Source organism: Trachurus japonicus, chromosome 8, assembly GCF_045865225.1.
Source record: "Trachurus japonicus isolate A0001 chromosome 8, Traja_1.0".
Taxonomy (NCBI): domain Eukaryota; kingdom Metazoa; phylum Chordata; class Actinopteri; order Carangiformes; family Carangidae; genus Trachurus; species Trachurus japonicus.
Window position 1 is genome coordinate 28,789,425 of NC_140914.1, and position 53,804 is coordinate 28,843,228.

The 53,804-nt window shown below is 42.8% G+C and overlaps 2 protein-coding genes across 2 annotated transcripts; one reads left to right on the forward strand and one right to left on the reverse strand.

Annotated features, from left to right (window-relative positions):
- Positions 1 to 3,848: 3,848 nt before the first annotated feature.
- gna13b (guanine nucleotide binding protein (G protein), alpha 13b) lies at positions 3,849 to 37,463 on the reverse strand. Its single transcript, XM_085785132.1, has 5 exons — positions 37,119 to 37,463; positions 24,557 to 24,786; positions 13,724 to 13,774; positions 12,133 to 12,333; positions 3,849 to 10,686 (listed from the first exon to the last, which is right to left on the reverse strand). Exons 1-5 carry the CDS (start codon positions 37,399 to 37,401, stop codon positions 10,315 to 10,317), a joined length of 1,137 nt encoding a protein of 378 aa, XP_085641258.1. The 5' UTR covers positions 37,402 to 37,463; the 3' UTR covers positions 3,849 to 10,314.
- Positions 37,464 to 38,156: 693 nt separating this feature from the next.
- rgs9a (regulator of G protein signaling 9a) lies at positions 38,157 to 52,907 on the forward strand. The gene is made up of 17 exons (XM_085785131.1): positions 38,157 to 38,286; positions 40,223 to 40,319; positions 42,016 to 42,066; positions 42,175 to 42,281; positions 42,519 to 42,570; positions 43,163 to 43,221; positions 43,702 to 43,778; positions 44,125 to 44,206; positions 44,315 to 44,377; positions 46,269 to 46,298; positions 46,509 to 46,570; positions 46,682 to 46,795; positions 48,629 to 48,744; positions 49,593 to 49,680; positions 49,959 to 50,097; positions 52,037 to 52,119; positions 52,742 to 52,907. Exons 1-17 carry the CDS (start codon positions 38,218 to 38,220, stop codon positions 52,896 to 52,898), a joined length of 1,446 nt encoding a protein of 481 aa, XP_085641257.1. The 5' UTR covers positions 38,157 to 38,217; the 3' UTR covers positions 52,899 to 52,907.
- The last annotated feature ends 897 nt before the right edge of the window (positions 52,908 to 53,804 follow it).

Sequence of the window (53,804 nt, forward strand, 5' to 3'; positions counted from 1 at the left end):
TCTGCTCTGCTGTAACCCGAGGAGAAAATTTTCCTTGTGGGATACAAGTGTTATCCAATGAGGGGAGAGAACGGCATGAAGGGCTGTGTGTGCAGCCAAGGGATGCGCGTGAATGTGGTGACGTAGCACGAGGACCAATTGATGCCTGACAAGGGCGGGGGCTGCTAACTCATGGTGCGAAACTCGTACTTTGTGTTTTTCCTTCCTGTGAAGTCATACCAGTTCGATCTGGTACGAGTTCACGGGTCGGAAGTTACGAGTGGCCGTTATAGGGAACTTTCACAGACAACAGGACGGTAAAAACACGAGCTACGGGTTACCTGGAACGCTACCAAGTCGTAGTTGTGACTTGAAGCTGTAACTTACGGTTTCAAAAGCCTGCCTTGAACACAGCATTAGCCGAAACGGCCGTGCCACTGATATCTGCTTTAAAACAATGTAGGAAGCAGGACGATAGTTACCATTACTTTGCACGCCGTTCCACTACACAGTTACAGCTCTACTGGACTCGGTTTAGGTCATTTTCCATTAGGCTACAGCTGAGTCCTTCACAGTTCCTCCTCAGGGCCGCGTCGTCTCACTCTTTATTCTCTCGTCAGCTCCAAACACACGTGCACCTCGTTAACTCAGGTGACAGAATAATAACAGTCTAGGCTGCAGACCCGATGTGTTTTTAAACTTGGGTTTGATCCTTGTCGGACGTCACACAGCCTAATCAAAAAAGCAAAATCCACAATCCGCTCTGTTTATCAATTAACATCGAGCCTAGTGTTATTATAGAGCGGGTTGGATTGCCAGCATCAACGGCCCACCACTACCACAATTACTTCAAAAAATCCTACTGTGCTCTTCTAAATGTACTCCGCTCCTCTCTCCCTCTCACACTGCAGTTCTCTGACTCAGCAACGGTGTCGCCAATTCCTCCTGTTCCTCAAAAAAGGCGTACGCCAGGGTCAAAATGGGTGTAAATGTCCGCACTTTTCCCCATCAGGTTTTGGCTTGATAGATCCCAAATTTGGCGGAGAAAAGTGCGTACGCACAAAACGGGGGGAAAATGGCGTAAAAAAAGGTGTATCCACAATGATAAATGAGGCCCCAGGTTGTGGAGAGGAAGCCTGTGGAAGCTGAACTTCATCCAGCTGCTCATTTTGTTCTGACAAGTCGGAAACACGCAGAAATGAACCATATTAGCGGTAGCAACAAGCCGCCCTGTACGGCGCTCAGAGATGACATCATCCAGGTCAGAGGTCAGTGGGTCAACCTACAGATCCCGGATGTTGATAACAGCTAACCCCGGACTCAGAGGGGAATAGCACTAGCGTATCATAACAAAATATTGGTGAAATGAACGAGTTCCGCTGCAGATAACGTGTTATTTAGAGGCTGCATTCTGCTGCCCTGTAGACTCACATTACTCACGCGGCTCTTGTCTGGAGCTAATTTTGTCAGAACGACTTGTAATGACACCAAAGTTATCTGGGTGAGTAAATGATCGCATTTTATGCTAGAAATAAGGTCCAGATTGTAAAAAACCACAGTTACCCTTTAAGTCATCAGTAGACAATCAGCCTTGATGCATGGGGGAAGGATCCACAGCTTAAGCTGGAATAGAAAATGTAGCCATGCAGTCTGTGTCCTGTCTGTCTGTGTCTGTTGTGATCTTGCACACATTCATGTCATTGATATGATATTCAACATTTAACAATAGCAATACTGCAGCAGTGGTGGTTCATCCTGCGTGAGCCTTATCCTTCTTTATCTCCTGACTTCTCTGCTGCAAAGATGTGAGGAAGACATTTGACAGGAGAGACTCCACATGAAGCTCTTCCCCCAAGTCCCCTCCTCCTGCCCCTCAGATTGTCTCCACAGCCACGACCAGAGCACGTGTTCAGCTCACCAAATCTTTTCTTAATCACTGTATCCTCTTTATTTAAACTGTTTTTGATGATGATTTGATCTTTTTTAATGTAACTTTTTTTCTGTTTTTTTTTTGTTTGAGTAGGAGCAGGTGACTGCCGCACTGGTTTCCTTATGTATTTTTTAAATAAAATGTCCAATCTCTGATTCCCTTGTGTCTAGTGTGGTGTTTGCTGGGCCAATAGGATGCAAGGGTAGAGGGCCACTGTGTGTGTGTAGTAAATGGATAGAGGAATTTAAAGCTATTCCACAGACTCCTCTGAACTAATATGATTAGCCTTGAGTCCCGAGTAGTTTTATCAGTACAGAGCCCCTAAAGGGTCATGGAAGGATTTTTTTTTTTGCAAGATCTCGCAAAAGTATTGCGAGATCTCGAAAAAAAAAAAAAGTCCTTCCATGTCCCTTTAGGGGCTCTGTATATCAGTGACTTTGAAATACAGCTTCTCCAATATTTTACACAGACTGTAGCAAAGTCTCCCAGCTGTTCACACTGTGCATATAAGTGGTAAAACAGCGCCCTCTAATGGCTACGTAGCAAGGTCTTCTGCCCTGTGATAGACTGGCAACATGTCCAGGGTGTAGAGAGATGGCAGCAGTGGTAGCAATGAATGCATGTTTTATGGGCAAACACCCTCCAATGTATGGCAAATAGATTTAACATTTAAAAGCTAAGTTTGACTCTCTGGAATTAACATTGTAGATATCAACAACAACACTAGTCGTAATTATATTTTGAGTAGTTGGATTTTTGATTCTGTAAGATATCTGTAATTCAGTTTTGCCTAGTCAAAAAGAACATTTCAGATATTTGCAACTATATTCTTCCTAGGACAAATGACGTCACTTTTGCCATTCATGTGTATGGGGTTTGTCATTACAGATATCTACAATTCAGTTGCAGATATCCGCTATGTGAATTACGGATATCTGTAACTGAGTTATAATTCTATTATAATAGTTTGAGATATCTACAACATCATTTTGATTAGTCATTATTCCATTTACAGATATCAACAACGTCATTTCGCCCAGTCAAAACTTAATTTAAGATATCTGAAAAGGGACATGTTTCATATGTAATCCACTGCATTTGCGCCTAAGTGAAGTTTTACTATATAATAATAGGCGGTGATTCTAGTTGTATCTTTATAGGATATATTCCTTTGGCTTCTTAGTAAAACACAATACTTTGTCAATAATGTTTTGCTGTCTTTTTTTTTATAGCAAGTAGGGTTTCAAAATTCCAGGAATTTTCAAAGTTGGAAACTCTCCATGGGAATTAACGGGATTATATGAGAATAAACGGGAATAAATCCAAAATTTACAAAATTGAAGGTTGGATCTTAACAGGAAACTTAAATATAGTTGGGGAAAATATATTGCATATTAATGCAAGTACACTTGAATATCTATGCTATTCCTCAGTCACATGTACACAGCACACTGCTAACTGCAGGGCTGTTGAGGCCACGCCCACTACATGCACTGTGCATTCCTCCATCACATGCACAGATGATCTCTTGAACCCTGGAGGCCACACTTTTGGGGGTCATTTTACTATTTGATTGGGTGGGGGAGGGGGTGAGTAATATTTTACTCACATTCATGTTTTTGTTGTTCAGTAAAAGAATTGATTGTTCATACAAGAATTAAAACTTGATAAGTTCTACTCACAAATAAATCTGTTTAAATGTCATGTTTTTTAATTGTATTATTTAGCATGGATGCCTGCTTATGACAAAACAAAATATTTACATTTATGTTTGAATATGATACAGTTTGTTCCCATAATTTCCCATTTGGAATATTTCCAAAATTCCCCAGCTTAACTTCCCATGGAAAGTTTCTGGAAATTAACTGGAAATTTTCCACCCCTTTGCAACCCTAATAGCAAGACAGGAAAGTGGAGAAAAGAGTGAGAGCGCAGACAGTTATTTTTTATAAAAACAGCTGGATTTATTCAGAGTAGAAGGTCAGACAGTATAAGTTAGACTGTACAATGAAAGCTTGACTATCTGGAAATACCACGACTGAGAAGAGAAATGTTTGTAAATGACTTAGTATGACAACGTCAGACTGTTTGGGTGACATAAAAAAAAACAAGACACAGTATAAAACCTTTGTTTACATGATTAGAGAGTCGAGGCAGAGTGTGGAGAAGAGGCACTAACAATCAGTATATTTGGCAGATTTTTCCTGATGTAATTACAGACACGTTTCTAACAAACACTGGCATTAACAGAATCATTAGTCAGTGAGATTGTGATTGAACCCAACATAAAACAAAGGTGTGGCTGTGGAGCAGTGCTGTTGCATAGTTTGGACTATGTACAGTGACACCGGTTTCCTCTCACAGGTATTTACAACCGAACACTTTTCAAAAAAAAAAAAAGCAGCTTTTTTTTCTCAGTCCAACTGTTGATCACAACACTGATCAGGGCAGGTCCACTCAGGACGCAGTGGACGCCGGCATCACTAAACAACATACAGTAAGGCAAAAACTCTGGGAACAGGAATCAAACCAGGTGGTCGCTGTTCCCAGATCAGAAACCCCTGTGGAGGATCACAGGGCGTGAAAGCACCTAACAGCAGCAGTGTCTCAGTATCTGCTGACTCATCTAAAGTGGGAAGGTGAACATGCGAGTGAACCTACAGCACGGAGAAGTCAAAGGAGACTGAGACGGACTGGTCTGAGATCTGAAGGCAGACATGTATAGTGGTGTGGGCGCTGGGCATCTGCATCGGACACAATCTGAACCTTTCTGAAAAATACAATTAGGTCTTTGTAGAAGAGTTAGTTTGCTGCGTGGAGGAGCAGAGGGAGGGGTCGAACTTTTCTCACTGCTCCAGACTTCTCTCAACTACTTGTCACCATCAGACTGTTTAACAACGGGCACTGTCACCCCACAACTTTCACACTACAAAGACACAGAGAAGGCACAGGCTTCATGGGGACAGTCAGAAGGACGTGTGCTGCACTCCAGCTCTTCAGGCAGTCGGACAACTCTTCCAGATGTTTAAAGGGGACATATTATGGATATATCACTTTTTTAACATACAGTATATCTGGGTGTTTGTCTTGCCTTCCGGCCCCCAAAATGTGAGAATTGACAATAAAATATGTAATTCTCAGGCTCCCTAGATAGAAATCCATGTGGTTTTACAAGTTGTTGTCTACAAATGATATAACTAGTTTTGGAATTTGCATAATCCCACCCCTACCTCATTTGCATTTAAAGGGACAGGCACTGAAACCAGTCGTTCTGAACAGGGCTGTTTTGAGAGGATGAAAAGAGCTGTGAGGTTTGATCCTTGGGGTATTTTAACCAAAGCATGTCACAGACATGTCTTTAAGACACCTGGGAACTATTTTAATTTGTGGAAAGGGGGCATAATATGTCTCCTTTAAAGCAGAGCTGTGATGTGAAGAGCTTCTGGCAGCCTGGGAGAACTTTCAAACATCATGATGTTGGTGTTGAGTCTGAAGACACCATCCTTTCGTGTGTGCAGTAACAAGGGAGATACGGGCAGAGCTGGCACAAAGCTAATTAGCTTAGCTCAAACGCTGGAAGTGTATAGGTAGTGTTAGCCTGCCTCCTACCTGAGCCGAAATCAGCAGTCAGAAGCTGATTTCATTTTAGCTCTAAACTCTGTAAATCACATTATTAACATTTCAAACATTTTAGGCGAGAAAGTAGCCGTTTAGATCAGCAGTGTGTCGTTAATTTGTCAAAATTCCATCTGTTTACAATTTTGTTTGGACGAATTCGGCGCTACTCAAGCTAGCCGTTGTGACCAACGCACTTCCGGTTACTTTCACAAAATAAAACCGTTGCCCTTTACATACAGAAAACCATGACGATACAATTTGTGCTTTTACTTTAAAATAGGAAGCTAACCTACCCTCGATGTAGCTAGCTTGAACTAAAATAAACCGTCTTTGCTTGAACCCTCCGTTTTGACCGATCTCGTCCCGTTACCGGCATCTGACCGCTCAAGATGCCTTACCGGAGAGTTTTGTCAGCTCTGAGACGAAGATCGCCCCGCCGGTTTCCGTTTAGAGTTGCTGAAGAGTTTCTCTGATGACTTTAGGTGGAGGCAGGCTAACACTACCTATACACTTCCAGTGTTTGAGCTAATTACGGGCGATACGGCTCTATCTCCCTTGTTACTGCACGCACAGTCGAAAGGATGGTGTCTATCTGCTTGTCATGGACTCAGGAGTGAGGCAAAAAACGAAAAAAAAAATATTGGCGTATCCCTTTAAACTCTGACTCTTGTGAATGATCAAATGTATGACGACGGATGAAACCCACGTGCTTCAGAAGGACGTCACTGCTCAGACTGGATCAATGTGATGTCACAGAGGCTCCGTTAAAGAGCAACAGCATGTGGAGCGTCATCACTCAGCCATCTGCTCATCAATACACAGTCTGTGCTCCAGTCATCAAGAGCAGGTTTGTTGAGCGCTGACAAGAGGCTGTATCAGGGTCCTGGCCTCAGCTGCTATGACTTCATGCTGTGTGTGTTCGTAGGCTTTCTTCTGACCCAAAGTGATGACATGACAAAGATCCATACAAAGGGGCCTCTGCTGGGTTTTTACTTTGGCTGTCCCAGCAGCAGCAGAACAGACACACTGTGTTTGTGTGTGACACACACAAACACACAGATTTATCCTAGTGCATACAGGCTGACAGAGGGAGAACTGTTGTGACTGGCGCTGCACAGTTTGAGGAATTCACAGAGATTTTGTCAGGCCTGTTGGTCAACTTCCTCTTTTAGAGCTGGGAACACACACACACACACACCAAAATCAGCCATGTGACTTCATTGCTCCATGCTAGCACACACACTGAGTGACAGCAGACTCCTGGTTGGTCTCAAAATGTTTCCTACCGTTGTAAATGATAATTTACTCAAAATAAATCAAACTGAGGAATGTGAAGAATGTGATGTAAATAGAAATGAAGACGATGCTCATGATGTTGTTGCATCTTACTGATCTGACTGTACTGACGGCCTGACAGACTGACATCCTGAAAATGGGTTGAACTGAGGGTCTAAGGACAGAGGATGGTTGTTATGATGCCATGTAAAGCCCTTTGAGACAAACTGTTTGTCAAAATGGGCTATACAAATAAAATTACCTTGTCTTGCCTATGACATCCATCAAAGTAACTGTGGTGCCAGCAGAGTCTGATGTCTGAATGCAAACCAAGTTTAAATCTGCACCGCAGCTCCACTGGTTCTTCTCTTTAAGGCTCAGTACAGGGCTCCAGACTGCCCCTAAATCAGTGTTTTTCAACCTTGGGGTCGGGACCCCATGTGGGGTCGGGACCCCATGTGGGGTCGCCTGAAATGTCTAGTAATTGATAAAATAAATTACTGATAAAAATACTCTTTTAACTAATTATTGTTCTTTTTAAAATTATGATTAAAAACACCACACACACAATCTTAAACAACTGTATTCTATACTTGCACTTTCTCGACATTAAATCGAGTTCAAATAAAATGCGAGGCGACTCGGAGAATCTGTTATCTGTCATTTCAGGTGTCAGGCCAGTGTGAGGGAGGATCATGAATGAAAAGGAAATGTGAATATTTGCTTTGATTTGCATCAATTTACAGAGTGCACCCCTACATTTTCTGCTTGCGCCCCTAACATTTTGAGTTCAAGGGTCAGGGCGCTCCTTGAGATGTAATTTGAACAGTTGAGAACAGCTGACAGGAGATGGGTAGATATCAACCTGTATGGAAGATTCTGCTGCTCGCCTCCATCTCTCTCAGACACCGGCCTTTCAGTCTGAAACACCTCCAGTGTAGACAGAGGGCAAGACACTGTATCTGTGGGGTAACTGGGGCAAGCCCAAACTAAGATTAGCAATTAGCTTCCATTAGCATTCAAAACAAAAATGATAAAGATAAGAGTTGGCCCTCTGCTGATCCTGTCAAGTCTCTTTAAAATGGATCTGGGAGTCAGATTGAACATCTGTAGCATCTTCTACATGGAGATCATCTTCAGTGATGATGAGTTAGCACGGAGCAAGTTCACTGGAGGACTTTGGCGTTCAGGAAGAAGCTGATTATCCTACACCGCCTTAAGACAAACCACCAGGCGCCCTCTTCTCTTTTAAATAAACAAAGTCAAAATGGAATCAAAATAACACTCGCGGTCATACATACACGTTGGTGGAGGGTTACATCAGCTGTTAGTGAGGTTGGCGTGAGGGAAACAGGATGATGAATTAGAAAATGGAGTTAAGGACAATGTGAACTATATAGAACCTATACACCGCAGTGAGAGGGGTCATTAGTAACAGACAGGCTGGCTTTATCCCTTTTCTTTTGAGTTAGCCGTTAGGTGAGGAAGGGACTGGTGGACATGAACAGGTACCTTCAGAGAGCACAGACCAGCCTGGAAGAAAATGTTGGGATGGGATGTGATGGGGTTTCTCTGTTAATGTCACCGTTCTTAACCTGGACCACATCATCCACCATCAGCACTCTGAAGCATGAATGGGACAGTGTTATTAGCACATGATGCTTCTAACTCACCTGACATCACTGTACACTCCTGGCTCTCCACTAGCCTTTAACAGTTACATCTTTACAGTGATGATGGATTCAACAGGTTTCACGTGCTGCTTGCATCCGTACTTGGGCTCCTAGATGTTCTGGCCCAACGTATCTGTGGTGCTGCTTGTTGTAGTTTCCACACCGACATTAAATTAGGATTGCAAATCTTTTATTATCGATGAATCCAAGAGGATGTTATCAAATGTCTTGTTTTGTCCCTCCAACAATGATTCTCAATTTAGTCAAGTGTAAGACGAGGAAACACCACAAAGATCAATCACGTTTGTATTTCTGCTTGATAAACTTCCTTGATGAGGAACTGATTCTTCAGATCAACTTGGAAGAACTGAGATGATGTAAATTATTAAAGGGATATTTCAACATTTCGGCAAATTTGCCTATTGCCATAATCCCTATAGTCATAGCAGTAGGTTCATTACCTTTAAGTATCGGTGCAAGCTGTTTTTAGATCGGTGGGGTAGAGACGTGAGCTGCACGCTATTTCTACGTTTCCCTCATCAAAATAAATACACAATCCAACAACTCCAAAACGCTCTGGTCTGGTGGACAAGTTGTGACTTGCACATTCACCACGCTATGAAATAATAACGTATATTTATGTAACATTACGACAAATGAAGCAAATACTCGGAACTACTTGCTTTTGAAATCACTCCACCCAGCAGCCGCGTGTCTGGAATGTAGTTCCGGTTACGCATTCGCCTCCAAAACAAATCCGTCTCATAACGTTCCATTATTGTCTCATAGCGTGGTGAATGTGCAGGTCACAACTTCTCCACCAGAGTGTTTTGGAGTTGTTGGATTGTGTATTTGATGAGTTTGATGACTGAAACGTGTAATACCATATGCCTCCGTAGTGTTAGCTGAGCAGCTCGTGTCTCTGCTCCACCGTTCTAAAAACAGCTTGCATCGACAGTTAAAGGTAACAAACCTACTGCTATGACTATAGGGGTTATGGTGATAGGCGCATTTATATCCCTTTAAAGGCAGGTGTAAATGCAAAGGCACGTGGGTTAGATGACACAAAACAAAACATAGCAAATAGCAGGTGGAAATGTGGCCAGAACTGAGATGGTACGATGTGGTCCAGGCTGAAGGTGGCTACAGTTCTGATCGAGTTCTGCTGACCTACAGAGACAAAGACCCCACAACATTTGTCACATGGCTCGTTGAAGGGTGTTGGCATCAAGTGGGAGAAGTGGTTCAACAATGTGCCCTGAGAAAAAGAAAAAACATACGATACGTTTTGTGTGCTCTCTCTCGCCCCCCCCCCCCCCCGCAAAGACCTGGCGGCCGAGTAACCGAGCTCTCCACATCTCAGCGGCGCCTGCGAGAGGCTTTGGCGGCCGCTCAGTAAGACCAGAGCCCACACTCTGCTGCGGACAGACAGCAGAACCGTGTGTGGTGTGAAACGGGGCAACAAACACAGAGAAGAACGGGCCACACAGCCGAGTGTGGGGCATGGGACAGAGAGCGGGGGGGCGGGGGGGTTAGGGGGTGCTGAGGGCTCTGAGCCAGAACCGGGTATTAGAAGTCACAGTGAACAAGCTCAGTAAGACAGAGAGCAAGCGTGGGTAGGTGAGTGGGAGGGGGGGGGGCTGGTAGTAGTGGTGGCTTTAATACACAGTCAAAGTTCAAAAGTGTCACTGCCTGCTCCACTAAGGGACTGGCGGTGGTGGAGGCAGAGGGGGAGGGGGAGGGGGAGGGGAAAGGCTCCTCCTCCTCCTCCGCGCCTCCATCTGCCTCCACCCATCCCTCCTCCTCCTCCTCCTCCTCCTCCTCCTCCGGTCGGACCGCTCACTGCAGCATCAGCTGCTTGAGGTTGTCGTGGAGGATGGTGTCCTTGACGTCGCGGAACACCAGCCGGATGTTCTCCGTGTTGATGGCCGTGGTGAAGTGGTGGTAGAGCGGCTTCTGCTGCTGCTCGCGGCGCTTCTTGCGGAAGCACTCCACCAGGAAGCGCTGGACGTCGGCCAGGCTGCTGGGCTCGCCTGAGAACTCGGGGAAGTAGTCTTTGACGGACACCTGCTTCACCTTCTCCTCCAGCAGGTCCGTCTTGTTGAGGAACAGGATGATGGAGACGTTGCTGAAAACCCGGTTGTTGACGATGGTCTCGAAGATGTTGAGGGACTCGCTCAGCCGGTTCGTCTGCCGGTCCTCCATCAGCAGCTGGGGGGAGGAAGTAGGAGTCAAGGGTTGTTATGACAATGTCTCTCTGGAATGAGCAACAGGTTGGTTTAACAGGGCTTAGTACAGCAACAGAAGCACACATCTGCCTCCCTACACTGACATTATCTTATCCTCACTATTTATTAAAGGGTAATTGCCGTTTTTTTTACAATATGGGCCTTATTTCTAGCATAAAATACAATCATTTACTCACCCAGATAACTTTGGTGTCATTACAAGTCGTTCCGATGAAATTAGCTCCAGCCGAGAGCCGCGTATATCCATATAATGCGAGTACACAGGGCAGCGGAATGCAGCCTCTAAATAACACATTATCTGCTGTTCATTTCACCACTATTTCGTTATGATACGCTAGTGCTATTCCTCTCTGAGTCCGGGGTTAGCTGTTATCAACATCCGGGGTCTGTAGGTTGACCTACTAACCTCTGACCTGGATGATGTCATCTCTGAGCGCTGCCCGGCTCATTCTGATAATAATGATTCCGCTTCGGCATTCCGCCTTTTTTGCCTTTTATTTGATAGCACAGTGAGATAGACAGGAAAGGGGGAGGCAGAGAGAGGGGGAATGACATGCAGGAAAAGTCTGCCCGACGCAGGACCCGAACCGGGGACGCCTGCGTTTAGGACTGTAGCCTCTACATGGGGCGGCCGCCTTAACCACTGCGCCACGCACCGCCCCATTCGGGTCCATTTTTAGTGCAACTAGCCAGAGCTTTAGTAAGTCCAGGCTGCGCTTTGGGTTGTGAGCGCGCATGTCGCGCGTCTACATTGGACGGTATTATCAGTATAATCAGAGGCAATCATGAATGAGTTAGCCTCAGTTTCACGTCATTGTCACTGTCAGCCAGTTTGAAAAACATTTTACTGACTCGAGCCGCCACCCGCAGCAGCCAGCCCCCCCTCCTGAAATCCACCCGACTGCTGGGATCAGAATAATCCTGTTTTTTTGGTTCAAAGTTATCCCGATCCTACTAAAAAGTTTTGAACAACACAAACTGAGGGTTTGATCCAGATGAAAACCAAGATTGGATTAGGTGATATAATTCGATCTCAGAGTCTGTTTTTGGTTTTGAACAACCCATTTTCAAGATTTGATCCAATCTATTATCCAAAATCCCATCAGATGACTTTTGAACAACTGGGCCCTGGTGACCTGCTGAGGATGTGAGGACATCCCTGATGAGTCAACCAGCACAAGGCAGCAGGCCTCCAAGACACTGGCTGAGCTACTGACAGATGTTTTTAACACCTCCCTCTCTCTCCTCCTCTGTCATCCACTCACTGACCTGGAGAGCAGGGTTCCTGCGTTAGACTGCTCCTTCCTGGATTTATGTTCTGCCTTTTATAATAATTATTGCCCACACATTAGTCAACTAACAATCTGGAAATTCAACATCTGGTCTTTGTGTCCTCACTGTGACTCACCTGGTCGTATTCAGAGGAGGAGACGAGGAAAAGGATGGAAGTGACAGAGTCGAAGCATTCGAACCAGCGCCGCCGCTCAGAGCGCTGACCGCCCACGTCCACCATCTTGAAAGGCACATTCTTAATCTCAAAGTCGTACTCGTGGATCCCCTTGGTGGGCTTCCTAGCCAGAAGGATGTCCTGCTGGCTGGGGAGGTAGTCCTGCAAGCACAACGTTACATTTATGGAGTCATGAACCTCTATATACAAGGTCAATAAGCTTGCTGCTAGGTTAGCTTGTGAGGGGATGAGTTAAGACACAGCAACTTCAACAGCTCAGTGTACAGTCTGATAAACTACAAATTGCCCAGAATAGAGCTGCCAGACTTGTTTTACACTGCCTCATAAGAACTAACACAGAAAGTATGCATTGTAAACTTTCATGGTTAAAAGTAGAAAAAAGGCTTGCCTTAAGTACAGTCACATTCTTCAGCAATACTGTTTATTCCACCAAACCTGAGTTTTTACATAATCAAATTATCAGATGTAGTCAAATTCATAGTCATTCCACTAGATTAGCAGATGATGATCAAATTACATTACCATGCCCAAAATCTAACACTTAAAAAAAAGACAGTGCCATCAAGCTTTGGAATAACTGCCCTCTGCACATACGACAATCTAACAGCAAGTCCTCATTCAAATACCATCTAAGAATGCACTATTTAACAGCTGAGCAATAATCCAGTCAATTGTATCTCTGTTTTGTTCCTGTTAAATGAATGATTGATATGAAGACTAATACCAACTTGTTTAAATGCAGTCAAAGTAAGGCGTAAAAATGTAAGATTTCAAAGCACCAATGTACTGTTGTTAGTATTACTGCAAACACAATGTATTAAGATGTCTATTTGACTGATGTGATATTGAAAATATGATCTGTTTTTCTCTTTTCGATGTAAGGTCCCAGGAAGACTAGCTTATGCCATTGGCATCAGCTAATGGGGAACCTTTTAAAGGGATAGTTCATCCAAAATTCAAATTTCACTCATTTTCTACTCACCCTCTTGTCGACTAAGGGTTGGGAGAAGTTTCAGAGTCATCCGTGCCTTTTTGGCGTCTTTTTGACTCTGAAACTTCTCCCAACCCTTAGTCGACACTAGGATGGGTAGAAAATTAGTGAAATTTGAATTTTGGGTGAACTATCCCTTTCAATAAATAAATAAACAAACAAACAAACAGGAAGCTAAGGTCCTCAATAATAAAAAGGGAATTTTTGCATTGACTTTGAATTGCTTGTCATGGGCTTTAAGACTATCCCTCCACCACATCTTCATCTGGTAATGTGTCATTTCCTGTCTCTCATTCAGACTGTTTTTGTGTTTTTTTTAACTTTACTTGTGTTTGACTTGTGAGTTGTCCAGTAGCAACAGTACAATAGTGTGTTCACATCAGAACAGGACCGCGTGGAGACATGACTAGGGACAGGAAGGCAACAGTTTCACTTCTCTTTTCATTAAACCAGCTCAGTGCTATCAACCCCCATCTGTCCAAGCATGCACACTTGCCTGCTGGGAGTGGTGTGGTGTGGAGTGGAGTGGGCATGACTTACCGACTGTCCAAGTTTTTCCAAATTGTCCAGGAAATACTTGACCGACTCCCCCTGAGAGAAAAAAGAAGAGAAGAGAGTCACTTCAGCGGAAGACGTCTGAGCTCAGTCTCCATTGTCATGTCACATGATTCATCATTATATATCAATATGGAAGTGGGTCACATTAACATTAATTTTTCATGTTAGTGCCCCTAGAGTGAAAATGGTTGCTCTAAATCTGCAGAGCTGTGACAGACACCATGATAGCAGCAACATCAGCAACAACTGACAGAGGCCGGTGGTGGTTTAAAGCTGCAACCAGCCCTGGTTCTCTTCACATTCAGGAATAAAAGCAACAACTAAAGATGTCACCACGTGAAATGTATCACAGCTTTCTTATGTTTTATAGCTGTCAGTTAATTATTTGAATTAAGAAACTAAGCAACACTCTTTAAGAAGTAGGGCCCGACCGATTTATCGGCGAGCCGATTAAATCGGCCGATTATAGCCCATTTGAGAATAATCGGTAATCGGCCAAAACTCGCCGATTGTCGCCGATATTTTCAGAAATAAAATGCAGGGAATAAGACTTGGTTTTACTTTGAAAATGTTCCCCCATTTGAAAAGATCCCCCGACATTAGGCTATTTATCCTGTAGAGGGCGCATCCAACTGCATCCACTATCCACTAACCACCTCACAGCACAGCAGAGTGACTGAGCAGGACATGCTTTCCTTTTCTTTTCTTTTTTGCCACGGTCGGGTGAATTAATTAATACTCGTGACTCCGGCCGTGTTGGGTCTGAGATTCAACAAGCTGGTCGGGTTTTACCGTAGGCTAATTACAGGCAGTATGCCCGTTTATCACCAATAAACACAGTACCTAGATGAGGTGGGTGAGTGACTGAGCTGACTGAGGTTGTAACACGGGGGGGAGGAGGGGCGGCGGTGCGGGTCTCTGACTGCAGCGGGACTATCATGTCTCTGCTCCGTGAGACTGACCGCCTGTGAGCGCTGTGGGACCGGGGGCTCGCGGCAGCACCATAGACTGTTTAAAGAGGGCAGCAGCACCCGCTAATGGTTGAAAACAGCGGTGATACGTGCTTCCACGTCGGAGTCAACAAACCAGAAACGTCTGGAACAACATTGGAAAAAGTCGCAAAAAAAGAGAGAGAGAGAGAGAGACCGCCGTGCCGTGTAAAAACAACAACAACAAAAAAGTTTCACGTGTCATGACTTCCTGTATCTGGCCCTTCAAATTAAAAGCCTATAGCCTTTCACAGTTCAGTCATATTGATTTTGACTTAATTTTGACAAGACAGGGCTCCAAATGTTGTTGTTTTTTCCTGCAACCAATTGACCAAGGAAATTTTGGCAGCCCTAATTTATATATTATATAATTTATGTAGATATATTACTTAAATTAATACAATTTTAAAACTTTATATAAAAAGAAATAATCGGCCGATTAATCGGTTATCAGATTTTTTCCCCCCTAATAATCGGAATCGGCATCGGCTCCAAAACATCCATATCGGTCGGGCCCTATTAAGAAGTTATTAAAGACTCAGCTGTTTCACAAGCTTTTTAAACAGGATTAATTCCTCTGTGTAGTTTTTATGTTTACTGGCTTATGGTTTTTTCCCCCCTCTGTAGTAAATAAATACATAAATCATCCTATAATGAGAAGAAATCCAACATTCCATATATGACAGACAGAGCTGCCGCAGCAGAGCAACAAGCATCAAGGCAAGGCAAGGCAATTTTATTTGTATAGCCCAATTTTACAAACAGTTTGTCTCAAAGGGCTTTACATGGCATCGTAACAACATCCTCTGTCCTTAGACCCTCACATCGACTGAGGAAAAACTCCATGGAAACCCTTTTAACAGGGAAAAATCGGAGAAACCTCAGGGTGAGCAACAGAGGAGGGATCCCTCACCCAGGACGGACAGACGTGCAATAGATGTTGTTACAGACAAGAAAACAGTTTACAGTTTGTCACAGAATGTGCGAAATATGGAAATGTTAGCAGGAGTTGATGAAGGCAGTCTCTGGTGAGGGGGGGGGGGGGGGGGGGCAGGGAGAGCCGATCAGCTCGATGGGAGGACTGGGTGGCAGACTGGTCCATGCTGACTTCACATCAGCCCAGTTAATTCATATCTAACCATTGCATACTCTTCATTTGTTTCATCTCTTCAAGATTGATTCAGCAGTTTCTTCACTTAATTCAGCATTGTTTCAACTTTTCAACATTTTTTTTCAAAAATGTATTCAGCTCATTCAGCTTCCAGCTTTCAGCATTCACTCGTATTTCCTTCAGGAAATGCATTCTCTATTTCATATCTATCTAAAATTTTTCTTGACTCTGCAGCAGCATCATACATGATGATCAGTCACTGAGCTGAAACATTCTCATTCCTCTCAGTGATTTTTTACCGTTAGGCAACAGCCATTAGGAAACAACTGACCCAATCACTCAACTGAAATGTATCTCTGATCAAGAATGCTCCCACTCTGCACCTACTGAACACAATCTGCCTAAATACTACACAGACAAACCTGTTCTATGTAAAGCTATGTGTAGGAGCCATATGAACCTTTATTGTAGTGTTTAGTATGTGACATGTTTTATTGTTGTAACCTCCGTTGACACCGGAAGTGGCGTCACGCGCTTCCGGGTCGCGGGGGTATTTAAGGCAAGGACAATTAGTGCCAGGTGTAGCTGGTCAAGGCAAACAGTTTTTGACCGTGTCATTATGCCTTTTGTGTCCTGCCTGCTACATGGAATAAGGTATTGTGTTGTAAATAAATGTGGTGTTTTTACCATTGCAACCTCGTTTTTGGGCAATTGTTTACGCACGCGTCCGAACACCAAGACCAGCCGCCGTGACCTTCTCCCATCACTGGGACGGGAAGAAGGCCACTTCATTAGTCAAAAACTTGCCTTTTTTGTGGAACTTTGTGTGGCCGTTCATGCTGCCGCAGCACGCCATCGTTGTGGTCGCTGCACCGGAGCCAGGTGCTGCGGGTCGTCAGCAGCAGAGCAGCTGGAGCTGCCGGTTGTCACCGTGGCTATAGGGGCTGCGGTTCGACTCGTCGGCGGAGCGGCTGGAGCTACTGTTCGTCACCGTGGCTATTGGGGTTGCGGACCAACACAACGGCGCGACTGGAGCTGCCGGTCTTTACCGTGGCTATTGGGGCCACGGTTCAACTCGTCAGCGAGGAGCAGCTGGAGCTCGTCACCATGGCCATAGGGGCCTGGGTCGTCGTCAGCACAGCTGCGGGAGCTGCCTGCCGTCACCGTAGCTATTGGGGCTACAGGTTGTCAGCGGAGCAGCTGGGGGTGCTTGCCGTCACCGTGGCTATTGGGGCCGCGGTCCGACTCGTCAGCGGAGAAGCTGGAGCTCGTCACCAGTCGTCACCGTGGCTATTGGGGCTACGCCACAGCGAAGCTGCGTGAGAGCGGGACGTCACCGCACAGCCACAGACTATGTGAAAGATGTGTGTAGTATTGACTGTTTGATTTATTGTCATGGCTCCTCCTGGTATGTATGTTTTTTGAAATTGTTCTGTCTTCTGCCAGAAGCAATTTAGGGGCCGGTATGTAGGAGCCATATGAACCTTTATTGTAGTGTTTAGTATGTGACATGTTTTATTGTTGTAACCTCCGTTGACACCGGAAGTGGCATCACGCGCTTCCGGGTCGCGGGGGTATTTAAGGCCAGGACAATTAGTGCCAGGTGTAGCTGGTCAAGGCAAACAGTTTTTGACCGTGTCATTATGCCTTTTGTGTCCTGCCTGCTACATGGAATAAGGTATTGTGTTGTAAATAAATGTGGTGTTTTTACCATTGCAACCTCGTTTTTGGGCAATTGTTTACGCACGCGTCCGAACACCAAGACCAGCCGCCGTGACCTTCTCCCATCACTGGGACGGGAAGAAGGCCACTTCACTATGCATCCGAGGCTTAAAGGGATAGTTCACCCTAGAACGATATTTCGCTCATTATCTACTCACCCTCATGTTGACTAAGGGCTGGGAGAAGTTTCAGAGTCCACCGTCCCTTCTCTGAGTTACAGGGGGTCTTGGCGTAGCAGTGCATTTCAATGCCACGGTTGCAAAGGGACACCAGAGCTCTTCGTAAAAAAACACACACAAAAAAACATCCAAATACCTCCATGATGCTCGTATGTAATGTCCGTCTTGTGCTGAAGCCCCAAATTGCGTAATTGTCCCGAAAAAAATTAAATAAGTCTATATTTTAAGCTTGTTTGTAGCGGAAGCTTCTCGAAGCTCCTCTTCCTGGTCCGTCCAAATCTCGCGTGATTCGCAGTAACCGCACTGACGCCGGCGCAAATCACGCGAGATTTGGACGGACCAGGAAGAGGAGCTTCGAGAAGCTTCCGCTACAAACAAGCTTAAAATATAGACTTATTTAATTTTTTTCGGGACAATTACGCAATTTGGGGCTTCAGCACAAGACGGACATTACATACGAGCATCATGGAGGTATTTGGATGTTTTTTTGTGTGTGTTTTTTTACGAAGAGCTCCGGTGTCCCTTTGCAACCGTTATATGGACATGCACTGCTACGTCAAGACCCCCTGTAACTCAGAGAAGGGACGGTGGACTCTGAAACTTCTTCCAGCCCTTAGTCAACATGAGGGTGAGTAGATAATGAGCGAAATATCATTCTAGGGTGAACTATCCCTTTAATGCATGAGACTGAATCAGAATCACTGGGATAATTTGCAAGCTATACTGTAAGCTAGCCTTAGTACAGGACTCTATATGTACCTGAATGAATTATGGTTTTCATTTGTAAAAATTAGATGATTGATTTACAAAATGTATTTTCTCACCTTAATTTCGTGTGCCTGGTGAACATGCTGAACAGTAACACAACGTGGAAGCACAGAACACAACTACTGAACTAAAACCAGTTGAGTTTCGAATGGGCCCAAAAAAAACTCAGTACAATCTGACCGAAGTCCATGCACATTCTCTCTGAGCCTGGCCTATTAAATTAAGTGTATTTGTGGTTTAAACCCAACATCTTTTAATAAGTTGTCTGTTAACATTATAATTAAAGTTCACAACTACAACCTAGGCTAAAAAGTTTGAAAACCGCTGACGTTTTTAAAGTTGTAAACTACCACCAGCTCAAACTAGTCTGGTTGGGCTCATGCTGTGTAAACAAGACCCTACCACTCCACACGATCCCACAAATATCACATGTATCTCCCACTGGCAAAGCTATCAGCGGCAATCTTAGTGTTTCCACACTGTCTGTGGCATCAGCAGGAGAGAAAGAGTCTTTCACGCATATTTACGCTCATATTTTATAATGCTCCTGTCTTCACATATACATAACAAATATAGCCTATGTTATAGAATCTAGGACTTTTTTTTTTTACATAAATAGTGCTATCTGTCGGATTTGATTTACTTTTAGTGTTAAAAATCTGAAATTGTTCTCTCTGGTGTATTTCAAAAATTGTCCACTCATGGCTCTATTTGGGGTCTTACCAGATTCCACTAAGTTATCGAAAACCCCAATCTGATTTTGTTGCTTTTCTTTGTTTTATTGCTAAGCGTCTAACTCTGAGACACTGGAAATCACAACACCCGCCATCACATTCATATTAATGTTTTCAAAACTCGAAAAGATTCAACACTTAAAGAGAGGTGCTGTATCTAAATTTAATGAAATCTGGCAGTCATTTCTTTTGCATGTGGAGGGCCTTGACTTACAACCTCCAAACTGTGTAATTTACTGTACATCTTTCAGGCGTACTGATTATACTGGAGCACAATCATTTAACGAGTGAAAAAGCCGCCGATACTGATCACTGCCTGAGGAGTGAACGCAGCTCAAACCGACCCGGTGCCTCAGCACGGCGACCAAGCTTTGATAAACACACCGGATGCGCGCTGGTTCACATTATCCTCCCATAGTTTAGCTGGTCGCTACCGGAGCTTCATTTAAAAAAAAAAAGCGCTGGTCGCGGTGCAGCTGAGAACAGCGGAGTTTCCTCTGCTGCAGTTGAACAGCTGACATGTGGTCAAGACATACAGTCTGTATGTCTTGACCACAGACACAGTCTGTATGTCTTGACCACATGTCATGTCTGTATGATACAGACCTGTCACTGTCACTGTGCATTTTCACCTCAGAGCTGTCTGTCTTCAGACTGTCCTGACCTGTCCCTGAACATCACACAGGGACAACATGGAGCTGCCTGTCCGATTGGTTACTGAGTTTTATTAATGTTTACATCAGGCTGAGTTCAACAAATCAGTTTATGCTACTGTCATTTAAGTAGATAAATACAGTAATCATCATAGTGTAGTGGCAGGAAAGACCATTTAATCTGTATTCTCACTGTTCTCAGGTCAAATATTTATATGCGATTAATTTCGATTCATTAATTACAAAGCCTCTAATTAATTAGATTAAAAATTAATCGAGTCCCGGCCAAGGGGGCAGTTGTCGGTCTGAGAAGTGAAGCTCACTTCCGCGTTCAAAAAACTGCAATCCCCTCGGCTGTCGCTGGGGGCTGGCTCCAGAAGGGAGCAACTCCAATTGAGCCCCATGTTAAAATAGCCGATTTTACAGCTTAAAAAAACATATTTACAGCCTGGTACATTTCATTTTTTTGGTCTCAACCGATAGTTTCTACCCCCGCACACACTCTGAGGGGGGTGAATTTTTTTAAAACTCTACAGTTTTACTATTATTAGGTTTAAAGTTCTGGCCAATTAGGGCGCTGAAACGTTGAGTGACAGGTCCGGAGACCACTGCTACGAGGCCAGTGGGCGGGCTCTCGGCCGGCCAACGGCCGCACCGCTCCAAATATGGCAAGTAGAATCCAACATGGCGCAGTTCAAACCCCCGTAGTAGCGGCACAAAACAGACTCCCCCAAACCAATGGGTGACGTCACGGGTGCTACGTCCATTCTTTTTACAGTCTATGGTCCCGGCCCTAATCTATTTTTTTTTTTTTATTATTATTATGTTCTTTGTTTGTATGTATGTGCTGTTGTCATTCTTGTAAACGGATAAATGGTTCCAGTGTTTCCTCCAGAAAGAGTGGCGGCTAGGGTGGTCTGATCGACGGGGGGGGTGCGCGCGAGACCGGATCGTCGACTAGTCGCTGATGACATCATTCATATTTTTCCCATCATAACTAAAATCCCAGGAGGAGGGAAATGCTTTGCAACAATCTGTATTCACAGACAGACAGCTCATGCACAGAAATTAGTCCACAGTACAGCAGCTTTATAAACAACAAACTGTAAATCAGTTTGTTTTTTGTAACATATACAGGTGCAAAAGAAAATACCGTAGCTGCTGTTCATTAAACAATTAGGGAGGAAAACGACACACAGGCCTCGTCACCATCACAGTCCTGCTCAGTCACAGTTTTACTCACAGTTTTAGTTTTTCCTGGTTGGTTGCTGCTGTTGTTGTTGTGCGCGACATAAAGCTGTCGATATGAGCGGAGTTTTTTTGTTTTTTTTTTTAATTGCCGGCAGCCCGGACACACTGCCCGCGGAAGCGGCAGTTTCTCCTGCTCTCTCTCTCCACGCCGGTCAAACATCGACCTGTCTGTAGGCTACTCGGTTTTCCACACACACAGGTCTGTCTCTAGCGCTGTATGGATGTGTCTTGTGTGCAGACGCAACTGACAAATATTTATAGACGGACAAGCAAACTTAATCATCATTTATTTTATTTTGAAAATTGACCGGATTCTCTCGCCTTTTCTGTGCCCGACTTCCTGTCTGGTACGCGCTTGTTCCATCCAGCTTGACGGCGCTCGTATTTTTTTCATTCAACGCACTCAGCTGTTGTTTCAAGCCGCTACTCTTGTAGCCTACTGTTACATGATCAGCGACTAGTCGACGTCAAGCTCAAAACGTCATTGTGGAGCAGGGGACTAGTCTGTGCAACCCCTTGTGGAAAACCTGCTTTACATTGTTTTAACATTAAAAAAAAAAAAAATCATCATTCTGAAGGTGTGGCGGCTTTTATTTTGCCGTGGCGGTGCGCCACTATCAATTACATGTAGCGGAAACCCTGGGTTCCCTCACTGTCCGATCTTGTACCTTCTATTAATGTATGTGTAGTCTCGCTCGCCAGACCCTCCTCCAGAAAAGAAGGAGAGTCTGGCTGCTCCGCCTATGATTCTGCGATCAGAGAAAAAAACACTCCGGCCGTTTGGAATTCTTTCAACCAGTCACAATCGTTGTGATCGGCGCCGTAGCGACGCCGTAGCAACGGTGCGCTTGCAAAATATTGCCGGTTGGAAACTGGATTTCGGTCCGCGGTGTAACGACGGTCGGCAACCGTTGACGGATATTTATCCTTTTGTTCGGTTAAACGGCGGTTGGCAACCGCTGACGGATATTTCTTCCTCTGTTCAGTTCAAGACACGGATGTATAATAGATCCATGGTTCGGTTCCTGTTGTTGTATGTTGATGTTTCCCTTTACCGGGCGGACTGTGAAAGCTGCAGCACGGAGGCGGGACTTCCGCCGGGTGGCTCGTTCCGACCAATCAGAGGCTAATCGCAGCAACGCACTTCCGTCAGGCCAGACTAATGTATGTGTAAAAAAAAAAAAAAAAAACCTTCAATAAACAGAGCATGAACAAAAAAAAAAATCTGAAATTGTTCTCACCCTTGTGTATAGATCTAAATAGCTTTGGAACAGTGAGTAGATGCAGCTGGGTTTTCTACATAATGGTGGAGGAATTATGACCAGTGGGACAACTTCCCCATGTGGCAAGATGATCTGGTCTCCTCTACTGTAGTATTCATCTATCTGTTATCTATTTCATTCTGTGTTTGCACAATTATTACCAACTTTTTAGGTACACATCTCTAATAGACGTCAGGACACAGGCTACACTGATCTCTAGTTGAGGTGTTCGCCTATATCATGCCCCTTCATTTCCTGCTATAATGTCCATTATAGCAGAAACACCATGGATACGCTGCACAGGGGATGGAAGTGTGAGCATGTATGTATGTATGTAACAGACCAGTTTTACCGGTTAGCTGCTCATTCTTGCTCACCCTTGTGTCTGTGTGTGTGTGTGTGTTCAGTTACAAATCATTTTCCTGTAAGTGACACATTGTCAGACCACGAGTTCAACTTGTGGAGAGCAGAGGGAGACACGGAGGAAGGAAGGGCGTGGGGACGGCAGAGGGACAGAGAGCACAGGGAGAAGCAACCTTTCAATAGCTGCTCTGTGTGCAGCAGCTGCAGCTCAGCTCAGTCCACTGTGAGGAGGAGGAGGAGGAGCCTTCATCTTTTACTGTCGGTGCTTCTTCAACCTACTCAACAGCAATCACTGGACTTTGACAGACACAGGGAAACAGCCTGCCATGTGATTACAGTAGCTCTGAACACGACCACCGAGTTCAAACTATCATTGGGCCACACTCTGTTTTGCAACCAAGTTGCACTTCTGGGTTGAGTTCCAGCAGTGTGAGGGTGGCTCATCTTGATCAGGTTGCTAGTTCTGAGACTTTCTTTAAAGGGATAGTTCAACATTTTGGCAAAACCGCCTATCACCATAATCCCTATTGTCATAGCAGTAGGTTCACCTTTAATCATCAGTGACAGTGCATGTTGTTTTGAGATCGGCGGGGCAGAGATGTGAGCTGCTCAGTGAACACAATGGAGGTGAATGGTACAGGTCCCCTGTCCCTCATCAAACTCATCAAATACACAATCCAACGATTCAATTCAATATGACACAGTTCAATTCAAGGGGTTATGAGGCAATGATAGTTCCTTGTTGAAAGTAGACAATCATTTTACAATATGAATTGACATGTCAATACTGTAAATGTGGCATTTCCTTAAAAAAGATTTATCAAAGACTAGAGAAGTGTATTTGTAACTTTTGTCATGTTTCAGTAACATGTAACAACAACATGTAAGAGCTTTCCAAAGCCCAATATTCAAGTTTTACTGGCACAAATTAAACAACAAAGAGCAAACAAACAGCTGCTCCATTGCTGCACTTTTTTTTCTTTTCTTTTATAAATAAACACACATACACACACACAAACACACACACAGTGCTGACGCCGCGCAGCATTGTCAACTAGATCTTTCAGTGCTGAACTGTTTTTCTACAAAGTGCAGTCAAACACCAGGCTGCAAAAGAGAGACAGACAGTCCCGCAGCTGCATCAGCAACATTAAACCGATTTATATCTTTGTAATCGGGCCATCGGCCGGTTCAAGCTACTTTGAGACCGATTCAGTAGTCTGTCTACCGATGCACTGGCATCGTTTAAATCAAAATCGATTTCCTGATTCAAATGATTATCTCATAGCGTGGTGAATGTGCAGGTCACAACTTGTCCACCAGAGCGTTTTGGAGTTGTTGGATTGTGTAATTGTTGAGTTGGATGAGGGACAGGGGACCTGTACCATTCATCTCCATTGTGTTCATTAAGGAGCTCACGTCTCTGCCCCGCTGATCTCAAAACAACATTGATACTTAAAGGTGATGAACCTACTGCTATGACTATAGGGATTATGGCAGCAAAATGTTGAACTATCCCTTTAAATAGTTAGGAGAAACAATGCCAGTTTTGGCTGTTATCCAACCCTTCAATATTAAAAACACTACATAGCCCCAATGCTTTAGATTTGAAATTTGTTTTGTTTTTTGGTTGTGTTTGATATTAGCTACAGTTCATCTAAATGTGTCTTCTTCCTTGGATACAAATGACTCACCTCTAACCCTGTCAACTTCAACAACTGTAATGACTGAAAGAGGACGTCTGGTCTCGTGTATGGACACTGGGACTGGGACCACTACTCACCAGCTGGAACTCCCTGCGGCGGTCGTAGGCGTTCTGGATCCCCTGGTCGGCCCACAGGGCGCAGATGGATGGTAGATAGTGCTGAAAAACTTTGGCCTCCACCATGCCGTGACCGTGTGCCATGGCCGACCGGGTGTCAAATGCCATCATGGTATCTCCGTGTCGCTGATTGGAGGGGTTGCCCCATGGGATGTGTAATTTCTCACGAGCGTCCACCAACACTCGGATACCTGGAGGGGAACAGAAACAAACATCAGGTTTTTGTTGTTCAAGATGATCCGTTACAGTCTACAGGGCCCAGACTAACGTTTAACTGACTGATCTGAAGAGCTTTCTCAGTTGGTCGCATTCCATTTTTTTTGTATTAATAAGGCCATTTGGATATTCAATGTTCTCAGTGACACTGAGAATGTTCTTAAATGCACAACTAACCTAAATAAACAAAGTCAGTGTCAAAAAGTCCTATTTGCACCATTAGAGTATTTCTCGTCTCTCATCTCACTGGAGGTACATTTGTGTCTTTATTATTCAATCAAAAGAAAAGTTGATTTAAACAAAAAAGATATTTTCAATCAAAAAAACCTTTTCAATCAAAAAAAGTGTTAATATTCGATTGAAAATATCTTTTTTGTTTAAATCAACTTTTTTTGATAATAATAATAATAATAATAATAATAATAATAATTCACCTCAATCAAAAAAAAACACCTTTCAATCAAAGAACAAAAGTGCTCGAATGCAATTTTTTGGGTCTCAAATATTTTTTTGCATTCAAATCCATTATTTCTTTGATTGAAATGTTTTGCTTGTTTTGAATGAAAATATCTTTTTTGTTTAAATCAACTTTTCTTTTGATTGAATAATAAAGACACAAATGTACCTCCATATCTCTCCCCCTCCCTGTCTCTCTCAAACTGTCCTTTCAAATAAATGCACAAAAAGCCACCCCCAAAAGAACAAACACTTTCCACATCCTTTGGTATTATAATGCAGCTTTATTTATTTATTTTTTGAAGAATGCTCAGTTTTCCCTGAAACCGCAGTCATATCGTATCAATATCGATATCGATATCGATATTAAGATATCTGGCATAAATATCGAGAAATTCTGTCCATATCGTTCAGCCCTACTCATTATGTTGTCTGAATATCCTCACCAGTACAACAGGTGAACAAATATTGTTTGTTGTAAGTTGTAAAGGGATAATGAGTGATGGCGTTGGAAATATGAGGGTCAGAAACAGCAGCGCTGTGAAGAGGACGAAGGCGGCAGCAGGACGGGACCGTGTCTGGAACCATTGTTTTATTCATCGACAAGTGCTGGCAGGCAGAGGAATGGCTGCAGATCTGGACGAGGCATGTTAAGAAGTTATTCGCGTTGTGAACCTTGTTAAAAGCAGCACACTCAACAACCGGCTTTTAGACCAGATGTGTGCTGACATGGAGAGTGGAACACACACACACACACTTTGCTGTTTCACATGGAAGTGCACCGGCTCAGAAATGAAATTCATGCTCTCCTCCTCCAGAAGAAGTCGCCCCTCACAGATCCACAGGAGGACAACGCTGAGTCACTGCATCTTTCCTACTGTGTTACAGCACACAGAGGAAAACCATGTCTCTGTCACACAATTAAAACATCTGACCAAACTAATTCAAACGAAGATATGCTGTGTGACACTCTGAGTAAATAAAGGGTTTTTGGGTATATGTATTTATCCCATTTAGCCTCTGCAGCGTAGCTCTGAGCAGCTAGCGGCTCTGCTCTGCCGTTCTAAAAATAGCTTACACCGACAAATAAAGGTAACAAACCTACTGCTATGACTATAGGGATTATGTTAATGGGCCAATTTGCCAAAATGTTGAACTATCCCTTTAACATGTCTGGTGTGACAGGTGAGAAAATGTTAACTCCATTGCTATGCTGCATTAATGCACCTTGTTTTGTTACTGTTGCGTTACAAGGTGCAGGTCATGGCAAAATTACGTTTATTGTTTTATGATGATGTCAAATAAAATAAGAACAATGCACACACGTCTGAACAGGAGTGATTTTTTATTATTTAGTATTAATATAAAATATGTCATCATCACTACTACAGAATGACAAAACTGACAAAAGGTGGGTGTGGTAAAAGTAAAAGTAGTGGTCAAATCTTGAATGTATCTCTATACTGAGCAGTTTGTATGTTAAGTCATGTCCTGTTTGGCTACAATCCCACACTCAGATAACTTTGTGCATCACTGGGAAAAAAATACATACAATTCAAAGTTCAATAAATACAACTTGTTTCCAAGGCTTATCGTGGTAAATAATAATCAAAATAAATGTGATTTTGATTTTTGTCAGAACCACTGTCAGCTGAGTGCTGCCTCAACCTCCGGTGCATTTAGTCAATCATGTCCTGTAACTCAATTAAATTCAGTGCAGCTAGCACAACAACTCCAGTCATCATGGATTTCATATCAACAAAACCTCATTTAGTATGTAAAGCCAATCCGACAGTTGTTTTCTAATAAACTTTGTTCATGTGAGGTGGTGGATCGTACACCAGAGTTGTATTATCCTGCTATCCACACACAGTTCCAGCAAATCTAGTGTCAGATGCACAGCGACAACCAGGCACAGAGACCAAACACTAAACATGCTCCAGACCATAAGCTAAAGCTGCTTATTACAGGATTACTCTGTGTTTCTCAATCTTCTCTGACCCATGACCCAATCTGAGGTTTCCTAGCAAGTAGAGCTTAGTAGTCATGTAACAGTTTATCTAACATCAGATTAAATAATCCAATAAAGAGAAATCATATGCACAAGAAAAGTGAGGAAATAACCTCATTTATACATAAATAAATCGATCACAGTGCTGACAACAGTGCAGATCAGCAACACACCGAATACTGTGTGTGAACATGCAGGATTTAGCGGCTATAAAGAAAATTACGAATTAAAATCAATCAGCCAATCAAAGTCAGCTAGAATAGAAACAATGGTGATGATTGAGAAGACTGTGTCTTCACGCTTGTGTTTTCATTCAGATCTCTGTCTCACATTGAAACACTAATAACAGCAACATGTATCACGGGTAACATCTCTGAAGACGTTAGGTTAGGTGTTGTCCTCATCTGTCAACCATTTATTTCAGCGCTGTCCCCTCAATACTAGAAACACAACAAAGTCAATCGCAGCACAAGCTGAAGCCTCCACAGTGGCCAGAAAGTTGAATCACCACCTCTTTGCTCAAAACTGAACATTACAAGCTTGATGAAGGGAGAATTACCCACATAATTCATTACCATCTATTATTCTATCCGAAACCCAACTATATTCTGTCTACTGTCACCTTAAAACCTTAAAAATTATTAATGCAATTATCACCAAAGCACCAGATTCATTTTCTGATCACTCAATTTATTGACCAACCCCATGTTATGATGGTTTGCTGGGTGGATCTGGTATCACCGTCATTTTTGAACACCCCAGAAATACCATACATCAGCATAACATAATGTTATCTTTCTATTAGGGCCCGGCCGATTATAGCCCGTTTGAAACTAATCGGTAATCGGCCAAAACTCGCCGATTGTCGCCGATATTTTCAGGAATAAAATGCAGGGAATAAAACTTGGTTTTACTTTGAAAAGATTCCCCCGCACCGGCGCCGACCTCATGACAAACTCCATCCACTACCACCTCAGTCACAGCACACAGCAGAGTGACTGATCTGTCTCAAAACCAGTGTTGCCACTGGCTTTCTGTTTCCCTTTTTTTTTTTTTTTTTACCGCGGTCGGGTTATGAATTAATTTATTAATGCTCGTCTCCGGCCGTGTTGGGTCCGAGATTCAACAAGCCGGTCGGGGTCGGGTTTTACCGTTATATACCGGCACGGCAGTATGCTCATTTATCACCAATAAACACTGAGTGACTGAGCTGAGGCTGTGTGACGGGTGGGGCGGGGGGTCCGCGGTGTGGAGCATTGCGGGACTCTGACTGCAGCGGGGACTATCATGTCTCTGCTCCGTGACACTGCTGTGAGACTGACCGCCGGTGAGCGCTTTGACACGGTGCCGGGCACGGCAGCAACCACTGATCGCTTTTGATTGAAAAGAGAGAGAGAGAGAGAGAGAGAGAGAGAGGCCGTGCTGTGTAAAAAAAACAACAAAAAAGTATCACGTGTCATGACTTCCTGTATTTGGCCCTTCAAAATAAAAGCCCATATTGATTTTGACTTCATTTTGACAAGACAGGGCTTCAAATGTTTGTTTTTTTTCATGCAACCAATCGACCAATGAAATTTTAGTCGGCTAATGATTTTTTGGTCGACCAGGCAGCCCTAATTTATATATTATATAATATATAGTATTATTATAGTAATACAATTTTAAAACTTAATAAAAAAAATAATAATAATCGGCCGATTAATCGGTTATCGGGTTTTTTTCCCCCTAATAATCGTAATCGGCATCGGCCCCAAAAAATCCATATCGGTCGGGCCCTACTTTCTATATTTTATTTCATTTAAAGATGGTAATGCTTCTGTGCATCTCCTACATGTTGACCTTGTTGCAGGCTGAATGGGCTGTTGATGACGTTTTGCCTTTTGATTTGTGAAGGTTTTATTGCATACACACAGTAACTGATGCGACACCCTCATGTGTGTGCATGTTCTTCACTCCATAGATGAGCAAACATATGGGATGTGTTGCTGCTAGCGTGAGCAGCACCAGTAGCTCAGTGTTTGCAGACTGTCTTAGTTTGACTTCTTACTGACTTTGTAGGTCACCCTGGATCCAACATGCTGCACACAGCAGACTGACACCATGCTGCTGGAGCTGCTCTGACTCTGGGCCTCCACCTCTTTTCCTCCTGTCATTTCCAAAACAAACACAGATAGCCAGCACTCATAGGTATTAATATATCCTCTTCATGTCTCCTTAATCCAGGCAGCAGGGGCCCGCAACGCATTTCAGCAACACAGCTTTCTTCAGCGTTGTTAGAGAGAAATTAAGAGGATATCTATGAGTAGGGTTGCAAAATTCCGGGAATTTTTTTAAGTTGGAAACTTTCCATGGGAATGAACGGAAATATATGGGAATAAAGGAGAATAAATCCGAAATTTACTAAATTTAAGGTTGGGTCTTAAACTTAAAGCAGAAGTAAGTGGTCCGGTCGTTTTCGCTAATGCTGCCTTCCAGGCAGGCTTTTGAAATCGTAAATTACAGCTTCAAGTCACAACTTACGACTTTGTAGCGTTCCAGGCAACCCACTCGTGTTTTTCCGACCTGTTTTACCAGTGAAAGTCACTATAACGGCCACTCGTAACTTCCGACCGGTGAACTCGTACCAGATCGAACTGGTACGACTTCACGGTCGGAAAAACACGAGTTTCCTTGAACGCACCATAACAGTCCTCGTCCCTACGTCGCCACATTCACGGCGTTCCTTGGCTGCACACACAGCCCTGCATGCCGTTCTCTCTCCTCATTGGATAAAAACTGTAGGATACGATAAATGTTTTCTCCTCGGCTCAGAGCAGAGCAGAGTGACTGACAGACCCGTGTTTCAGACCAAACACTCTATGTAAGTGATTGCTGTTGGAAGATATAACTATTTAAGACTTATATTAACACAAATATATCACTTACTTCTGCTTTAACTTAAACATAGTTGGGGAAAATATATTGTAGCATAATCTTGGCTAAAACAACCAGATTTTTGTTGTTCAGTAAAAGAATTGATTGTACAAGAATTAAAACTTGATAAAGTTCTACTCACAAATAAATCTGTTGAAATGTCATGTTTTTTAATTATTTTGCATGGATGTCTGCTTATGACAAAACAAAATATTTACATTTTGGATATTATACAGTTTGTTTAAATGACCCCCAATTTCCATTTAATTCCCATAAATTCCCAGTTTCCAATATTTCCAAAATTCCCCAGCTTAAAGGTACATTGTGTAGGAAATGAATTACACCCATCTAGCGTTGTGGTTGTATATCGCAAGCAACTCAATTGTATTTTTCATGCTGCATTCACGTGAAATTGGGCAGACGGCAGACGGACGACAGCCGCTGCATGTAACAAGCCTCTATGTAAACAAGTGGTCCGTCAGCACAAGGCAAAACAACACACGTGACAATGTTGTCATGGCAATGTCGTATTGTTTACCTGACCCACGTTTTATCGGCTTTCTCTCGACTTCTGTGACTAAAATGACATCTGGTTTGTTAGCGACAGCCGTCTGCCCGACTGCACGTGAATGCAGCATCAGTGTAACCAGGGCTGTAAACTAACTTTTTGGCTCACCTGCCAAGGGGACCGGTAGATGAAAAAATCTACCGGCCAAGGACATTTTTTACCGGCCAAATAATAAGTTGCCTCTTTTCGTTACATATACATCAGTTTCAGCACTTTTCATTGAGATAACAGTATTTTATAGCAATACATGCTTAGAAAAGAAGCCAAAGCCAAATAAATTGTAATCTTATTGAATAATCAAAACATTCCAAATTGGGAAACCTTAACATTGCAAAACTAACAAACGAAACACTCCTTTTATTCTATTCTATTCTATTCTATTCTATTCTGTATTCTGTTACTCAGAGATGTTCACAAGTCTTTTTTTGCAAGTCAAGTCTCAAGTCTTTGTGGGGTGAGACTTCATCAAGTCTCAAGTCTTTGGTCAGGAGTTCAAGTCAAGTCTCAAGTCTCTAAAAAATAAAAGTCTCCTGTCTCTTCTGGTTGTAATGACCCTTCTATCATCTGCTGCTATCCGGTCTACTAAGAGTACTGCACAGCTAAATCTAAGAAATTCAAACCATTTACTGTATTATTATCACTCCTTTATTAGCATACAGTACCTATTGATTAGTTGTTTATGATCACTTTAAATAGGCTATTGCAATGCAATATGAAGAAAACACACAATGAAAGCTTTCCTTTAAAGAAAAACTGTATTCTGAGTCAAGAAAGAATCAAGGCTGCTCTGCCTCTCTGCATGTTTCTGAGAGAAGAACTGCTCCAAATTTAAGTCGCCAGGGGAATATTTTTAGTCGCATTTGGCGAGTGGCGACCGTTAGTTTACAGCCCTGAGTGTAACGCTCCATTCCTCCTCACTGCGTTACCGCGGTGACTTTTCACAGACGCCACCTCCACCTGAGCCGACAGCTCCGGTGTCTCCGCTGAGTTTCCGTGGTTTCCTACCGTCACGCTGCCACTGAACGTAAAAACATGGCGACACCACATGGCAGCCAGCACCGAGCTTACCCGCTCCATGTAGATATGAATGATATGAACGGCTAATTCAGAGCTGAAAGGAACACTTCAGTTTGTTTATGGGGGGGATTACTGATTAATGAAAAACATACTTTTGAATGAAATAATCGCTTTTCACAAATCACAATGACCCTTTAACTTCCCAAGGAATGTTTCTGGAAATTTACCAGAAATGTTCCACCCCTTTGCAACCCTACCTATGAGTGCTGGCTATCTGTGTTTTTTCTGAGCCTTTTTCTTGCCGTGCACCTGGACAATTTGGACTTTATACTGTAAGGAGTGTGCTCTTTTCATTTCCACCACTGACCTGCTGCAGCACTCCACACTAGGGCTGTCACTTTTTATTCGACATTCGAATATTCGTTCGAATGTGGGGGGAAAAGTTCGCATTCGAGCAGTAATGACCTGCTCGATATGCAGGCTGCAGTAAAGATACTCTATTTACCGTCTTTGGCTGCAGTGCCCGGTGCCTGCATAGCGCCGCGGAACGTCCACCGGACGCGGAAGGGCCGCGAACAGCCGAGAAACGGAGCCAGTTTACTTTCTGTGCCCATATTAACCGCTGGTGTGGTGTCGCGGCGTGCACCTCCGCGGCCGGCTCGCGCCGTGCAGCGTCTGGTCTGTTTTGTGTGAGAGCCGCGAGCAATCGCGTCAAGCTGGGCAGGAAGTCAAACATGAAACAACGAGAGTATCCGGTCAATTTTCAAAATAAAACACCGCGACTGTGTGTGCTGCGGCTGCGGCGGGGGGTGGGTAATATTCGAATATATCCGAACGAATTACGGGTCATTCAATAATCGTTCGAACCTAATTTTTCTAAAAACTGACAGCCCTACTCCACACTGGACCCTCCAGCTCCGTGACAAATTAAAAAATACTTTTCTAGGTTATTGGTGCAAGGCTAGTTTGCGTTTTCCATGAACCAATCAATACACACACACACAGGATTTTTGTGAATCCTAGTTATTAATATAGAATAAAACCTCAAAAATCAACACAAAACAATACTGTATCCACACACACACACACAAAAGAAAGGCATTAATGGAGTACTGTCTCTGAGTGCTGTCTCTAGGATCAGACATTAAAGATTGCAGGCAATGATGTCCTCGTCTTCTGAGCCTTGGGCAATGTCCATTAAAGGTTAGGTTTTCTGTCCGTGCTTTCAACCGGCCGGGTTGGGCCAGCGACGGCGTAGAGGTCAGAGAAAATTGAGCGCATTGTGCTTATTAAGATCTCATCTGTAAATAAATCTGTTATGGGTTGGGCCGGGCCGGGCCAGGCTTGGCTCGGGCAGGGCTGGATTTTTCGGGCCTAATCTGAGTTCGTGTGTCCATGGGCCTGTCTTCATTTCTAACACTGTCAGTCACTCTCAAGGTTTCAATAACATTATCCGGTGTCATTTTCTCTTCTATTTCTCTCCCACTCCTGACGTACTGGTGGCTGGGCTGCAGTCGTCCAAACATCAGGCTGCTCCTCCTCTGTGCTGTCTGCATCAACCTGACCTGTCACAGCTGCATCCCAGCCACATGACTGCTTCAGTGCAGAGCTTTTCTCCCTGTCTTTGGCTGTTCATGTTGTCTGTGTCCAAACGTGAATGAGTTCTGTTGATGTATCAACTAATAGGTGTCATATTTCTATCAAGGAGTTGTGTTGTTGGTTTTATGGCAGAGCCCTGGGACCAGGTCAGAGGAGCAATTTACTGCATTAGTCTGAGAATCACATTTATATCTGAGCAAGAGATATTGTCATTGAATCAACGCAAATCCCTGAATGGCAATACACAGACACAGACACACACACAGACACAGACACACACACAGACACAGACACACACAGACACACACACAGACACACACACACAGACACACACAGACACACAGACACACAGACAGACACACACACACAGACACACAGACACACAGACAGACACACACACACAGACACACACACACACACACACACACACACACACACACACACACACACACACACACACACACACACACACACACACACACACACACACACACACACACACACACACACACACACACACACACACACACACACACACACACACACACACACACACACACACACACACACACACCACAGTGCTCTCTTTCACAGACAACATATTTATGCATTATAGCTTGCAAAATACGTATTATCTGTAACGGAGGATGTGTATGCATGTCTGGTAGTAGGCTATATGAAGATGTAGTGGACTGTATATTTGAAACCTACTATTTGTATGAGAAAATAACATAATATTGAAACTAGTGGTGGGACTCAAAAAAAAAAATCTAATTAATTAAAGCCTTTGTAATTGATTAATCTCGATCACATCAATATTTGACACGAGAAGCGATTTTGGTATATGACTGAATCAATGAATAGACACATAAATGAGCTTGAAGCAGAAGTAAGCGATCCGGTCGTTTTCGCTAATGCTGCGTTCGAGGCAGGCTTTTGAAATCGTAAATTACAGCTTCAAGTCACAATTTACGACTTTGTAGCGTTCCAGGCAACCCACTCGTGTTTTTCCGACCTGTTTTACCTGTGAAAGTCACTATAACGGCCACTCGTAACTTCCGACCCGTGGACTCCTACCAGATCAAACTGATACAACTTCACAGGACGGAAAAACACGAGTCTACGAGTTTCCTTGAACGCACCATAACAGTCCTCGTCCCTACGTCGCCACATTCACGGCGTCCCTTGGCTGCACACACAGCCCTGCATGCCGTTCTCTCTCCTCATTGGATAAAAACTGTAGGATACGATAAATGTTTTCTCCTCGGCTCAGAGCAGAGCGACTGACAGACCCGTGTTTCGGTCCGAACACTCTATGTAAGTGATTGCTGTCGGAAGATATAACTATTTAAGACTTATATTAACACAAATATATCACTTACTTCTGCTTTAAACAACATTTTCATCACTGAGTGTTAACATAAAGTGCAATATGAATACAACATTATGACTGCATCGTTCACAAGGCACAGACTTAAATTAAAGTTAGCTATATTCAAGCTTTTTCAGGACTTTTTGTAAACTTTGTATGCCTTAAAGCTCCAGTTGGTAAGTTGATGAAAGTGAAAGTAAACTCAGCGACTTGGTTGGAAATTTCAAGACAATACACCTTTATGAACCTCTGTCAAGCCCCCCCGCACACACAGACACACAGTAGCCATAAACGCACCCACAAAAGATGTACCGTTTCCACGACGATCAGATTCTGTCGTAGTCCCGACCATAAACCGCAATTTGGCGGCGTTATTCTCATGACTCGCCGGGCAGCGTCCGCGAAACCGCAAGTAAGGAAACACTGGTCGGCTCGCCCAGCCTTTCCACCACCACTAATAATAAAAAAATAACGATAGAGACAAAACGATATGTTTATCGAAAATGGGCCCATTAACAAGTGTGTGGGTAACGTAGATTCATCCACATTAATATGAAACTTTTTTATTGTCGCGGAATTTTTCGTCCTGCCGACGGAGAAAACTCCTCGTTGTCCCTTTAAGAGGAAAAAATTGTACACATCCAGTAAATGTAAATAATCACGAGTATGGAACATTCATGATAGGGAATGTATGACAGAACGACATGAGACATCTATAGACAGTTTGATTGAAACGGAAGAGAACATGATTGAACAGGAAATAGCACTAAAAATTCTCAGTTCCTGATAGGTTATCTTATCTTATCTTTGATCAAGGCAGAAAAGAAGGAGGTGTCGGATCAGAGCTGACAGCTACACACTGACCCTTCCCCTAAGACAGCCTGTATGCCAGAGTATAGCAGTATGTGTAAGAGTACAGTAGCATGTGTGAGTGTAGTGTGCGGGTGAGAGAGAGAGAGAGAGAGAGAGAGAGAGAGAGAGAGAGAGAGAGAGAGAGAGAGAGAGTATAGTAGTGTATGACTTGCCTGTCAAACAGCACTAACTGTCAACAGTGTCTTCTTCAGGCTTACATGAGGAACAGAGACTGGCTACAGTTTCATCAGTTTCACACCAATACTATGGCAACGGTGTCACCACAGTAACAAATCAATAGTTTACTGGCACCAACAGTTTCTTTTTCAGTTTAACCACATCAAGCATCAGTAACTTCCCCCTGACTGAAGCTGAGTAAGCCTTTCCAGCCCCATCACACTTCCTTCTTTGCACTTATTCACAGGGACGCACGCACACACGCGTCACACACACACAATCACTGTGACATAAGTGGAAGTCAGCTTCAGCCGTGGGCTCCTGCTCATTATCATTCAACACACAGTTTGGTCAAATTGAATGTGTCTAGAAATAACATAACATAACATATGGCTCTGCAATAAAAAATACAAGTATCCTTTTTTGTCTATGACTGCAGGTTAAACAGTCCTAACTCTACTGAACATCATATCTACAATAAAGAAGACACACTTGACTTCACCTCAGAGAAAACCACAGGGATGGATGATGCCAACACCATGTGCTAGCCTTTCTTTATCAACAACTCTGATGACAATGAGCAGCTCCTCATTCTGCAACAACCGTGTCCTCCGACTCCCTGTGACCGTTTACTTTTCCATGTAACATATCGTGTCGCATTAAAAAGGATTATTACTTGAATGTAGCACATTGTTTTGACACTCAGACTTCACTTTGGGCGGGGCTACCAGGTGTAACTTACTAACGGTCTCCAGTAAACAACTCCATCCGCGTCTCCTCTTGCTGTACCCGTCCTCTAGTGTTTGGCACTATAGTTCCTCACTGTTATGTAGTACAGTTTTTCATAATGAGGTGTTTGCCTGCTCAGACTATAACGTAACAACACAGCTTAGTTCAAGCACCCTTACTCTTTTATATTCCGTACTGTGTCCTCTCAGTGGAAGACGAGGAGGAGGCATGTTTGGGTGATAACAGCGGCCATGAGGAGCCCACCAGGACAATGTCAAACCATTGTGTACGATACTGTGACTCGTCGTTAGAAAAGCTGAAAAATATCTGCGAGGCTATGAACCAACACTGATACACAAGCACACTGCCAGCTCCCCCATTCCCCACGGCAACACTAATACAAGTGACATGGGCGTTTCTGGGTCGCTTAACCAGCTAACCACACTTAGCTTTGTAGAGCACTGAAAAGTGCTTCCATCGGTAGAGCTGAAGCTAGCATGGCTACCAACTTCCCACCCGATACTCAGTTACACCACAAGTAGAGGAGCGGTACAGGGCTCAAACAAACCCACTTCCACGCGTGAAACACAGAGAGTACTCGGTTCAGCCTTACCTTTGATAACGTTACTAAAAATCGTGGCTTTGAATTCTTCTTTGGCCTTCTGATCGAAGTCCTGCCCATGAATAATGCGCATCTGCTTGAGGAAAGTGGACTTGCCGCTCTCGCCAGCTCCAAGTAATAGTATCTTTACTAACCGTTTCACATAAGTCTTATCTCGATGAATACACTTATCTATCTCCTTAGATTTCCGCAGTTGTTCTGCCTCGCCACTTGTGAGGAGACAGTTAGGAAAACATACAGATAAAAGTGAGCGGGACGGCAGGAAATCCGCCATCTTTGAAACAACTTCATCGATACAGACAGCGAGGAGGACTTGAGGGCCGAGCTCACCCCTGCCCACTGCTGCATTCACGTGCTGTAGGAATCTACTAAACTGGAGCGGTCGCCCCCTCACCAGTATAGTTCAAAAACATCCGCACTGTGTTTTATTTTTCATTTTTTTACACACAGCTGTAAAGTGCATATTAGATTGCATTATTATTCCATTTAGTTTTTGATGCGTAATAACGGTAGCCTATTTGTTTAGGCTACTCTGTTGTTGGTTTTTATAAGACAATTTTGTAGTTTTTACCAATTGTAAACACAGTAGGCTACAGGTGTGGCTCTGCTATGTAGGAAATGCTGCTGTCCAAGAACACTGACAGTGAAATATCAAAAAACCTGTTGCTGTTAAACTTATAAATAGGTGGAGGTGGTGACTGTGCTGGAGCTGATCCATAACTGAATGAACAGTTTCATACTTAGTTGTTAACTGTGTTTTTTTTAAATGTTACAATTCCCAACAAAAGCAGAAATGAAGTCACCACTAAACTGCATGTTCACACTCTGACACTGGTTGAACAGGACTCTTTTCTATGTGATTGCTGGGGGATAAGAGCAGACGTTTCCCACTGCTGATTGGATAAACCCATCCTTCCCACACTGCCCTGCAATCCCTACAGAGGATTGTGTTCACACACACAGGACACCATCTCTGTCAGCCACTACAATTGGAATATTTCAGACCAGGAGTTTATCTGTTTTGTTTTGTTTTGTTTTGTTTGTTTTTTTTACTTTTTACATCTGATTTGGTTTTCATCTGTCAGCAAATATGACAATAAGAACAGCTCGACCTGACCGGGTGTCACAATTCCGGCCCCGAATGCAATGCCTCAAAAAGGTGGGTGGGTAGCATAGAAATGAGTATAAATTGCTAATTATAACTTGCATCAAAGACAGTTCAATTATTAACATTATTCTAGACATAAATTAGACTTTACCTTCCTGGAGAACACAGACAAAGCTATGAAAATAACTTGTAGGTTTATAACATTGAAGTATCTCATACTCCATGTCATGAATAGCCTACTTGTTGTTGTTTTTTTTGCTTTTACACATAGGGTCTCATAAAGTACATGTGTATTTGCATTCACCTTACACATGGGTTGTTTGTTAACAGAAGACCAGAGGATTGTTAAAGATCATCACTAATTCCACCTTAAAGCCAATCAGCTTTGCTGCTCTGCTGTTGCAATATAGGCTACACATGAAGTCAGAGGGCACAAGAGACAGAATCAGAAACTGAAAGACATGAGTCTATTTGATGACAGTGCTCACAGGAGCAGCGGATGAAACAGAAAAAAAGATTTGCAATGAACAAATAAAAACAGTGAAAAAGGGGGGAAAAAATCACTTTGAACTGAACTTATTTTGTCTTCCATACTGAACATATCACATTACACACTACAATGTCATGGAGCTGATATAAATGCTTCTGTATGTCTATGATGTAGCCTATGGGATAGAGATACTGTGACATTACAGTGAGTTGGATGATCAGGGTAACATCTTTATGGGTGTCCATTATCACTTTTTAATGGACACCCCGCAGCCAATCAGAATCGAGGATTCACCCAGACCATGGTATAGTAATACCATAAATGATGGTGATGATTTTATCTCAGACAGAAAAAGGCACAGACATGATATCAGAAGTTTTGACAGAATCCAAAAGAATCCAGAATTATTGATGTAAAAGTCGCAAATCCACTAATGATTTCATTTGTGTTTTGTTTTTTTTTGAGATTCATTAAAGCAATAGTAGGCCTACCTACTAACAAACAGCACAGGAGATCAGAGCTTAAATAATGTGGTATGCCCCTCTTCTTCACTGAGTCTTAGCTTACAGTTCATGTCTGTGGCATCCACAGGGCTGAGATCAATGCCAAAACATTTGGTGGCACCTGTGATGTTTACCGAACAATAGCTACTAAACACCACCAGGCTGCACCACACTCTTATTAAATGAGATGCTGCTAAATGAGATGATCAGTGAATTATTTGGGCTTACATAGTGCTTGTCTTTACTTCCTGCTCTGCATTAAAGGGATAGTTCAACATTTTGGCAAATTGGCCCATAATCCCTATAGTCATAGCAGTAGGTTTGTTACCTTTAATTGTCGGTGCAAGCTATTTTTAGAATGGCGGACCAGAGCCGTGAGCTGCTCAGAGCTATGCTACGGAGGCTAATGGGATTTTTCGGTTTCCCTCAACAAATACACAATCCAAAAACTCCAAAACGCTCTCGTAGACAAGTTGTGATCTGGACATTCACCACGCTATGAGATAATAACGGAACGTTACGAGACGGAGTCTGAATTTGCAAAAGTTTTGTTTTTGTTTTTTTAAATAATTAGGCCTATTAGCTATTTTTCTCACACTATACCAAACCTGTGCCATTATTTGAATCACAAACAATATGGACCTTTAAAATAAAATAATATGAATACAGCAACAGCCATGACTATGATGCACAGAGTGCTTGAAAGTTTACTGTTACAAACAAGGTTCCTTCATAAACTGTTCTAACCTGTGAACACCTTTTAACTGCTGATTTAAGAGTGGTACTACTCCCATTTCAAATGATACTTAAACATTTCATTTAAGTCTAACCCCAGCAGCTGCACCCCTAGGGGACTTTTAAAGGCAACATCACAATAACAGAGTAATAAAAACACCAACAAACCCACCCTCTCATGCTGTGGCTATCTGTACAGGATATGTGTGACAGCTGTGATCACAGTTTGTGTGAATATTTTCTATTGTTTGGTTCATAGCTGGAGGCCATTGTGGTGGAGATGCAAGACTCGAAGAGTGGAGTGAAAGGCTCAGAGCAGAAACTCAATGTCACCACAATCCCACATGTTATCGCTGGTGAGACCTACACACACACAAACACACACCCTATATTTTTGGGAAACCTAAACAAAAATGTTATCATCACAAATTAACACATAACTCTATATATATATAGATGTGGTGGGGCTGCCAATTTACAGCAAGGCCCCATGAATATATAAGACACAGAAACACAGACACACACAGGTGCACACCCACACACACACAAAGGCTGCTGCTGTGACAACTGGGTGTGCAATGTGTTATATTTTGTTTTCAGCTTGTCGTGTTGACAAAAACTCAATTATATGTTTGTGTTGTTATGTACAGACGACACTTCATTACTATTTTTTTATCAAAATGTTAAATATATAACTGTTTTGTTTTTGTCAGATTTTGATGAGAATTAAAATTGTCTCATTTGCATATTAATTATTTCAAGTTGAGTAGTAGTATGTGTCTTTGTCTCTAGAAGATTGAATGATATTGATCAATATAGAAATAAATGTATTAAGGTATTTTTTTCCGGCACTGGTTGGATTGTAGTTTGAATGATCTGTTCCGGTTTATGATTTCTGAACTTTTATGTCCCCTTAAGATTGTATGTGGTATTTTTAATCATAATTTTAAAAAGAATAATAATTAGTTTAAAACATTTTTTTATCAGTAATTCTTTTTTTTATCAGTTACTAGATATTTCAGGCGACCCCATTTGAATTCCAGGCGACCCCACATGGGGTCCTGACCTCGAGGTTGAAAAACACTGCACTAGCTAGATCCAATGCATATTTAAAATAGACTGTGACAGGGCTTGACTGCTAAAGCTGCTAATGCAAGCTAAATTAGGAAACCCACAATTGGATGAGATCTGGACTTGGGGAGCCAAAGTGGCTTTTTAATCTGGTTTAGACGAGCAAGGGAAAGGTTGATACTTGGGCTAAACCCACCATGTCACCAGCCAACATGGCCTGAGTAATGTATAAGCACCTGCTGCCATGCAGGTTCTCCCTTTAGTCGTCCTTTAGTTGTACTGTTGTATCAATTGTTGTGTCAATCATCACATTAAACAACAGATTGAAAATAATAATAGTCATAACATACTGCGTGTGTAGCTCATGCCACCTGATCTACAACTGGATATGTCATCCTGAAACTGAAGTTTCTCCAGCATCATGCTTTGACATTTCACTAACTGTTTATTAGTATAGCCCATTTTTTACAAACAGTTTGTCTCAAAGGTCTTCACACAGCATCATAACAACATCCTCTGTCCTTAGACCCTCACATCCACTGAGGAAAAACTCTGAAACTGAGTAACAGAGGAGGGATCCCTCACTCACTCAGGATGGACAGACCAGACGTGACATAGATGTTGTATACAGTCAAGAAACGTTTTAGTCTAGACTAAAATATGTCCATGGTTCATGTCCAACAACTTATAACATTCTTGTCACCTCAAAAAATGTGCATCTGTTTGTTATTAAGCTAACATGATAAACTAATACAATGATGCTGGTTATTTCCTGCTCAATGTGTGCATGTTGTCATTGCAGCACAGGGCACATCTATAAAATAAAGAGATGTTAAAGAAACAAAACTTGCAGACAGAGCAGGAGGTTGAGTGTCATCTGGTCTCTAAAGAGAAAACATTTGAGACGATATGCATCGGTGTTTAACACTGTGTGTGGGCATGTCTGTGCAGTGTTTTAAGCTCTTCTTTGCTTCTACACAGGTCAGGACATAATTGCGTGGATCGCCAGCAAGATGAAGACTGAAGTAGAAGGTAGGACCTGTATCGTATGAAAATTAGAGACCGTACATGTTGGTATCTTCACTGCCTCATTTCCTTCATGTCCTTCTCCTCTGCTTCCTCCTGTGTGTGTTGTTCCAGAGGCTCATGTCTTTGGCACCATGCTGGTAGCCTATGGATACATCTACCCCCTGCAGAACCACAGGAAACTGGTCATGTGCAATGACAGCAGCCTGTACCGCTTCCAGGTGAACAAATATGTTAATGATGTATATAATGTTGAATTAGGATTGAGGACCACTGAGGGATTATGACATTTAAATTTATGTTATGGTATTTATGTCACAAAGACATTTACTATTGCAGTATTTTTGTATTTATTCTAGACAGGTTTGGTTACAACCCCCTGTTATTCAGGTTTTTTGTTCAGAATTTTATTTGTGGTTTATGTCAGTGATACTGTTTTCAAATGTCCATGTTTTCAGACCCCCTACTTTTGGCCTAAAGAGAACTGGGTTGCAGATGACACAGACTATGGTGAGTATGATACAGAAACATCAAGAGTGACTCTTTACAGTGCAAATCCATCCCTACTGAATCACAGGTAGGGATGCACAATATGTTATCGTTCCAAGCCCAGGTCTGTTAAGGTTATTAAAGTAACTCCAGGTGCCACTGACTGTTGTATGATTATATATGACTTCATTAGATGACACTGAAAGATCACCAACAGTAACATATTGGCTGTATATAAATGTTATTGCTGATTTCAAAGTTTTATTGTCAATTCCACAATATGTAATATGCACGGGTATAGTCACAGTCAGGAGGTACCAGTAAGGAGAAGTGACAGCGTGTGGCAGTTAGCGGTTCTGAAGTTAAACTCACTCACCCATACAAAACATGCTAATCCACTTGCCAAGTGGTCATTGACCTCATCGTCGCACGCGGTGACGGAGACCCAAGTTCGAAACCCGCTCGGGGCAGGTCAGACAACATCGGTCACATATGTACAGGGCCAGAGATAAACCCTTGCTACGATCAATGCACTACATTTTACGGAAGACTTGTCGTTATCTACAGAGACAGAACTGAAAGGCAGAAACTAATTGTTTTATTGTGATTGCAGCTATTTACTTGGCAAAGAGGAACATCCGCAAGAAGGGCATGTTAGAGGCCTATGAACAGGTACCAGCCTGTGTCCATGTCTGTCCCTGTCTCCATCACTGTCTCTGTCCCTGTCCCCATCACTGTCTCTGTCCCTGTCACCATCACCGTTTCTGTCCCTGTCTCCATCACTGTCCCTGTCTCTGTCACCATCACTGTCTCTGTCCCTGTCACCATCACCGTTTCTGTCCCTGTCTCCATCACTGTCCCTGTCTCTGTCACCATCACCGTCTCTGTCCCTGTCTCCATCACTGTCCCTGTCTCTGTCACCATCACCGTCTCTGTCCCTGTCTCCATCACTGTCCCTGTCTCTGTCACCATCACCGTCTCTGTCTCTGTCTCTGTCCCCATCACTGTCCCTGTCTCTGTCACCATCACCGTCTCTGTCTCTGTCCCCATCACCGTCTCTGTCTCTGTCCCCATCACTGTCCCTGTCTCTGTCACCGTCTCTGTCACCATCACTGTCCCTTTCACTGTCACTGTCCTTTGTGTCTTTAACAGGTGGATTACAACCACCTGCATGATTGGCTGAACCATAAGTGGGACTTCATTGTGATGCAGGCCACTGAACAGTACAAGTAGGTCCCTCAGATCAGTCTGGGACAGTCCAGGGTGATAAGACATGTGTGGAAAGAGACTAATGGGACAAAAGCTCCCAGCAGGAACTAAGAAAAAGATGTTTGATGTTCACTTTCACTTCTTGACTATTTTGACCATTTAAATCTTTTATCGTCTTGTGTATATTGTTTTTTATACAGTACATAGGTAAATACATGTATAATTATGTACAGTATGTGAACATAGACATAATAATAATTTTGGAGAAGTTACACACCATAGAAACTCCATACAACATACAAACACCCCTACTTTACATTCTTTTTGCACAAATACATATATACAGTATATTTATGTGTGTGTCAGGGCTGGTAAGGAGAGGAAGAAGCCGGACCGTGTGGTGTTTGACTGCCAGGAGAGGGCTTACTGGATACTGAACAGACCTCCGGTCAGTGTGTGCGTCAGTCTTTTTATAGACTGTCCAAATATACAGAGATGTTATTATAATGTGATAATGTTATTGACTGTACATTCATCCTGTCCTGTGTGTGTCCAGCGCCGCACTCACAGTGCTTTGGACCGTTGTCCAGACCGTCTTTTTGATCCCACTGCAGAGGAGGTAACAGGTCAGTACACACTCATGCACACACACACACACACACACAAGGAGACATTTGGGACAGCTCAATCTTACTGGATATCGTATTTTCTCCTGTCAAGTTTGTTTTTATGTATAAGATTAGAAAGTAGAATCTGAGGATGTCCTGTATCAAATGTTTCATTCAGTGCTTTGTCCCTTGTCCTGTCTTTGTCTCCTTTCACACAGATTTCCTTACACTGATGAAGACACAGTGATGAAATGAAACAGGCTCCTCCATACACCTGCACACTTGTTATTGCCCAGTCAGATCTAGGTGTGATGTACAGTGGCTCTGAGAGCTCAACACACTGAACATGCTTAAAGGAATAGTTCACCAAAAAATGAAATTCAGTCATTAGTGACTCGCCCTCATGCTGATGAATACTCCGGTAGTTGAGTAGTTTTTTATCCCTCAAAGTGCATCTGGAGACCCGGGAGGCCGGTTCCTACTACGAAAACTTTATATGAGAGTAATAGGGCCGGACACAAAAACGTCCATAAAACTACACAAAAACCATTTAATATTCCTCCACACTGCTCGTCCACTGCAATCCAAGTGTCCTGAAGGGATATGGTCCAGAGTTTACTCGAAACAACATAATTTTTAGGACATTTTTACAGCCTAAACAGTCCTGTATTGAATTCATTTGCCTCAGGTGCACTCTCGCGTCCACGCGACGCACGCGTGCATCGTGCCCGACACAAACAAGTCCATAAAACTACACAAAAAGCTTTTTTTTTTTTTTTTTTATATATATGTTTTTATTTCCAATAAATTAACAAAAAGGATACAACAACAAAAATATCCATCCTGAAACAATATCGATGATGGGGTGACTCGTACAGTTTCTTTCTTTCTTCTTTTTTTGTTTAACCCATGTATATATGTAAGACAAACAAGGAAACAAAATACAAACAAAACAAGCAAACAAACAAACAAAAAAAATCTAAATCAATAAAAAATAAGTGGAAAAGCAGCAATCTGTCTTCACTGACATTAGTACACAAAAACCTTGAAATATTCCTCCACACCGCTTGTCCGCGGCAATCCGAGTGTCCTGAAGGGATATAGTCCAGAGTTTACCCGAAACGACGTCATTGAGGCAAGTCCGTGCATCTCATGAACGCGAGAGCGTGCACCAGGCAAATTCAATACAGGACTGTTTAGGCTGTAAAAATGTTGTTTCGAATAAATATATATATCCCTTCAGGACACTTGGATTGCAGTGGACGAGCAGTGTGGAGGAATATTAAATGGTTTGTGTGTAGTTTTATGGACGTTTTTGTGTCAGGCCCTATTACTCTCATAAAGTTTTCGTTGGACTACGAACCGGCCTCCCGGGACTCTAGATGCACTATGAGGAATAAAAAACTACTCCGCAGTATTCATCAGCATGAGGGGGAGTCACTGATGACTGAATTTCATTTTTTGGTGAACTATTCCTTTAAGAAAATGCATTGTTTAAGAATGCTTTCAGCACAGTTGGACAATACAGATAGGCCCATCACCTTTACAAGTCCCAGGAAACACAGTTTGACGTTGCAGTGTGTTGAGCTTTTACAGCAACCATCATGTGACCACACTACTGATCTCATGTGTTCACAGATTTTCACACTATTGAAAAGGCTTACCTTTAGAATTATTTGTGATCAGAATCTCTTTGACCCTAATTTAAGGCCTTAGGAAACCTTGGCCTTATCAAGCAAAGTTCATTTTAATCACAAAAAACTTGCCAAACTCAAGTAACCTTTGCCCTTGAGGATCTATCAAGTTGTGTGTTTGTGTCTGCAGCAGTTCCCTGCAGATAACTAAAGCCTCAGAATGATCCCTTATTCTCTGTCATACTCACTTTTTTTCTTTGTCTGACAGAAAATCACCTTTGACGAATACAGACGTAAGGTAAGACAGAAAATAAAATAAAAAAATAAACACACACACATGCACACACACACTGATCTTATGTGATTAAAGCAGTAGTAAGACTTCCTCCCAGCTCACTGTAGAAACTAGGGAAACTAATGTCAAACGTCAGTGAGCAGGATGTGGAATTGGATAGTTTGAAATGACAAATATAGGTTTACAATGACATATTATGGTCTTTTCTTCCAGAACATCTTCTATCAACAAGCCATCATGAGGTCAAAGGTCAAATCTAGTGTGTCCCTTGGAGCGTAAGTTCCTCTGGTTCCTGACGTAGATTGATGAAAATCGAAAGCGAAATGACTGTTTAGTCTGGTTATGGAACACTGATTCTGAGTCTCCATGAACTCTGGTCTCTGCAGCCTGGTCAAGTACGTCACAAACTACAAAACCCATGATCCGTTCCTGGCTCCATGTCTACCCAGCAACCCCTGGCTAACAGACAACGACGAATTCTGGACTCTCAACATGAGAAGGTGAGTTAAGGTATCGCTCTCTATCAGGGGTGGACAGTAACTTTGTACTTTTACCTGACTTCTAAGCATATTTAACCCTCCTGTTGTCCTTCTGGGTTCAAATTGACCCAATCTGTTCCCTTCCTCCATCCTTCCTTCTTCCCTTCCTTTCTCCCTTCCTTCTTTCCACAATCCTTTTTTTCCCTTCCTTCTTTCCTTTCTTCCTCCCTTCCTTCCTTCCCTTCATCCTTACTTCTTCTTCCTAGCTCTTTTGATCCGATTGACCCGATCTGTTCCCTATCCCTCCATCTTTCTTTCCTTTCTTTTCCTTCCCTTTCCCCTTCCTTCTTTCCCTTCTTCCTTCCTTGAACAAATCTGTTCCCTATCCCTCCATCTTTCTTTCCTTTCCTTCTCCCTTCCTTCTTCTTCCTTCCTTAAACTAATCTGTTCCCTATCCCTCCATCTTTCTTTCCTTTCCTTCCTTTTTCCATTCCTTCCTTCTTCTTCCTTCCTTGAACAAATCTGTTCCCTATCCCTGAATCCCTCCATCTTTCTTTCCTTTCTTTTCCTTCCCTTTTCCCTTCCTTCTTTCCCTTCTTCCTTCCTTGAACAAATCTGTTCCCTATCCCTCCATCTTTCTTTCCTTTCCTTCCCTTTTCCCTTCCTTCTTTCCCTTCTTCTTCCTTCCTTGAACAAATCTGTTCCCTATCCCTCCATCTTTCTTTCCTTTCTTTTCCTTCCCTTTTCCCTCCCTTCTTTCCCTTCTTCCTTCCTTGAACAAATCTGTTCCCTATCCCTCCATCTTTCTTTCCTTCCCTTCCCTTTTCCCTTCCTTCTTTCCCTTCTTCTTCCTTCTTTGAACAAATCTGTTCCCTATCCCTCCATCTTTCTTTCCTTTCTTTTCCTTCCCTTTTCCCTTCCTTCTTTCCCTTCTTCCTTCTTTAAACGAATCTGTTCCCTCCCTCCATCTTTCTTTCCCTCCTTTTCCCCTTCCTTCCTTCCTTCCTTCCCTTCGTCCTTCCTTCCTTTCTTCCTTGACCCAGGAGGGTTAAGGTCTATAGGTTACCAGAGTTTTGGGAACTCCAACATACTTACTGTAAAAGAATGAATGTTTTTTTGTTTTGTTTTCTGAAAATGTGATGAACTATCACAGAAGAAAAAACACATCACAGCCAACTCCCCCAGTGTCAGCCATTTATGAAAATTAGTTAAAGATTGTGTTTAAAGGTTTAGAAATAAAGATTCATTTGATTTAAGTGTTTTCTGTGTTCACCAGGTCCAACAAGGACTTAAAAAAAGAAGAAAAAATGGGGGGGGGGGATGAAAATGACAATTTATTGATTCCTGATTTAATGGATTCTACAGCAGTCTCTGTATATCTAACTTTTTATCCCACAGGTTCCACAGTCAGTCAGTCTTTAATTTTTAATGCTTCAGTATTTTTAAAATCATGTACTCCAGTAGCCCACTTTAAAAAACAGACACAAACATTTCGAGAAGCTCACTCACCTCTCCTACTTTACTGACATCACTGAGGAGGTTTATGGACTTAATGGCTCTCTAAATTACATACATAAGATACAGTGATGTTTGAAATGGTTGCTCAACTAGAAGGAAAGGAGGAAGACTGAGATTTGGAAGTTATGAAAAAAAGTCTCTTGGGGTAAAATACGTCAGAAATAGTTAATGTTGTTAACTCAATAACAAAATACCAGCATAAGGTATTTGAATATTCTGGCTCAAACAGGTGGTTCAGCATATTCAATGTATCATTTAGCTGAATTCAAAACTTTATTGAGTGTAACGTGGATCATAAAAGACACAGTGATGAATGTGAACCCTGTGTGTGTTCAGAGTCGATGTCCCCACTAAGATGCGAGTGGAGCGGTGGTCCTTCAGCCTGTTTGAGCTGCTGAGGGACCTGCGAGGCCGAGACGACTTCAAGGTCTTCCTAAAGAAGGAGTTCAGCGGTAAGTTAGGCTAAACTGTAAAATTTCTGTTTCATATGTCTGTACAGCACAAACACAAGCATCTCTGTTAGTTTCTCTGAAGCCCCTCCTCTAACACATCTGTACAGTCTTTATCTTATGTTCTCAAAGCCACCTCCACAGTCTCTGTGACTTTGGTCCCAAAGCCACTCACAAGAGTGAATGCTAACATCATCCACTATGCTAAGGCTTATTAGGTTTAAGCCAGTTGGCAATCTAACCTTCCTCTTGTGTCCAGGTCACCACTGACCAGTTTCTAGGTTTTTAATGCATAAAAGTACCACATAAATTTGTTTATTGCATCACGGCTTTTTGACTTAGGAACCACAAAATTCTAAAATGCTCTGCATGGTTAAAATTATGAAATTTGTGTTGTTAGGGTTGGTTACAACGATAAGAACAATAATGAGAGTTAAAACTTAAATCATGAGTGCAAACGTAACAATATAACCAAGAGATGAGAAACAAATGGGATGATAAATAATTGTTTTAGTGTGTTTTACAGCTGATTTAAGACTCAGGTCACAACAGACCCTAACACAAGAGATGGTAGCAGAAAGAGGAAGGTTAAATTGAAGACAAGGGGTATACTGACAAAAAAAGGCTCAGGGATCTACACCAAAAAATATTAAAACCAACATTTTCATGGATAAGGAAGCCTAGCCTAACAATGTAACCAAGAGAAGAAAAACTCATGTTTTTAGTGTATTTTACAGCTGATTTAAGACTTGGTTCAAAACCAACCCTTACACAAGAGATTGTAGCAGAAAGCTGACACCAGATGAAGGCAAAACAATTAGCACCTAATATTGCATGTGTTTGTGTCCCAGGGGAGAACTTGGCTTTTTGGGAAGCAGCTGAGGAGCTGAAGTGGGGCACTGCATCTTCCATGTCAGCAAAGGCTGAGATCATCTTCAAGTAAGCCAAGCAGCTGTCACACTTTGTTTTGTTTCCATGTGTTTGATCTCTACAAAGAATGTTGTACCACACTTCATGTAGAATTTTGTGTTTCTGTTGCTCAGAATACATAGCCTACACCTCATTAAAACTTCACATGAAAGCAGATGTTATGTTCAGGTTTTCACACCAAGTGTGACCGAAACAGGAGCTGTGGCTCTTACATTTCAAAGCTCTCCAACTCCTTGACTTTCATTGTCATTACTATAGTGTGTATGTGTGTGTGTGTGTGTGTTCAGGACCTTCCTGGCCCCTGGAGCTCCTCGCTGGATTAACATTGACGGCAGGACGATGGGTCTGACAGTGAAAGGCCTGGACCATCCTCACCGCTACGTGCTGGAGGCAGCTCAGACACACGTCTTCCTGCTGATGAAGAAGGTTTGTTTGCTGTTACAGAGGAAACAGCATTGCAATCAGTATCAGTAGCTCCCGCATGTGCATTATTACTGGAAGTTCTGATAGGAGTGATATCTGCACACTTTCAGGTGAAAATGAAACTTAAAGGGACATTGTGTAACTTCTCCTGTTATCTATTCATGAAAATCAATTATTTTGTTCAAAAGTATGTTTTTCATTAATCAGTAATCGCCCCCATCAACAAACTGAAGTGTTCCTTTCAGCTCTGAATTAGCCGTTCATATCAATCATATCTACATGGAGCGGGTAAGCTCGGTGCTGGCTGCCATGTGGTGTCGCCATGTTTTTACGTTCAGTGGCAGCGTGACAGTAGGAAACCACGGAAACTCAGCGGAGACACCGGAGCTGTCGGCTCAGGTGGAGGTGGCGTCTGTGAAAAGTCACCGTGGTAACGCAGTGAGGAGGAATGGAGCGTTACACTGATGCTGCATTCACCTGCAGTCGGGCAGACGGCCGTCGCTAACAAACCAGATGGCATTTTAAGCCAGGAACACACCGCCACGACGCTTCCCGACGCGTCCCGACGCCGACGGCTTTGGCCGACGAGTCTGTCGCCTCTCGTCGGGAGAAAGGAAAAAGTGAAACACACTGCCCCAACTGCCGACCAGAGCGATTGAGTGGCAAGGACTCCCCCATAGAAATACAGACCAATTCTAAGTCATAAAGTGCTAGTAATAATCTTTGCCGTGTACAGTAACCATGTTGACTCAACAAAATAAAATGCATTAGACTGATCGGTTCATTGTAAAACATTTATTTATTTACGTAAATGTGGTGATTTCAGTACGTAGCCCAGAGGCAGCCCTGCTCACTTTTCATTAAAACAAATTAATGCCGGGGCAGTGCATGGTGCAGTGGTTAAAGCGGCCGTCCCATGTAGAGGCTACAGTCCTCAATGCAGGCGTCCCCGGTTCAAATCCCGCGTCGGGCAGACCTTTTAACCAATTAACCAACAATTTAACCAGCCACGTGTTAACAGCGCTAAAGCCAAAATTAAAACAGTTTTTATCTTACTGCTGTGGCTCGGTTGCCGCGAATTGGCGATAGCCAATGCTAATTTCTGTTAGCCCGTCTATGGTGTTTTACATTACACGTTAGCATTAAGCTAGCGGGCTTTATATGCTTATTGTGAGCTGTGTGTGTTTTGAACGTTGTTTCAAACTATGTGGGTTTGATTGAACACCTTTGATGTTTAAATATATATATTGCCGCTTAATATATTGCTTTAGCCTACTGCTCTTTTTATTTTGTATACCATTTTTACTGTAGGACAGGCTAGGACACCGTTTGTTTACTGTGGTCACTTCCATCCCTCCCACACACCGCGCTGATTCGCTTTCTGCCTAATTAGGCACCGCCAATCAGAATCACCATAGACCTAGCACACAGCCAATCAGAGTACCCGACGAGTCTACTCTCCCGACGGCCGACGAGTCCCGATTGAGCATGTTCAATCAGCCCCGACGAGACCCGACAAGACCCGACGCTCCCTGACGGAGAGGAACACACCAAACAGACGAGCTCCCGACGCCGTCCGACGAGGCCCGACGCCCGACGGTCGGTACGTCCCTGGCTTTAGTCACAGAAGTCGCGAGCCGGTAAAACGTGGGTCAGGTAAACAATACAACATCGCCATAATGACATATTGTCACGTGTATTGTTTTGCCTCGTGCTGACGGACCACTTGTTTACATAGAGGCTTGTTTATGCCGTTACGTGCAGCGGCTGTCATCCGTCTGCCCAATTTCACATGAATGCAGCATGAAAAATACGATTGAGTTGCTTGCGATATACAACCGCAACGCTAGATGGGAGTAATTCCTACACAATGTACCTTTAAGGCATTTTGGTTCAGTGAAGCTGAGGTCATGAGTGTTCATGTCTACTCTCATTGCTACAGGATACTTTCTTCCGTTACCTCAAGTCGCCGGTGTACAAAGATACCCAGAAGAATGCCCAGAGCCCCCAGCCTCATAACTTCAGGTCAGTGGCAAAATTCAATTCATGTCCAATATTCTACATGTACAAACTGACTGTTGTTTCCTCCTGTGAGATTTTTTTTAGCAGTCAGGTGCAATTCTCTACTGCAATGGTTCCCAACCTTTTTTGGCTCGTGACTGCATTTTGACATTACAGATTTCTGGTGACCACGCAATCACATGCAGTCATGTGATCGCAGCCGTCAATCAAGATGCACCACCTCAGATAGTTTTATATACATTTTATTTTAACTTGATTTATATTCGACAAAGTGAAAGTATAGAATACATTTGTTTAAGATTGTGTGTGGTTTTTAAATTTTAAAAAGAATAATAATTAGTTTAAAAAATATTTTTATTAGTTTTTTTTCTTTTATCAGTTACTAGACTTTTCAGGCGACCCCACGTGGGGTCCCGACCCCAAGGTTGAAAAACACTGCTCTACTGCCTGAGCTACAGCACTGAATAATAGCCGAAAGTATTTTTGCAGATCAAAGTCTCAAAGTCCAAATAAGTTGTTGGATTATTACGATCATTAAAACCTGGACAAATAAATCTTGAACTACATTATGTTGTATATTGAGAATCTTGTCCTCCCTCATCCCATGTTTCCCTTGTCACCTCAGTCCGGCCCAGCTGGAGCAAAATGCTCAGAACCGAAGCCTGGGCATCCATCCCATCATCCTCTGGGAGCAGGAGGAGGTGGAGAAGGCGAAGGCTGCCGCTGCCTCTGCTCCTGTCGACGTCAAGGCCATGATGAGCAAAATAGACAGGAAGAAGTAGAGAGAGACGACGGTGGCGTCTGTCAACACAGCTGCTCCTCACTGTCCACAAACTGAAAACCCTCTCATGTAGAAAGTGAGGCAGTTGATATCAATATGTTCATCAAATCTATTTCCATACTTATGGTGCTTGTAAAAAAAAAGAAAAAAAGAAAAAAGCTTATGATTATTATCATAATAACTGGTGTTGAATGCCTGAATTTCACTAGACCCAATTAAAACAGCTTATTTCTGTTTTTAGCTGACAGAGTACTAGCTCTATTGTCCATTTATATTACTAAGTTGGAGATAATGAAGTTTTTGTTGCTGCTGTCTGTTTGAAATAGAGCTGTGGCTGTATATACTGCTAAGATTGATTTTTACTGAACTGTCCCTTGCTGCAAATGAACCAGTTACCAAACAACACAGAACTTAGGACTTAAACAAAGCTCATTTCCATATGAATATTTATACAGTGTGTAAATTCGGTTACTTTAATAAATGAGATCAAGTTAAAGCAAACTTCAGACCACTGTGTGTGTGTGTGTGGCATATTTACTTTGGGAGACTGGAGATCTGTTCTGTTCATTATAAAGTTGGTCCTGTCCAAACAGTCTCTAAATACCTAACAGAGACGCAACGTCCCAGTAATCCGGTGGTTCCCAACCTTTTTTGGCTCGTGACCCCATTTTAACATCACAAATTTCTGGCAACCACTGATCAAGATGCGCCAGCTCAGATATTTTAATATCCTGCATTTTATTTGAACTCAATTTATATTCGAGTAAGTATAGATACAGTTGTTTAAGATTGGGTGTGGTGCTTTTAATCATAATTTTAAAGAGAAAAGTATATTGGTTTAAAAAGAAAAATTATCAGTAATTTTTTATCAATTACTAGACATTTCAGGTGACCCCATTTGAATTCC

What these genes read in the sequence shown, in the direction of transcription:
- gna13b (XM_085785132.1), bottom strand. Translation starts at nt 37,401, where the DNA reads ATGGCGGATTTCCTGCCGTCCCGCTCACTTTTATCTGTATGTTTTCCT. An exon ending in TGGAAAAACTTGGACAGTCG is followed by an intron (nt 12,334 to 13,723) that starts GTAAGTCATGCC and finishes TTGTGCTTGCAG; the next exon opens with GACTACCTCCCCAGCCAGCA. An exon ending in CCTCCTCTGAATACGACCAG is followed by an intron (nt 10,687 to 12,132) that starts GTGAGTCACAGT and finishes TCCTCCCCCCAG; the next exon opens with CTGCTGATGGAGGACCGGCA.
- rgs9a (XM_085785131.1), top strand. Translation starts at nt 38,218, where the DNA reads ATGACAATAAGAACAGCTCGACCTGACCGGGTGTCACAATTCCGGCCC. An exon ending in TGCAGATGACACAGACTATG is followed by an intron (nt 42,571 to 43,162) that starts GTGAGTATGATA and finishes TTGTGATTGCAG; the next exon opens with CTATTTACTTGGCAAAGAGG. An exon ending in TTGATCCCACTGCAGAGGAG is followed by an intron (nt 44,378 to 46,268) that starts GTAACAGGTCAG and finishes TTTGTCTGACAG; the next exon opens with AAAATCACCTTTGACGAATA.